The sequence below is a fragment of the Petromyzon marinus genome, unplaced genomic scaffold (genome assembly GCF_048934315.1).
Source record: "Petromyzon marinus isolate PM22_M1 ecotype Great Lakes invasive population unplaced genomic scaffold, UKy_Petmar_22M1.pri1.0 PM_G_Scaffold_24, whole genome shotgun sequence".
NCBI classification, from domain to species: Eukaryota; Metazoa; Chordata; class Hyperoartia; order Petromyzontiformes; family Petromyzontidae; genus Petromyzon; species Petromyzon marinus.
Window position 1 is genome coordinate 1,843,031 of NW_027422806.1, and position 72,089 is coordinate 1,915,119.

The window sequence follows — 72,089 nt, forward strand, 5'->3', positions numbered from 1 at the left end:
GTCATCGATTAGCCTCCCATTATATCTGTACCATATGGAGATTCCCCCGGTACAGCTATTGAAGGCTTCGCAAACTACGTGGTCAAAATAGATGTTAAATAATGTGGGAGCCAGAGGACATCCCTGTCGCACCCCAAGGTGTACAGGGAATGGCTCTGACTCCCGGCCATGTAGTTTTACCCGGGCCCGCTCACCATCATGAAGGTCCTTAATGATCGCGAGCAGAGGGTCAGGTACTCCAAAAGCACGAAGAACGACCCAGAGCCCAGGCCTACTGATGGTATCATAGGCCTTGACCAGGTCAATAAAGCAGAGATGTAGGTCTTGTTGGAATTCCCTACACCTCTGCTGTAGCAGACGGACAGAAAATATGGCATCTGTGCAGGACCGCCCTTTCCTGAAACCGCATTGGGGCTCCGAAAGCCTCTCCTCAGCGTGCCTGGCAAGGCGATGCTGAATAATCCTTGCCAGGACCTTTCCCGGCACACTGAGGAGTGAGATGCCCCTGTAGTTGTTACAGTCTATGCGGTCCCCCTTCTTAAAGAGGGGGACCACCAGGGCATCCTTCCAATCCTGCGGAACCCGTCCAGCGGCCCAGACCGTTGTTATGATGTCATATAGGGCAGTCTGTGCACAAACGCCACCCTCCCTCAGCATTTCGCTTGGGAGATCATCTCTGCCCGCTGCCTTTCCTGGTCTCAGACTCCGGATCGCCTTCAGCACTTCCTCAACAGATGGCACATCAGCCAGCCACTCACAGGGGGTGACTTCTTCCAATATTTGAGGCACCACAGCCTCAGCAGGGTCATCCTCACTTTGTGCCACGATCTTTTCCTGGCTGAGGGATTTTCCCTCCCCCATGACCTCACAGAAATGCTCAGCAAATCTGCAAACCTGTTCCTGGGGGTCGGAGATTGGATCACCGTTTTTTCCCCTAATGATGGTAATAGGTGTGGCGCTGCAGGTTACTTTTTTGATGGAGTTAAATAGAGATTTGTGATCGCAGGCCACTGAGGCAGACTCCATCTCCGCAGCAACCCGCGACCACCACCCATCCTTGCAGCGCCTCACGGCTCTCCGAACCTCCGAGCGAAGGCTGCGGTAAGCCTCCTCATTCTCTGACGTGGGATTCTGTAGCCGATGACAGTGGGCCTGTCGCTTTTTCTCAACCATCCTGAACACCTCCTCTGTCAGCCAGGGTCTCTGGGGAGGTCTGGACCGTGTACCCAAAGCAGCCATTGCAGCTGCATGAGTCACAGTCCTAAACCTCGCCCATTTACCCTCGACATCAGGAGGAGTCGGGGACGATGCCAATCCCAGCCGCAAGCGATGATGAAATTCTCGCTTGCAACTTTCATCAGATAACTGAGACCAGGCCACTTTAGGTTGGAATGGGGTCCTGGGTGTACACCCACCACCGGAGTGGAAGAATGGCAGGCGCATCTTACAGATGACTAGTCGATGGTCAGAGGGCAGATCAGCTCCACGGTAGGTCCTGGTGTCAAGGACATGGGCTCGCATCCGCTGGTCCGTCACTATGTAGTCCAGCAGATGTTCTTGCTTGGACCCGGCATGCATCCATGATGTTGTGTGGATGCGCCGATGCCGGAACAGCGTGTTGGTAATTACAAGCCCATGGGCTGCACACAAATCTAGCAGCCTCCTACCGTTGTTATTGAGCTGATCTGGCCCATGCCCTCCAATCACTCCAGACCAGGTGCCAGTATCATGACCAACTCGGGCATTAAAGCCACCCAACATGATGACTCTATCCGGAGGGGCCACTTTAGCCAGCACCTGTGACAGGAGGTCATAGAAGCCATCTGACTCATCGGCTTTGCCTGCATCCCTCCACGGATGTTCATCTTCGGTGGGGGCATAAGTAACCACGACCACCATTCCTCGCCTCCGGTTGATGGGAAGGCGAGCCCAAAGTAGCCTGGGGCTTACAGTTTCCCACACCTCACCGCCACGCTCCCACGCCCCCTTCATTCTTTTGTTCAAAAGAAGAGCCACACCGTGTTGTTTGGCAGTCTGCTGCCCCGAGTAGAGGACTGTCCACCCCTCATGGTGGCAGGAGCCAGAGCCGGTCCACCGGACCTCCTGAATGCCGCATAGATCCAGGCGGTACCGGTCCAGCTCCCGACAGAGGAGTGGCAGCCTCTCCTCCGCAGTGAGCGTTCGAACATTCCACGTGGCCACCCGTAGTGGCTTTTCGTTGTTTCTGGAGGAGCCCCGAGGGTGGATATTCAATCTCCTGGCTCCGCCAATTGGGGTTTGGCCAGGAGACGTCATAGACGCCTGGCCCCCGGGGGCCTCCGGCACAAGCTTATTAGTTACATATTTCAGTTTACCTCGTGGTTTCGTGGTAATTAATTGAAGGTGGAGGGGTTACCAGCCCCTCGCACCCGTCCAGAGCCCCGGTTTAGCCCCTGTGGTGGACACATATGCCATGAGGGGAGGAGCCAATCAAAATTGGATCTCCCCCCACAGCACTGTCCACGACAGAGTTGCTCGTCCGGCACCGCGAGGAGGTAGGGGGTTGTTTTGCCGGACACATACACACACACATACACATACCAACATACACACACATACACACACATACATACACACATACACACACACATACACACACATACACACATATACACACACATACACACATACACATACACACACATACACACACACAGACACACACACACATACAACAACCACACCCGCCTTTCGCCACTAAGTGGCGGTGACGTCACCACGACGCTTGTGCCAGGCTATGTGCACCCTGAGGCCACGTGAAGTGTCGAACGCCCGCTGGCAGGAGGTCACGGGGCAGACCCAGGTGCCACGGGTCGACTGACTGAGATGGCTGGCTGATGAGCGTGAAGTCGCGATTGAGTAATGGGGGCTAACGAATGAGTAATTAGTAATACACGTTGCTTTAAGAGATGGTTGAAGTTACAATGTTCTAATACGTGTTTAATGTAAATTACTTTTTGAATGTCATTAATTTTGTTGTATTATTTAATGACTAATTAAAATAGCTCAGAGGCTACTTCATTTCCACTCGTCCTATCAATTCACCCAGACCCACTGCCCTTCTAAGGGCGGGACCGAGCGGGCTAGTGGTGAGACCCTGGGAGCCCCCGGGTCCCGACGTCCTTGTAAGGGCCGGGACCGAGCGAGACAGTGGTCGAGACCCGTACCTTGGCTGGGTCGGGTTAGTGTAGCCTCCCCTAGGTCACGGTTAGCCGGAGGCGAGAGAGCCCGTGGTCCCAGTGATAGGCCACGCTTGTCCGGGGGCCGTACCACCCCCAGGTAGCGGGTTAAGGGGCCGTTACCCCTTTGTGTTAGGGACCGCTACTATTGCTGTTACCGTTGTCGTTAAATCAACGTGTTGCCTCTACACGCCGTCTCCAATCTCCCTGCACCCACTACACGCGCAGCGTTTGTTTCACGTCTCGTGCGGTTACTGTGGTAAGAAACTTGCTTGGCTTTGATTCCCAGACAATTCGTAATGGTAAAGAAATTTAATAATAATAGAATACGACGTTTCGATTGCAACACAAGCGACCATCATCAGGTACAAATGAATGAGAACAAACATAGTAAACTTGGAAATATAATGCAATATAACACAGAGTCGGCCAACAAAACAATCAACGCCCCACCTGGTTGATTACGTTCTTCCAACGATTGATAAATTTGAGAGAGACAAAACATAGACACGGGGACACACAAGCAGAGAGAGAGAGACAACACAGAAACACACAGAGAGAGACACACAACATAGACACACAGACAGACACACAAGCAGAGAGAGACAACACAGAAATACACAGAGACACACAACATAGACACACAGACAGACACACAAGCAGAGAGAGAGACTCACACAGAGACAAACAGAGAGAGACACGCAGCAAAGACACACAGACACACAAGCATAGAGAGACTCACACAGAGACAAACAGAGAGAGACACACAACATAGACACACAGACAGACACACAGAGAGAGACAACACAGAGACACACAGAGTAACACACAGCATAGACACACAGACACACAAGCATAGAGACTCACAGAGACAAACAGAGAGAGACACACACAACATAGACACACAGACAGACACACAAGCAGAGAGAGACTCACAAAGAGACACACAGGGAGTGACACAACATAGACAGACAGACACACAGAGAGAGACTCACACAGAGACAAACAGGGAGAGACACACAACATAGACACAGAGACAGACACACAAGCAGAGAGAGACTCACACAGAGACACACAACATAGACACACAGACAGACACACAGGCAGAGAGAGACAACACAGAGACAAACAGAGAGAGACACACAGAGACACACAGAGCGACACACACAACATAGACACACAGACAGACACACAAGCAGAGAGAGACTCACACAGAGACACAGAGAGTGACACACAACATAGACACAGAGACAGACACACAAGCAGAGAGAGAGACTCACACAGAGACAAACAGAGAGTGACACACAACATAGACAGACAGACACACACAGAGAGAGACTCACACAGAGACAGAGAGAGACAATTTAATAGCTCTTAAAACCCCTCCCACCGCTCCTGCAGTCTAAACACAACAAGACTCCCAAGTCCTCTGGTGACATCAAAAATGATTTAATAACGAGACGATCAAACGAGCCACAGAGCGAAGCCTCGGCCCTACGCGTTGGGCCTTGCGTGGCCCATTAATGGGCACTCGACTCGAATGTGCGGACGTTTCATTGACTGAACGCAACATTGAAAGCAGCCTTGAGAATCTTCACTTGAAGCTTTCGTGGCAACTGCAGGGATCCACGCTCTCAAAGTCATCACGTGGTAGGTGTATAAAATACATCACCACGTTTCCATCGCGACACAAGCGACCGTCATCAGGCGGAACAGGTACAGTTCAACTGATGGGGGGGTCGCTTGTGTTGCGACAGAAACGTCGTGATTTATTTTATTTTGTCCCTACGTCACTTGACCGAAAGAACCTTGAAGAATGTTCTTGGTTCTTTCGGTAAAGTCACCACGTAGAAGGGAAACAATAAAATAATATAAATATAAAACAATAAAAATTCTCACGACGTTTCGACTGCAACACGAGCAATAATCATCGGGTGTGAAAACCACAGCAAGAAAATTTGAAAAAGGGGCGTTTTTTTTAACGTTAGCACCACGGAAAGATTACAGAACAGTCTTAAAACTTCACTTCCTTCACTTTCCAAGTCTGACATCATACGCCTTCAAACCACCACACTGATAATTATTAACGAACCCTTTCACATTCCGGAAACCCCCCCCAAAAAAGGCTGCTCTATGGGTGGAGGGCGGTGACCAAGTGAAATTGCCCTCCCCGTGCCTCCCTGCGCGAAAAAACGAACGCCGTACGCTCGCCAGCGACCTCGGCACGGGAGAGGGGACGGGTCAATCAACGAACTCGCCCCGACTTGTCGAAGCCACGGGCGGTCGGGATCCCCGGCGGTCGTTTCTCTCTCCTCCTCCTTCGCCCGGCCGTCCGCCTAAACCACGAAGGCCCGGAGCGACGTCTTCACGGCGACGCGGCACACGGGACACCGGCTCAGGGAGAGGGCGCAGTGGCCGCACGTGGCCACGTGTCCGCACGGCACGAACATCGTGGACACCTCGCGCTCCATGCACACCTTGCAGCACAGCCGCTCTTCCAGCTTGTCCAGAAGCTCCTCAGTCGATGGCACTGCTGTGGACAAAAGCGCGCGCAGACGCACGCGGAGACGCACGCGGAGACACACGCGGAGACACACAGAGACACACAGACACACGTGCAGACACACAGAGACACACGGAGACACACAGAGACACACAGAGACGCACGGAGACACACGCGCGCACGCACAGACGCAAGCGCACACACACACAGACGCACACACACGGGCACACCCCCACACACTTTCAGCGGTTTCAAAGAGTGATGGTCGATCATCACCAGACTGCTTACATATGGGGCGCAAAGTTGGCGAGATGTTGACCACCTCGTCTAATATACATGAGGTCGTGACTCTCACCTGTATCAGACTCTCACTTGTATCAGTCTCTCACCTGTATCAGACCCTCACCTGTATCAGACTCTCACCTGTATCAGACCCTCACCTGTATCAGACCCTCACCTGTATCAGACCCTCACCTGTATCAGACCCTCACCTGTATCAGACTCTCACCTGTATCAGACCCTCACCTGTATCAGACTCTCACCTGTATCAGTCTCTCACCTGTATCAGTCTCTCACCTGTATCAGTCCCTCACCTGTATCAGACCCTCACCTGTATCAGACCCTCACCTGTATCAGACCTTCACCTGTATCAGGTGAGGGTCTGATACAGTGCGCAGGGATCCGCCGTCTTACCGTGCTCAATCTCCGCGGTTGTACTCTGCGGCGTCTGTCCCGGTAGCGGAGCCTTTAAACCGACAAATAAAGATGAACATCGTCGCGTGCAAGAATCATCGCCGGTGTCACGCAAAAGAACCGACAAAAATGGATAAGTTACGCAAGCGACGACCGCTCGCGTTAAAAACGATCGCGACTTTTTGCACCGTTACTCTGCGCTCGATTTGCAATCGGCGTGTCGGCAAACCAAACGGAACGACAAGAGCCGGCTCTCGATTGTCGCCGCTAACGACGGGGGGCAGGGCAGCTGCAGATGGCTCAAAATCGCGCAGCATCCAAAAAGATAAAATTAAAAATTTTTCTGTGGATCTCTACGCCAAAAACACCGATTATCCCCATAGTTATATATAGTTATAGAGTACATTTAATCTGGCCGTCGCCTGATGAAGCTGGTTGTTGTAATTACTGGTGAAACGTCGTACTCAGATTCTAAATGTTGTGGCTTGGCACTCCAACACACCGGTGTGAGCTGTACTAGTATTATACACTACTACACTATTATACACTATATACTACTACACTACTATACACATTTACACTACTATACACTATTATACACTACTATACTATTATACACTATACACTACTACACTACTATACACTACTACACTATACACTACTATACACTATACACTACTAGACTATACCTATACACTACTATACTATACACTACACTATATACTACTACACTATACACTACTACACTATACACTACTAGACTATACCTATACACTACTGTACTATACACTATATACTACACTACTATACACTACACTATACACTACATTATACACTACACTATACACTACACCACTATATACTACACTACACGACTACACACTACACCGAGAACTCTTTAGAATTGCCACTTGTTGTTGTTGTCGTCTTTCAGCACGGTTGGGCAACGTGCGGTGGTGGTGTGACAGAAAGAGTTCAACGTACACACACACACATACACACATATACACACATACACACATATACACACATACACACATATACACACATACACACACATACACACAACAACAACGGCCATTCGCCACTAAGTGGCGGTGACGTCACCACGACGCTTGTGCCAGGCTATGTGCACCCTGAGGCCACGTGAAGTGTCGAACGCCCGCTGGCAGGAGGTCACGGGGCAGACCCAGGTGCCACGGGTCGACTGACTGAGATGACTGGCTGATGCACCACCTGTGCCCCCTTCTGTGCCAACCTGCTGTGCTTTAGCCACCCGACGCTCCGTTGTTGTTGGAGGGCGACTACCTCCAACTGCCCAGTAGCATCCTTCACAAGCCGCCTCCACAGAGGCCAATCTTGACACCGCTGGTACCAGTCATCGGCAAGTCCACTCAGCTCCACGTCCTCCTGTACCACATCACTCCATCTCTTCTCTAGCCCGTGCAGCGCCCGTTTAGCCCCCTCGATCCAGCCAAACAAAAGCTGTTTCGGCATGCGGTGGCTGGGCACACACAGGTACACACACAGATACACACACAGATACACACACACACAGGTACACACACAAATACACACACAGATACACACACAGATACACACACAGGTATACACACTGAGGAGATGGAGTCTGCCTTAATGGCCCGCAATCAAAAATCGCTCTTAAATTCCATAAAAAAAAGTAACCTGCAGCACGACATCTATTACCATCACTTGGGAAAAGAACGGTGATCCAATCTCCAACCCCCAGGAACAGGTTCGCAGATTTGCTGAGCATTTCTGAGGTCCTGGAGGAGGGGAATCTCTCAGCCTGGAAAACAACGTGGCACAAAGTGGGGATGACCCTGCCGAGGCTGCGGTGCCTCAAATATTGGAATAAGAAGTCACCCCCTGTCAGTGGCTGGCTGAGATGTCATCTGTTGAGAAAGTACTGAAGGCAATCTGGAGTCTGAGACCAGGAAAGGCACCGGGCAATGATGATCTCCCAAGCGAAATGCTGAGGGAGGGTGGCGTTTTTGCACAGACTACCCTATATGACATCATAACAACAGTCTGGACCACTGGACGGGTTCCGCAGGATTGGAAGGATGCTCTGGTGGTCCCCCTCTTTAAGAAGGGACCGCACAGACTGTAACAACTACAGGGGCATCTCACTCCTCAGTATGCCGGGAAAGGTCCTGGCAAGGATTATCCAACATCGCCTTGCTAGGCACGCTAAGGAGTGGCTTGCGGAGCCAAAATGCGGTTTCAGGAAAGGGCGGCCCTGCACAGATGCCATATTTTCTGTCCGTTTGCTACAGCAGAGATGTAGGGAATTCCAACAAGACCTACATCTCTGGTGTATTGACCTGGGGAGGGTGGGGTGGGGCTGGGTGGTGGGTGAGAGGGGTGGGGCTGGGTGGGGAGGGGCTGGTCACCCTGTGGTGCCCTTATAAAACTCAACGTTTCACCTACTCACGTCGGCTTGGGCCCGCCCTCACAGTCGGGAATATTTGCTGAATACACCACGTGGTGCCGCTGTTGACCCTGGCCATTGACCGAGCAACCCAACACGTTCCAACCAGCTCCCTCTGCAGGAATGTGTTTGAGCCTCGTCTCAAACGGTGTTAGACCAGAGGATGCCAAAAGGCGAACACAAACTTCAGTTTTCTTAAAGTCGACAGCTGTGGTTGCATGGGAAAATATGCCCAATACATTTTTTTCCAGCAAACTATAACGTTCAAAAGCTAAGTAATAATGTGTCCAGCAATCGCCTTACTTTAGGGGAGTCCATAAATGACGTCACGCGATTTTGGACGATTTTTGACCCCCCCCCCTCGTCACACGGCGTCACAAAAAGTCAGACCCCTCCCTCAAATATGACGTCACAAAGCTCTGCCCCCCCCCCCCCAAAATAAAACATGCTTCAAATCGCTTTCAACTATTGCCATTGTAGTGCGTATTTAATGTGGCGCTACACTCTGATGTTGTGGGAGAAAACATTTATTAAAAGTCTATTTAATTAAGTGGAACGTGTTGTCTATATTTATTTAAAGGTGCGCATTTTGATGTGACGTCACATTTCTCACCCACCCCCCCCCCCTCGTCACACATCGTCACAAATGTCTGACCCCTCCCCCTCCAGGTGCGTGACGTAATTTATGGACGGCCCCTTATTTCAAATCTCACAATTTTATTCCAACGTAACACACCTTAACTTGACTTGAGCAGCGTTCAGAAACCCGGCCTTCCACAGCCAGCGCTCCCGATGAGTTTCTGATGCTCCACAGCGGGGACTTCCAAGCAGCCGGTGTAAGAACTCGCAACCTGAAATGTGCACAGCAGAAGGGCGCCGACAGCGTCGAAGCCTTCAAACGCGACGCTTCTCGGCCACGTGATTCGGCCGTGAAGAGCTCTCCCATGTTCTCTTTGGTAAAGCCACGTAGATAGGTTGAAGAAACTACGACGTTTTGATCGCGACGCCCGATGACGATCGCTTGCGTTGCGATCGAAACGTCATCGTTTTTTGTCTACTTTTTCGACCCATCGACGTCACTTTTACCGAAAGAACCCAAAGAAGACGAATTCCTGCAGTCACGAAAGCTTCAAGTCGAGTTGTCTCCCATCCCAATTCGCTGCCTCCGCCGTTCCCTTTCAATGGCTGCCTGGTTCTGGACAAGCAAGCCACGTGCACGCCAGGGAACGGAAGAGACACCCCCCCCCCCGCTCTCCCCCCCAGAGAGCCGTCTGCCAAGGTCGATGGCGTGCCGAGTCAACCGCGCAGCCATTGCCGTGATCTCTCTTCCTTAGCTGCGATTCTCTTAGCCTCGTCAGTAAGGAGACGCCTTTATATGTGTCGAGGAGTAGTCGGGGACACTCCCGTCACACTTACCTCCCGGTTGTGATGACGTCACGGGATGTGACGTCACGGGAGCCTTCCGGTGCGATGACGTCACATGATGTCACAGGATGTGATGTCATGGGATGTGACGTCAAGGGATGTGCGCATTTTCAGGTACGGTAATATCATGTCTCGTGTCGGGGATTTAAGGGGGAGCCCGGGATGGAGACAGGGTCGTTGTGGAAGCCGGGAACAAGATGGCTGGGAGTTGGGAGCCGGGGTAGGGATCAGGCTGGAGAGGCTGCTTCACCCAGCCAGCCGAGTTGGCTGATCCCTCGGTCGGTGCAGTGGGAAGAACTGAGCAGTCAGACGAATTCCTGGGGGGACAGTTATGTCAGCTAATGTACGGCGTAAAGCCCCTGAATAAACTGACGGAAGCCCTTACCATATTTGTCTCCGAGTCGTCAAGAGCTTCTCTACGTATGCGCCGTTTAATCATTATCCTAATCGACCAGGTTACACTCAAACGAAATATCTTTTAGCTCTGGGGCCTGATGATATCGTAAGGACAGCCATGCAGGTGAACCAGCGTGATCATTAGAGTTGTGTGTTCATTGGTTTGTGATTTGGCGGATTAGAATCATGTAAGATTAATATGTTTAGTGGTTGGTGAAAATAGACCTTCCTTAATTATATTCAGGTGTATTGTGTTCTTTAAAGCTGGGGGTTTGATGGAATTATTATGAGCGTGAAGTCGCGATTGACTAATGGGGGCTAACGAATGAGTAATTAGTAATACACGTTGCTTGAAGAGATTGTTGAAGTTACAATGTTCTAATACGTGTTTAATCTAAATTACTTTTTGAATGTCATTAATTTTGTTGTATTATTTAATAAGACTAATCAAAATAGCTCAGAGGTTACTTGATTTCCACTCGTCCTATCAATTCCCCCAGACCCGCTGCCCTTCTAAGGGCCGGGACCGAGCGGGCCAGTGGTGAGACCCTGGGAGCCCCCGGGTCCCGACGTCCTTGTAATGGCCGGGACCGAGCGGGACAGTGGTCGAGACCCGTACCTTGGCTGGGTCGGGTCAGGGTAGCCTCCCCTAGGTCACCGTTAGCCGGAGGCGAGAGAGCCCGTGGTCCCAGTGATAGGCCACGCTTGTCCGGGGGCCGTACCACCCCCAGGTAGCGGGTTAAGGGCCGTTACCCCTTTGTGTTAGGGACCGTTACTATTGCTGTTAACGTTGTCGTTAAATCAACGTGTTGCCTCTACACGCCGTCTCCAATCTCCATGCACCCACTACACGCGCAGCGTTTGTTTCACGTCTCGTGCGGTTACTGTGGTAAGAAACTTGCTTGGCTTTGATTCCCAGACAATTTGTAATGGTGAAGAAAATGAATAATAGAATACGACGTTTCGATTGCAACACAAGCGACCATCATCAGGTACAAATGAATGAGAACAAACATAGTAAACTTGGAAATATAATGCAATATAACACAGAGTCGGCAAACAAAACAATCAATGCCCCACCTGGTTGATTACGTTCTTCCAAAGATTGATAAATATGAGAGAGACAAAACATAGACACGGGGACACACAAGCAGAGAGAGAGAGACAACACAGAAACACACAGAGAGACACACAACATAGACACACAGAGAGAGACAACACAGAAACACACAGAGAGAGACACACAACATAGACACACGGACAGGCACACAAGCAGAGAGACAACACAGAGACACACAGATAGACACACAACATAGACACACAGAGAGAGACAATACAGAGACACACAGAGAGACACACAACATAGACACACGGACAGGCACACAAGCAGAGAGACTCACACAGAGACACACAGAGAGAGACACACAACATAGACACACAAGCAGAGAGAGAGAGAGACTTACACAGAGACACACAGAGAGAGACACACACAACATAGACACACAGACAGACACACAAGCAGAGAGAGACAACACAGAGACACGCAGAGAGAGACACACAACATAGACACACAGAGAGAGACAACACAGAGACACACAGAGAGAGACACACAACATAGACACACACACAGACACACAAGCAGAGAGAGACAACACAGACACACAAGCAGAGAGAGAGAGACTCACACAGAGACAAACAGAGAGACACACAACATAGACACACAGACATACACACAAGCAGAGAGAGACAACACAGAGACACACACAGAGTGACACACAACACAGACAGACACACAGAGAGAGACTCACACAGAGACAGAGAGAGACAACCAAGAGCTTTAATAGCTCTTAAAACCCCTCCCACCGCTCCCGCAGTCTAAACACAACAAGACTCCCAAGTCCTCTGGTGACATCAAAAAATATTTAATAACGAGACGATCAAACGAGCCACAGAGCGAAGCCTCGGCCCTACGCGTTGGGCCTTGCGTGGCCCATTAATGGGCACTCGACTCGAATGTGCGGACGTTTCACTGACTGAACGCAACATTGAAAGCAGCCTTGAGAATCTTCACTTGAAGCTTTCGTGAAAACTGCAGGGATCTACGCTCTCAAAGTCATCACGTGGTAGGTGTATAAAATACATCACCACGTTTCCATCGCGACACAAGCGCCCGTCATCAGGCGGAACAGGTACAGTTCAACTGATGGGGGGGTCGCTTGTGTTGCGACAGAAACGTCGTGATTTATTTTATTTTGTCCCCACGTCGCTCGACCGAAAGAACCTTGAAGAATGTTCTTGGTTCTTTCGGTAAAGTCACTACGTAGAAGGGAAACAATAAAATAATAAAAATATAAAACAATAAAAATTCTCACGACGTTTCGACTACGACACAAGAAGCAATCATCATCAGGTGTGAAAACCACAGCAAGAAAATTTTTAAAAAGTGGAGTTTTTTTTAACGTTAGCACCACGGAGAGCGATTTGGCAGTTGTTCAAATGGACGAGTCCATCTATGTTCGGAAAAGAGGAGGGGGGAGAGGAAGAGAATGGAATGCGGTCTGAACAACTGCCAAATCGCTCTCCGTGGTGCTATGTGGTTTTCACACCTGATGATGATTGCTCGTGTTGCAGTCGAAACGTTGTGAGAATTTTATTTTTTATATTTTATTTATTTTATTGTTTCCCTTCTACGTGGTGGTGACTTTACCGAAAGAACCAAGAATATGAATCCCTGCAGTCACGAAAGCTTTAAATCAAAACCTTGAAGGATGTTTTACAACGTCCGTGTTTTAAACGCGCAAAATAATCACGTTTCCCCAACTTAACACATTCTCAGGAAGCTGTGTGTATATATATTTAGTTTACACTACGCGCGACGATGTTCAACGCAGCAGCCGCTTAAAAACTCTGGGTTAAGAGCGGCAACGCCGGAAACTCGGTGCAGGCGGACGCTGCTGCTGGAGCTGAATGAACGAGCGAGCGTCGCAGCCGAGGACGGATTCGACCTTTTCAACATTTCCGAGCAGCGATTCTAAATTTGCCCGCGACCAATCTCCCGCGGGGGGAACTGCTCCGGCGTTCTCTTCGCCAAGTGCCGAGTCCAACACAAACCCCCGCGGGACGAGGCGCGCCGAGGGGCCCTAATCCAGCAGCGGGTTAACGAGTCCCCGAAAATTATCTCTCACGCGACCGATGGAAAAATAACCTGGCACTTCTTAGAAACAAAAGCGGCGAGGAACACACAAAGCCGTCCACACACAGCCCCAAAGATCCCCCAGCCACCGCCGTGTAGCCTTAACAGACTGTTGGGGCAAGTGCTGTTAGCGAGTAGCAGCAGCTATGATGATCCCCCCCGTGTAGCCTTAACAGACTGTTGGGGCAAGTGCTGTTAGCAATTAGCAGCAGCTATGAAGATCCCTCCCCGTGTAGCCTTAACAGACTGTTGGGGCAAGTGCTGTTAGCGATTAGCAGCAGCTATGAAGGCTACCGGCACTGTGGCACACGAGGGTGGGGGGGGGGGGTGGGGTGGTCAACACCACGCACAGCCGCCTTTGTCTCCCCAGTGGCGATGTCTTTACATATCGCAGCGGGCACTCATTCGAGGCCAAGTCGACCTAGGGGAGGCCCAGGACCGGTTGTTCAGATGATCGCAATCACTGTGGCGTTGGCCGTGAGCGGGAATGGAACTCGGCTGATTACCGGCGTTGGTAGCGCTGACCGCTCCACCAACCCCCCACCGCTCCCCACCACCGACAAAGAGCGGCCACCGTGGAACGCGACAATTAAATTTTTGATGACATCACCATTGCAATAAGTGCTCCATGGGGCTATTATTGCACACGCTGTGTATGAACTCACTCTGTCTGTTGTTGTTGTAGTATCATCAAATATAGTAACTCAATCTTAACCCACTTACCAATGTGGTATACTTATGTCATAATGATGACAACACTGTATTCTAGCGTAAAAAATATATTTTCCAACAATCTTTTTTTAACACGTTATGTTTCGTCTTGGGTGTAATTGTCCACGCTCAACTGACGTCGTTGGCTGTAAATCTCCACGTTCCCCTTACGTCGTGGCCAAGCCTCGGGGCCACTTCCTGGAGTCGTGGAGTTATTCCGTTACCAGTAGGGTACATTTCATTAAAGAGTGTTTTAAAAAAAAAAGTATTTTAAAATATTACTTATTAATGTAATAACTCACAAACGTAAAAATGTTTACGCACGTGAACTCTGCGTAACATTCCAGTTCCAGTAAAGATTTACAGAACGTAACTTCTTCACTTCAAGTCTAGCACCAAACGCCTTACAATCACCGCAACTCTTTAACCCTTCCGCCCATTGCAATAAGCGATCCACAGAGTTACACGTGTAACAGCTTTACATGTGTAACAGCTTACACATATACACGTGTAAGCTGTTACACGTGTAACAGCTTACACGTGTATATGTGCATGTACATTCACTTCGTCACTTCCCAAGTCTGACATTGAACACGTTAAAATCAACGCACTCTTATTAACGCTTTCCCATGCCACCCATTGCATTGTCCCACAGAGTTATAAATGTAATAACTCACACATGTAAGTACGCCTTAAAATCACCGCAATCTTTGACCCTTCCACCCGTTGCAATAAGCGCTCCACAGAGTTCTAAATGTAATAGCTCCCAAATGTAGAAACTGTTAACGTGTGTAACCTATGCGTACCATCCGGTTAAAGTAAAGATTACAGAACAGTCTTAAAACTTTACTTCCTTCACTTTCCAAGTCTGACATCGTACGCCTTCAAAACCACCACACTGATAATTATCAATGAACCCTTTTACATTCCGGAAACCCCCCCAAAAAAAGGCTGCTCTATGGGTGGAGGCCGGTGGCCAAGTGAAATTGCCCTCCTCGTGCCTCCCTGTGCGGAAAAAACGAACGCCGAACGCTCGCCAGCGACCGGCTTATGCCTCGGTACGGGAGAGGGGATGGGTGAATCAACGAACTCGCCCCAATGGTCGAAGCCACGGGCGGTCGGGATCCCCGGCGGTCGTTTCTCTCTCCTCCTCCTTCGCCCGGCCGTCTGCCTAAACCATGAAGGCCCGGAGCGACGTCTGCACGGCGACGCGGCACACGGGACACCGGCTCAGGGAGAGGGCGCAGTGGCCGCACGTGGCCACGTGTCCGCACGGCACGAACATCGTGGACACCTCGCGCTCCATGCACACCTTGCAGGACAGCCGCTCTTCCAGCTTGTCCAGAAGCTCCTCAGTCGATGGCGCTGCTGTGGACGAAGCGCGCGCAGACGCACGCGGAGACACACGCGGAGACACACATAGACACACAGACACACAGAGACACACAGAGACACACAGAGACGCACAGAGACACACAGAGACACACAGAGACGCACAGAGACACACAGAGACGCACAGAGACACACAGAGACACACGCGCGCACGCACAGACGCAAGCGCACACACACACAGACGCACACACAGAGACACACCCGCACACACTTTCAGCGGTTTCAAAAAGTGATGGTCGATCATCACCAGACTGCTTACATATGGGGCGCAAAGTTGGCGAGATGTTGACCACCTCGTCTGGTATACATGAGGTCGTGACTCTCACCTGTATCAGACTCTCACCTGGCTCAGACTTTCACCTGTATCAGACTCTCACCTGTATCAGACTCTCACCTGTATCAGACTCTCACCTGTATCAGACCCTCACCTGTATCAGACCCTCACCTGTATCAGACCCTCACCTGTATCAGACTCTCACCTGTATCAGTCTCTCACCTGTATCAGACCCTCACCTGTATCAGACCCTCACCTGTATCAGACTCTCACCTGTATCAGACCCTCACCTGTATCAGACCCTCACCTGTATCAGGTGAGGGTCTGATACAGTGCGCAGGGATCCGCCGTCTTACCGTGCTCAATCTCCGCGGTTGTACTCTGCGGCGTCTGTCCCGGTAGCGGAGCCTTTAAACCGACAAATAAAGATGAACATCGTCGCGTGTAAGAATCATCGCCGGTGTCACGCAGAAGAACCGACAAAAATGGATAAGTTACGCAAGCGACGACCGCTCGCGTTAAAAACGATCGCGACTTTTTGCACCGTTACTCTGCGCTCGATTTGCAATCGGCGTGTCGGCAAACCAAACGGAACGACAAGAGCCGGCTCTCGATTGTCGCCGCTAACGACGGGGGGCAGGGCAGCTGCAGACGGCTCAAAATCGCGCAGCATCCAAAAAGATAAAATAAAAAAAATTCCGTGGATCTCTATGCCAAAAACACCGATTATCCCCATAGTTATATATAGTTATAGAGTACATTTAATCTGGCCGTCGCCTGATGAAGCTCGTTGTTGTTGTAATTACTGGTGAAACGTCATACTCAGATTCTAAATGTTGTGGCTTGGCTCTCCAACACACCGGTGTGAGCTGTACTAGTATTATACACTATACACTACTATACACTATTATACACTATACACTACTATACACTACTACACTACTATACACTATTATACACTACTATACACTATTATACACTACTATACACTACTACACTATACACTACTATACACTACTATACACTATTATACACTACTATACACTACTATACTATACACTACTATACACTACTACACTATACACTACTATACAATACTATACTATACACTACTATACTATACACTACACTACTATACACTACTACACTACTATACACTACTATACATACACTACTATACACTACACTACTATACACTACACTATACACTACTATACTATACACTACTACACTATACACTACACTACTATACACTACACTATACACTACTATATTATACACTATACTATACACTACTATACTATACTACTATACTATACACTACACTACTATACTATACACTACACTACTATACACTACTACACTATACACTACTACACTATACACTACTATACTATACACTACTATACTATACACTACTATACACTACACTACTATACACTACTACACTATACATTACTATACTATACACTACACTACTATACACTACACTATACACTACTATACACTACACTATACACTACACTATACACTACACTACTATACACTACACTACTATACACTACACTATACACTACACTATACACTACACTACTATACACTACACTATACACTACACTACACTATACACTACTATACTATACACACTACTATATTTACAATGAGCATATTGGTAATGAAACCACATTATTTTTGTATTTTTACCCCTGAATGATGAACAACATTTCAAGCTGCCTGCGAAGTTTAAGTTTGAGTCTATTTGTGTTCAAGACCCCTGATAAACTCCATCAAGAGACGAGGATAGTCTCGTCTGTTCAACGACCGGAGTTGACCAAGGTCAACGTTAAAAAACGAAACAAAAAATCGTACGTGCGGCGTGTTCGCACGCCGGCGTTAAACTCGATTTTCCTGCGAAACCAAAAGTTGGCGAGAAAATGTTTTGTTACCGGCGGCTGCATCGACCCGCGGACGAAAGCTTCCCCCTTCTGTCGTCCAACAAACGCGCAGCTGTTCAGCAAACGACGCGGGAAGAGGGGGGGGGTCATTACGTTATGCCGGCTGGGTATAATGTGATGGATGTATTGGGGAGCACATCACCATCATTATTATTATTTATATTATGATCTTATAGTGAGATGGTTGTATTGGGGAACACATTATATTTATTATTTTATCGCGTTTATTATGATTTTGTTATTATCTTATAATGCGTTGGATGTATCGGGGAACACATCATTATTATATAATGCGATGGATGTGTTGGGGAACACATAATTAGTGAATATTTACAGTGAGGGAAAAAAGTATTTGATCCCCTGCTGATTTTGTACGTTTGCCCACTGACAAAGAAATGATCAGTCTATAATTTTAATGGTAGGTTTATTTGAACAGTGAGAGACAGAATAACAACAAAAAATCCAGAAAAACGTATGTCAAAAATGTTATAAATTGATTTGCATTTTAATGAGGGAAATAAGTATTTGACCCCTCTGCAAAACATGACTTAGTACTTGGTGGCAAAAACCCTTGTTGGCAATCACAGAGGTCAGACGTTTCTTGTAGTTGGCCACCAGGTTTGCACACATCTCAGGAGGGATTTTGTCCCACTCCTCTTTGCAGATCTTCTCCAAGTCATTAAGGTTTCGAGGCTGACGTTTGGCAACTCGAACCTTCAGCTCCCTCCACAGATTTTCTATGGGATTAAGGTCTGGAGACTGGCTAGGCCACTCCAGGTCCTTAATGTGCTTCTTCTTGAGCCACTCCTTTGTTGCCTTGGCCGTGTGTTTTGGGTCATTGTCATGCTGGAATACCCATCCACAACCCATTTTCAATGCCCTGGCTGAGGGAAGGAGGTTCTCACCCAAGATTTGATGGTACATGGCCCCGTCCATCGTCCCTTTGATGCGGTGAAGTTGTCCTGTCCCCTTAGCAGAAAAACACCCCCAAAGCATAATGTTTCCACCTCCATGTTTAACGGTGGGGATGGTGTTCTTGGGGTCATAGGCAGCATTCCTCCTCCTCCAAACATGGCATGTTGAGTTGATGCCAAAGAGCTCCATTTTGGTCTCATCTGACCACAACACTTTCACCCAGTTGTCCTCTGAATCATTCAGATGTTCATTGGCAAACTTCAGACGGGCATGTATATGTGCTTTCTTGAGCAGGGGGACCTTGCGGGCACTGCAGGATTTCAGTCCTTCACGAGGTAGTGTGTTACCAATTGTTTTCTTGGTGACTATGGTCCCTCTGCCTTGAGATCATTGACAAGATCCTCCCGTGTAGTTCTGGGCTGATTCCTCACCGTTCTCATGATCATTGCAACTCCACGAGGTGAGATCTTGCATGGAGCCCCATGCCGAGGGAGATTGACAGTTCTTTTGTGTTTTTTCCATTTGCGAATAATCGCACAAACTGTTGTCACCTTCTGACCAAGCTGCTTGGCAATGGTCTTGTAGCCCATTCCAGCCTTGTGTAGGTCTACAATCTTGTCCCTGACATCCTTGGAGAGCTCTTTGGTCTTGGCCATGGTGGAGAGTTTGGAATTTGATTGATTGATTGCTTCTGTGGACAGGTGTCTTTTATACAGGTAACGAGCTGAGATTAGGAGCACACTCTTAAAGAGTGTACTCCTAATCTCAGCTCCTAATCTCAGCTTGTTACCTGCATAAAAGAAACCTGGGAGCCAGAAATCTTTCTGATTGAGAGGGGGTCAAATACTTTTTTCCCTCATTAAAATGCAAATCAATTTATAACATTTTTGACATGCGTTTTTCTGGATTTTGTTGTTGTTATTCTGTCTCTCACTTTTCAAATAAACCTACCATTAAAATTATAGACTGATCATTTCTTTGTCAGTGGGCAAACGTACAAAATCAGCAGGGGATCAAATACTTTTTTCCCTCACTGTATATATATACATTTCACGGGAGCAGCAGGTGCCAAACGCCTCACCTGGGAAACCACTTTGCGTGCTCATGCCAAGCGCTGTCTCCCAGCGCCCACTCTTGTAGATGACCGTCGCAGCTGAAGCACCTCACAAGATCTCCGTGACCTACTCAAAATAGAAAACACGTTACAGGGACCTCTCCCCTACATATCGACACTGTCAACTTTTCAGAGATAAACAAACCCATCCAGTTGCCCGTTCGGACCGAGAGTCGTAAGTTCAACCGCCTCACAATAGATGGAGGTGGTGGCATCAACATCTGCAGAACGTGAAGAACCAGTGGCATTTACATCTACAGAACGTGAAGAACCAGTGGCATTTACATCTACAGAATGTGAAGAACCAGTGGCATCAACATCTGCAGAACGTGAAGAACCAGTGGCATTTACAGCTACAGAACGTGAAGAACCAGTGGCATTTACAGCTACAGAACATGAAGAACCAGTGGCATCAACATCTGCAGAACATGAAGAACCAGCGTCATCTACATCTACAGAACGTGAAGAACCAGCGTCATCTACATCTACAGAACGTGAAGAACCAGTTGCATCTACATCTACAGAATACGAAAATCCAGTGGCATCTACATCTACAGAACGTGAATAACCAGCGTCATCTACAGAACGTGAAGAACCAGTGGCATCTATATCTACAGAACGTGAAGAACCAGCGGCATCTACAGCTACAGAACGTGAAGAACCAGCGGCATCTACATCTACAGAACGTGAAGAACCAGTTGCATCTACATCTACAGAATACGAAAAACCAGTGGCATCTACATCTACAGAACGTGAAGAACCAGCGTCATCTACATCTACAGAACGTGAAGAACCAGTGGCATCTACATCTACAGAACGTGAAAAACCAGCGTCATCTACATCTACAGAACGTGAAGAACCAGTGGCATCTACATCTACAGAACGTGAAGAACCAGCGGCATCTACAGCTACAGAACGTGAAGAACCAACGGCATCTACATCTACAGAACGTGAAGAACCAGCGGCATCTACATCTACAGAACGTGAAGAACCAGTGGCATCTACATCTACAGAACGTGAAGAACCAGCGTCATCTACATCTACAGAACGTGAAGAACCAGCGGCATCTACATCTACATCTACAGAACGTGAAGAACCAGTGGCATCTACATCTACAGAACGTGACGAACCAGTGGCATCTACATCTACAGAACGTGAAGAACCAGCGGCATCTACATCTACAGAACGTGAAGAACCAGTGTCATCTACATCTACAGAACGTGAAGAACCAGCGTCATCTACATCTGCATGAGATTATACAACTTGTAAAGGCCTTCCCCGTGTTTCGTGTACGCACTCTACAACACGCTTGGAACCGACAGGACTTCGCACTCCTATCGTGTTTTTGTAAACTGTTCGTTGCCGTGACGTTCTTACCCCCCATGCCCCGACTGGACATCATGCGAAAAAGAGCTTCACAGCTCAATGGATTCCTCCAGTATAGATAAATATTCTGATTCTGACCTCCCTCAGGTGTTTGACCAAAACTATTAACCAACATTGAAACTATTTTATGATACTAGGTGTTAGGACCATTGAGTTGCTATTCAGCTCTTTTTCAGAGGCGACCACCTGGCTATCACAAACGATAGCTCAACGAAGTGGCTTATCGCATGATAATTTAAACGCAGCCAAATTCTCTAAACGCGTGTTTCTAAATGTGCGAGGAAAAAAACCGGAGGACCGGCAGAAAAAATCCACGCGACCACGGGGAGGCACGAAAATTCCAAATACGCATCAGGCGTCAGGATGGAACCCACCACCTCCTGCCTTCCAGGCGAGGTAGTCAACATCTCCGAGCCACCGTGGCGCTTGCCCCCCAAAGAGCCGCCCCTCCCCCCACAAAACGGGGACGACTACAGCACCGGGGAAGGCCTCCACCCACTTCTACGTAGCAGCAGCAGCAGCAGCGGCAGCAGCAGCACAAACCGTACCGGAATAGTAGAAGCCTGCGTAGGCCAGCTCATGCGGGGACACATTGGCGGTGTACGGCCAGCTCGCGAAAGATCTGATTCGCGCCCCGAACGAACGCATCTCTGGACACAGTGCGGAGTCGGGGCCATCCTGAGTGGCCTGCGGCAACAGGGCCTGCGGGGAAAAGGCACCACCCAGAAACAAACGCAACAACGACAATGGTGACGACGATGACGACTGTGACGACAGCGTCAATGGCGACGACGGTGATGCAGTGAGCTCATCGAATTGTCCCCGCCCTTTGGAACGGCTCCCCAGGAAGCAGTGAGGGCATTGGAATCGTTTTTTTTTAAACGACATCTTCGAAACAAAACCTTTTTAGACTGACCTAAAAAGGTTAAGTCATTTACATGACTTAATACGATTACATCTCCATAACTAGCATAACCTATGCGCATAATTACATCAATTAACATTATTTCGGATAATTACGCATTTTTCCAAATTTTATTTCATTTTTATCATTTTTATTAAAATTTTCAAGACCCGGCATATACAACAGGTGGGGGAATTTATAGAGAAGATAACATTACAGTAGAATCTTGATTTGAATTACAGTAGACTCTGGATGATCCGTGCGCGGTTTATTCGATTTGCAGATGAACCGCACACCTGCGATTTTGACAGAGATTAAGAACTCGTGGATATTCCCCTGAAGTCCAAATAATCTAAAAACAGTTTATACAACATTGGTTAATTCTTGGACGTTTTTATTACAAGTCACGCGGCGCTTAAACCGAACAAATACGTTGCCTCGGTTAATCCGAAATCCACGTGACCGCCTCTACGGCACGGCAGCTGCAACGTCTTTACAACGGTGGGCAGAGTTTAATTGATTTTGTTGCCGTGGCTCTGCTGTCAAATGAGCGAGCTGACTCTTCAGCGCGGGGAGCGGGAAAGTCTCATCACTGAACATGGTTACAGGCACAAAGCATTGAAGAACTGAGACTCATCTACAAGGGTGCAGCGGTAGCCAGGAGATGTCAACGACCTCGCCTGGTATGCAGGAGGTCATGGGCTCGAAACCCGACCCTGACACCTGCTTCTGCCTATTTGGAGTTTCCGTGTCTCTCTCTCTCTCTCTGTTCCCCCCGTGGTCACGTGGATTTTTACCCGGGACCTCTGGTTTTTCCCCTCCGCATTTAGAATACAGGCCACGTGCGAGGGTATTCGGCAAATATAAATGTCCACGCGACGATGCTGAGCCCGCTTCGCTGAGCAACGTCGCTGCTTTGCGTGACGGAGAGGGTCGGCATCTGAAACCAAATAGCTACGTCATCGCAGCGCTGAGTAGGGCCCTCGCCAGGTCAAGAATAACTGTGTTAGCACAGGGTGCTTACAAAGAAATGTTCACACTTATTTTTGGACTATCGTTTTTTAATATAACACGAATCTGACCGCGAATGCGCGTCAATGGATTCAACGAGCCAAAGGGTCTCCGCTCGTTCGCCATCGTCGTCTAAACACGCCTAGAATCATCTCCAATCGGTACCCAGAGCCCCGAGGCACATCTCTTCGTGCCAATCGTTGCAAATTCTCAGCGGCACCCCGCACTAGTTTTAGGAAAGACCCGGCCTCGCCCCCCCAAAACAAGCGTCAGGACGTCACCGGCGCCGTCGCTGGCGTCACCCACCGCGCGAGCGCAGGCGGGGAAGTGCCTGGCGTGCTCCCGAGCGGGGTCGTCCCCCTCCTCCCAGTGATGCATCGTCCCGCCGCAGCGGAAGCAGGCCACCAGGTCGCTGAAGCCCATGCGGTAGAGTCCGGCCCGCGCCAAGTCCGCGGGCCGCACGGGGGACGACCGGGGCCACCCCTTGGAGAACGACAGCAGCCTGGCCGATTCGCTCTGCATCTTCGAGGCCGACGGTCGCGGGATCCGGTCGAAGCGGGGCGTCGGGGGAGCGGAGCGTCTCGCCGCCGCCGCCCTGCGGGAGGCCCGAACGTCTACGACGTTCGGCATCGACCCGGCGGAAAAATACGGGGCGATTTGGGGTGAAAAGAATGCTTTTGCGAGGGACGAGTCCGCCCGGGGGTCTCTTGTTAAAGATCGCTCGAGAAACGTCGAGGCCTTCTCCTCCTTTCAAGGCGTCGAAGAGATCCCGGGGCTCGTAGCTCGACGGGTAGTTTAAAAACCGGCGATGGGAAATGGCACGACCCCTGTTGTCACCCTCGATGGCTCCTGAATGCGGGAACAAAAATGTTGGGGCGGCAAGCGTCATTAAAAACGGACATCTTTTAGTGATATTCTTAGCTCTTTCGGTAAAATCACGTTGAAGGCAAACAATAAAATAATAAAATACATATAAAACAATAAAAATTCTCACGACGTTTCGACCATAACACAAACGGTCGTTATGTTATGGTCGAAACGTCGTGAGAATTTTATTGTTTTGTATATATATTTTATTATTTTATTGTTTCCCTTCAACGTGACTTTGCTGAAAGAGCTAAGAATATGAATTACTGCAGTCACGAAAGCTTTAAATCAAAATAAAATATTTAAGTGACTTGAAATGTTTGGTTTAAACAATTCATCCATACACAAAGGCTTTTTGTGGGTTAGATCACTTAAATATATTAATGTTAAACCCGCCACCACCCGACACGGCCAACTGGTAAGGGTTGTCACGTAAACAGAACAACCTCTATTATGGATATTGGTCGCCAAAGCCTACGTGTTAAAAATTAAACAGTTCAGTCTGTCACTTCTGACAAACTCATGCACAGCAATAAAAGGGGGCACACAGTCTGGATGGTCCTGTACCAAACGGAGTTTCGAGGGTTATCTGGTGTGAGAAAAACCAACACTACCCATAGACTCAGCACTGCACCATAGACTCAGCACTACCCATAGACTCAACACTACCCATAGACTCAACACTGCACCATAGACTCTACACTGCACCATAGACTCTACACTGCACCATAGACTCTACACTGCACCATAGACTCAACACTGCACCATAGACTCAACACTGCACCATAGACTCAACACTACACCATAGACTCAACACTACACCATAGACTCAACACTGCACCATAGACTCAACACTGCACCATAGACTCTACACTGCACCATAGACTCTACACTGCACCATAGACTCTACACTGCACCATAGACTCAACACTGCCCATAGACTCAACACTGCACCATAGACTCAACACTGCACCATAGACTCAACACTGCACCATAGACTCAACACTACACCATAGACTTAACACTACACCATAGACTCAACACTGCACCATAGATTCTACACTGCACCATAGACTCAACACTACACCATAGACTCAACACTGCACCATAGACTCAACACTGCCCATAGACTCAACACTGCACCATAGACTCAACACTGCACAATAGACTCAACACTGCACCATAGACTCAACACTGCACCATAGACTCAACACTACCCATAGACTCAACACTGCACCATAGACTCAACACTGCACCATAGACTCAACACTGCACCATAGACTCAACACTGCACCATAGACTCAACACTGCACCATAGACTCAACACTACACCATAGACTCAACACTACACGATAGATTTCGATTTAAAGCTGTCGTGACTGCAGGGATTAATCTTCTTGGTTATTTCGGTAAAGTCATGTCGGTTCTTAACTAATTGTATTTTTACGGTGACCTCAGACCGCAGCTCTTTCGCTGGCACTGCCTCTTAACACCTCTCACAGCACGGTTAACGTTGTGGTTTGTAACGTGGAGTATAACAGCGCCTCGTGGCTGTTTCTCTCCCCCACTCCTCCGTCCCGAGGAGCGTGGATGGACTCGTCCCTGTGAATGGGGCCCGTCGCTGTCCGTGGTGCTGGAGGTGAGGGGAAGGATCCCACAAACTCTGTGGTTCTATTCGGTAAAGTCACCACGTAGGTTAATTAAAATATAAAATAACAAAAAATCACGACGTTTAGGCCACAGCACAGGCGGCCTTCATCAGGTGAAGGGACCGTGCCGTCATGATGAAGGCCGCTTGCGTTGTGGCCAAAACGTCGTGATTTTTGTTATTTTATTTTTGTTACCTACGTGACTTTACCGAATAGAACCAAAGAGTATGGATCCTTGCAGTCAGGAATAGAAGAATCCATCCATTGTTTTGCCATATGGCATTGTGATATATACCGACTTATTGTTGGTGGGTCAGCTGGTTGGAGAGTTTATTGATAACATTGAGGTATAGTAATAGATTTTACCCTTTTAACTGGCACAAAAACTGACACCTTTATTCAAGGCATCATGTTTGCAATAACCACAACACATGATGACTTGAATAAAGGTGTCAGTTTTTGTGCCAGTTAAAAGAGTAAAACCTATTACTATATCTTGTTACTGGCAAAGGAGGTGTCATAAAACACTGAGGTAGTTTATATTTTAGTTTTTTATTGGTTTACTATATGGCATTCATTATATAGCGTAGTGTATACCCAGTTGCTCTGTGTTAATAGCTCAGCTTATTGAAGAATATACTGAGTACATTAATTATATTGATGTAATTTATACTTTGTGTTTTTTTCACATCGATTTACTGCACGATAGTTGGGTTAGTTGCAGCCCCTTTTAGCGTCCACAAACTCAACACTGCTGCATCTGCAAATCGTCTGCAAATCACGGAGTGGACGGTAGAGGGCATTCTTTACCTCACGCTTTCTCTCAAAAGTGGTGACCTCACGCTCCTAGCGGGTCGTCCTCCTCCTCGTCCTCGTCGTTAATTGAGCAACAAAAATAAATTTTCCGGCGTCTGCACCCCCCTCACGGATTAAAAAAAATGGCGGTGGGTGAGGGGGAGGAGCCAAAACAAATTGGCGGGAAAACAAAAAAAACTTCGCGTCACGTGGGAAGGGAGACGCCAAATCCGATTGGCTCCGAGGCGGGAGCGACTTTGAGGAAAACTTTTTTTACAGTACGAAATTACAAAACTCAACATCGACAATAAAACTCGCGTTGGCATTCGCGCGGTGTAAATAAATGTAAAAAAAAAAAGTTGTATTGTTGACGTACCATATTTAAATCAAATGTTTTTACTCGAACGCGATTCCGTTGTTTCGATTCCTTCTCGTCCGGAATCGTGTCGAGCTATGATTACGATACGCGAATCGTGGTCCGAGTGGCTGAGCCAATGGGAGCGCAACGCTGCTGACGGCAGCGTCCAATAGGAGAAGGCGATGGTGGGAGGTGGCCGGGTGCCGCTTGGACCAATCAGTGAGCAGGGTGTTCAATGTTTCCCGCTCTTTCGGGGTTTTTTTTAAATCACAAAACAATATTTAAACCCCGGGGTAAAAGTTATGGAGAGCATTGTTTCGATAAGTGTGTAGTCGGAAAAGTTTGCACATAAATTATATTTAAACAGAGGAGCAGTAACAATAATATAACTCCACCAATATTATCCCAATGGTAATCGATTCCATCAGCTATAATCACTACCACCATCTCGATTCCCGCTTTATCCCCCCCATTGAAAATCGATTCCACGAGCTCCATTCACCAACAATCGATTCCCATGTTATCAACAAAGGGAATCGACTCCATCTAAAACGTCGGAAGCCGCAACGGGAATCGACTCCATCTGAACGTCGGAAGCCGCAACGGGAATCGACTCCATCTGAACGTCGGAAGCCGCAACGGGAATCGACTCCATGTTATTTTTTTACAATAATGTCTAAGAGTTTCGATTTAAAGCTTTCGTGACTGCAATGATTCATCTTCTTTGGTTCTTTCGGTAAAGTCACGTAGAATGAGAATAAAATAATAAATTGATAAAATAAAATAACACAATAATATTCTCACGACGTTTCGGCCACAACACAAGCGGCCTTCATCAGGTGAAGGGACGAGACTGTCTGGTAGGACAGCCGCTTGTGTTGTGGCCAAAACGTCGTGAGAATATTATTGTTATTTTATCAATTTATTATTTTATTCTCATTCTACGTGACTTTACCGAAAGAACCAAAGAAAATGTCTAAGAGTGTTATTCTATTACAACGTTGCTGTTTTTTCTTCATAACCACAATCATAAAAACAGAAATCTATGCATTGTTACATGAAGACAAGTCCACATATTGTGGCCAAGGTTGAGAAAATTGTTATTTTTATTTACATAGCATAGCAATTATTATTTTTGTTTAAATATTTTGAATAGCAATATATGGGGGGGGGCATTTTGAGCAATATTTTTTTGGGGGAAATCTTTTTTTATTCTTCTACAACATGTACACTTAGCCAGCTCTTACAATGAACAATACTTCAATGGTACGCGTTGAAACTTAAGCCTAAGGTGTTTCTCCCCTCTGAGAAACACTTTCAAGGTCCCTCTTGTCATTTCAATATATCGTTGATACAGAATAAACTCCGCCCATCTCATTCCACCAATGGATGAAGGCTTCCCCAACTCCATGGCAGTAATGGGGAGGAGGTTGTTTGACCATACTTCACCACTGCGGGTCATGTACAAAGCTTCATTTCAGCCAGATCTGTCCCCAAGTCGGCTGGGCACGCTGCATCCGCCACGCTTGTCACCCACAGCTGTGACCACGAGCCACGAGCCTACTCCAGTCCACCAGAGACACGGAGAATATTCTTCAGCGTGATACTCTTTGGTCCTTTCAGGTTAAAGTCACCACGTGGTAGGTACAAAATAAAATAAATCACGTTTTGGGCGCAACACAAGCTAAATTTTGATTTAAAGCTTTCGTGACTGCAGTAATTTATATTCAATATATATAAAAAAAATATAAAACGTGAGAATTTTTATTGTTTTATATATTTATTATTTTATTGTTTCCCTTCAACGTGACTTTACCGAAAGAGCTAAGAATATAAGGGACAAGTCCTTAGTAACAACTCCTTACGAACTCCCAACTTACTAACAACTCCCTACTAACAACTCCTTACGTACTAACAACTCCTTACTTACTAACTCATCATTTTTCATTGCTGAAGGGGTTGCCCCTCCTACCTGAAAATCCTGGCTCCACCTCTGAGTGTGTGACAGGGTCAAGTTTGTATTTGCAGTAAAGTCTAACTCTATTGAGCACGGAGGTTATATAAAAACAGTAGTTTATTTTTGTTTTCCTATGCTACTCTTTCTAAGAATGTAGTCGGGAAGTTATCACAGCACACGTGCAGCTGGTCGGAACTGTTCATCCCAGCATTCAAGGACATCTATGCCTGGCTTCACACCTCTAAGTTGCGATTGAACATTAATTTATGCATTTCTGCATAACACAAATAGTATTATTTTCAACACCCTTTGCTAGGTCACCTGAATTTAGCTTTCATAAATATTCATTTTGAAGCCAGACAGCCGAAATTGTGTGCTCGGAGTTTTGGGTTAACATTCATTTTGAAGATACGAGCGCTTCCAGGCACGTTTATGACATTTGCCCTCATTGCGTGCCATAACAGCTCGTGTGATGAATTTGGGACACTTTTTCACTATAACATGAATATATGAATAAGTATAGACGTGTTAGTCACGTGTGACTGTATATATGCATTCCTCTGTGCATCGATACTGACGTGTAGATGGTGTGGATATTATTTTTTTCTCTCTGCAGCTGTCGCTTCCTCTGCAGAATTTTACTGATGGAGCAAAGGCACTCAGTGCAGCTCGGTGCAAAAAGGCATCAATGCGACCGGTGTCCATACAGCACGGATCGTACTGAACATTTGACATTGCACCAGAGAACTCACACAGGGGAGAAACCCTTCAAGTGCAGTGTGTGTGGGAAGGCGTTTTCACGTTCATCTACTCTTGTAACACACCAGAGAACACACACGGGAGAGAAAACCTTCAAGTGCAGTGTGTGTGGGATGCGTTTTCAGTCACCAAATCTTCAAAGACACCAGAGAAGACACACGGGAGAGAAACCCTTCAAGTGCGGGGTGTGTGGGAAGGCGTTTGCACAGTCACCACATCTTCATGTACACCAGAGAACTCACACAGGAGATAAACCCTTCAAGTGCAGTGTGTGTGGGAAGGCGTTTTCAGTTTCATCTGCTCTTGTAACACACCAGAGAACACACACGGGAGAGAAACCCTTCAAGTGCAGTGTATGTGGGAAGGCGTTTGCACATTCATCTACTCTTGTAAAACACCAGAGAACACACACGGGAGAGAAAACCTTCAAGTGCAGTGCGTGTGGGAAGGCGTTTTCAGTTTCATCTGCTCTTGTAACACACCAGAGAACACACACGGGAGAGAAACCCTTCAAGTGCAGTGTATGTGGGAAGGCGTTTGCACATTCATCTACTCTTGTAAAACACCAGAGAACACACACGGGAGAGAAAACCTTCAAGTGCAGTGCGTGTGGGAAGGCGTTTTCACAGTCACCAAATCTTCAAAGACACCAGAGAACACACACGGGAGAAAAACCCTTCAAGTGCGGGGTGTGTGGGAAGGCATTTGCACAGTCACCACATCTTCATGTACACCGGAGAACTCATACAGGAGATAAACCCTTCAAGTGCAGTGTGTGTGGGAAGGCGTTTTCAGTTTCATCTGCTCTTGTAACACACCAGAGAACACACACGGGAGAGAAACCCTTCAAGTGCAGTGTGTGTGGGAAGGTGTTTGCACATTCATCTTCTCTTGTAACACCCCAGAGAACACACACAGGAGAGAAACCCTTCAAGTGCAGTGTGTGTGGGAAGGCGTTTTCACAGTTATCAACTCTTCATGGACACCAGACAACACACAAGCATCAGAAGATCAACAAGGAGTGGAGTCTGAAATCAGCTTGTGAAAGTCAAAGTGCCGCAATGAGCCCATCCCTCATGAAACAAGAACCGGAAGAAAATCCCAGCTTGGACACTTTTAAAGATATCGAGGTGAAATATGAAGAGGTGAAGGTGAAATGTGAAGAAGTGATGGTGAAGAGTGAAGAAGTGATGGTGAAGAGCGAAGAAGTGAAGGTGAAATGTGAAGATGAAGATTCAACTCCACAATGGGACCTTCATATCGATGGAGGCTCATACCCGAACCGCTCCTGGGCCTCCCTTTCGCCAACCCGCGTGCTCAAACATGCGCCCCCCCGTCTCGAGAGAAGGGGCTGGCAATTTCAAATTAACATCGTCCAGACAAATCGCAGCGGCGTACGCAGCCGCTGCAAGAAAACCTGACAGTTTTTTCAGCTCTCCTTTAACGAACACGTGGAAGTTATCGAACAGTGACATTTTATCTTTCCAAACATCGCCAGGCCCCTCGGTGGACATCGACGGTGAATCGCCCCGCCGGCCGTCCCGAGTTCTCGCCGCCGTCCGTCGTCGACCTCGGCCTGGCGGAGAATCTCGGCGCTGCGGGCGCCCTCCTCGACTCCGGCTCTCCCTGCCGCGGCGCCGAGTCGCCCTCTGGCCTCCGCTCGAGCCGGCGCCCCGAGCGCGAGCCGGGGCCGCCCCTCCCAGCCGGCGCTCGCATCGGACGGCGGCGCTCGCACGCGCGAGAGACGAGAGATGCCCCGTTTACCGTGCGAGCGGTGAACGGGGCGCACCTAGCCTGGTGCGAGCGCCGGAGGCCACTGCGCTAGTAGTCCGGCTTCGGCCGTGCCCTCCTCGCGGTCGAGCACGCGGCCCGAGGTCCGGCCGCCGGCCTCGCGTTTCTGTTTGTCGTCGTTCAATTTCCGCCCGGCAGGTGCGCCGGTCCGGTTCCCGTTCGCGTGCGCGTGGGGTGCAGCGAGCGAGTGAACGCCGCACGGCGGAGGCGTCAGGGAACGGGGGTCGTCGTTTATTGTGAAACCGTTGGGCGGTGGATCGCGTAAGTGTACACACGTGGGCACACCCACGCACACCTTTACATAAAAGCCGCTTCTTATCGCCCTCCATCACGCGGTCGGGGGTTGGGGGGGCGGGGGGAGCGGCCGCACTTAAAGAACACAGGAGGGGAATTACAAGAAGACTACGACGCTCAAAATACTTTCATAATCGTCACAAAAAAAATCATCAATAAAATCAGACTGCTGTGAGCTACTGCACGCACCTAGCTGCCAGGCAAATGTTGGATTTGGTTGCCAGGAAACTGTAATTGTTGCCAGGGCAACCGTGTGAAAAGTTTTTTTTGGTTTGGCCATGTTTTTTCTGTTGTAGTACGGAGTTAGAATGATGGCTTTAAGTTGTCTTGTTGTTGTTGTTTGACTTGCATCCCGCTGGGATTTTTGCACAGAGCGTGGGAGTACGGTGCTTTTCGTGGAAGATTTTTGCTGGTTTTTTTTCCCGGATTTTTCTGTTTGCGCATAGTCACTTTAAGATGTTTTCATGTTCACGTTTTATGTTTGTTGCGGTTGCACCCGATCAAAAAAATGAAAAAAAAATCAATCGTGCGCCGCGCATGGCGCTGGTTAGAGCCCTGCGAGTCTCGATATGAGGGGGTGGTGGTGGTGGTGGTGGTGGCGGTGGTGGTTCTGTAACCGCGAGCGTGGTTCGCTCACCGAGCGTGGTTCCATTACGACGCGAGGGCCTCTAGCACCACGGTCCAATCGGTGTCGGCGAGCGGCTCACGTCGACGTGGTGACGTCGCCACGCGCAGCTCCATCGCCGTGGTTTAACGTTGCCGCTGGTTACGTCGCACCGCCGTGGCGGCTACGTCACGGCGAGCTGTTCCGCCTGGCTCTGTGACGGCGAGTGGTTCCGCCTGGCTCTGATGGCAAGCAGCTCCGCCAGGCTCTGTGACGGCAAGCGGCTCCGTCTCCGCGGGGCGCGGTTGCTGCCACGGCCGGCTCACCGCCCCCCCCCCCCCCCGCCATGCCCCCTGGCACGGCAGCTCTGCTGAGCCGGCGCCCAGTGCTGAACCCAAATAGGCACTTAAATAAATGTTGTACTCCGCACGTTAACAGCCACAGAGGCCGAGCTCAAATCAACATGGTTATTATTTTTTTAATATATAAATCTTATATTTCCACAGCGCTGAAAACGGGGCAGGAGGCCTCATTGCTTGCTGCCCCAACTCCACCGCCTAAAAGTGATTAGTCGTGATTAGTCGTGATTAGTGATTAGTCGTGATTAGTGATTAGTCGTGATTAGTCGTGATTAGTGATTAGTCGTGATTAGTCGTGATTAGTGATTAGTCGTGATTAGTCGTGATTAGTCGTGATTAGTGATTAGTCGTGATTAGTCGTGATTAGTGATTAGTCGTGACTAGTCGTGATTAGTCATTAGTCGTGATTAGTCGTGATTAGTGATTAGTCGTGATTAGTGATTAGTCGTGATTAGTCATGATTGAGTCGTGATTAGTGATTAGTCGTGATTAGTCGTGACAAGTCGTGATTAGTTGAACCATTCAAAACGCAGGCGGTGGCATACCACAAGTTGGCACATCACCGCCTGCTGGCAACCACGTCTGTCGGTAGAGCCCCGACACTCCCTCCCCCCTCCCACCCCCCGGCTGACGTGATTGGTTGGTACAGTCCCATAAACTCATTATCCATGCGACTATACTGGCAGGGGCGGGGGTGGGGTAAGAGGAGAGACGTCATTGTCTCGGCCAACGATGGTTCATGAGGCTGGAGTTGTGGAGTACGTGGGGGAGGAGGGGGCACCTGGGAACCCACGGGCAGCAGCGTCACTTGGGGGAGTCGCTCCGACGTACCGACTGGAGCGTTAGCGACGGCGCTCGCTTAAAATCGCTCGCCCGCCCCTCCCCGCTCACTCACCCCGCCCACTCGCCCCTTTTTAACCGGCGGCCGTGGTTTTTTGCGGTTCAGCTCGCGGGCGGGCGGGCGGGCCGGCCGGTTTCGTCTCAAACCAACGTTCAGCGTCGCCAATTCGTCGACGAGGAACCTCCCCTCGTCCAAGGTCGCGACGCGGATTTGAGAAAAAGCCGTCCATGAATTTCTAAACGCATCGTAAACCCGACGCGGGATCGGCTTCGTCCGTACCCGGAGATCTGGAACCGCGTCGCCGCAAGCACGCCCACTTCCTCCCGTTCCTGACATCGTGAACCAACGCAGATTTCCCCTCGCCGGGGGGGGGGGGGGAGGGACCACAGCGGCGTCGCCCTGGTACCACGAAGTCGTTACACGTACCGTCGCCTCGTCCTCCAGTCGGGTTATACCTCCTCTCCCCCAACCCCCCCAAAAGAAGCAAAAAAGGAGTAGCCTCCAAACTCAAAATTGCTGCTAGCGGGCAGGCGGACAGGCAGGCGGACAGGCGGTCAGGCGGGCAGGCGGACAGGCAGGCGGACTGGCTGGTGGATCGGCAGTCCAGCCGGTGCTATGCGGTGGGCGGCCGGTCACGGGGGTGTTCTGGTGGGTGGGTGCTGGGGGGGGTGAGTGGAGGTGCACGGGGGGGGGGGGAGGGGGAAATGACGACGAGGAGAGAGTGGGGTTGAGAGTAGTAGGTGGTGGTGGTGGGGGGCAGGGTGGTGGTGGTGGGGGGCAGGGTGGTGGTGGGGGGTCTCAGTCGTCACAGCCGCCGCCGTACATGTCGGCGAGCTTACGGAAGCGCGGCCCCCACGAGTTGAGATGCTCGTAGTAGTCGTAGTCGTCGTGGTGGTCGTCGTCGTCGCCGCCCCCCCCCGCGCTCGAAGAGCCGAGCGAGCTGAGCGAGCTGAGCGAGCCGGCCAGGGAGCCGTCCCCCTCGTGGTGGAACACGTGCAGCGAGTCGTAGGGCGGTGTTGTCGTGTCGTCGTCGGCCGTGCGCAGGCCCTGGAAGCCAGAACACCACCACCACCGCCGCCGCGGGAGACAGACGGTGACGTTAACGACGATGACGTCATCGACGTCGACAGCCAATGATGACGACGACGATGACGTTTGTGACGGCATCAGCAACGATACAAACGTCGGCACCGATGATGACGTCATCGACATCGACAGCCGACGACGATGACCTAACGACAAAATTTTGCCATGGCATCAACAACATCGGCGATTACGTCGCCAGCAACGACGTCGTCCACCATTAAGACGACATCGTCATCATCTGCACGCTGTGCACTGTGTGGTGGAGCGGTGGTGTAGTGGTCAGCGCCCCGCACTACGTACGTGTCTACGTAGAATTTCCACTGCGCCGTACGTAGCCAACTGCGCTAATTGGGGGCGTTACGAATCCCGGCGGCCCGAATTGGATCCCCGTTCACGAGCAAACAATGCGGTGACGATTATCTGACCCGGTCCTGGGCCTCCCCCCTAGCTCGACTCCGCCTCAATCGAGTCCCCGGGTGCCGCGTGTCAACATCGCCACTGGGGGGGGAGACAAAGACGGCCAGCGGGCATGGTGCCGGCCACCCACCCTCCTCCGTGTGCCGCTCCTCGCCAACGGGACCTTTGTCTCGTGCCGCGTGCATCGTTTGACGGGGCGGTGGCGGCGGTGGTTCACGTGCGCGGCGCTGGGTTTGGTCGTGCGCGGTTCCATCCCCTACGTGCGTGCGGCGTTTGCCACCTCTCCCACCCACCCACCCACCCCCCCCTACCACCCACCTCGCTGATGAAGTCGCCGATGTCGCTGGGGTGCGGGTAGCGCGGCTCGGCCAGCGACGGCCGCTCGTCCAGGTGGCGCACGCCGGGGCCCTCGCGGCGCGGCGCTTCCGGCGGCGGCAGCTCGCTCGGGAGCCGCAGCAGCAGTAGCAGCGCCTGGTCGTAGTCCTGCGGCGGCAGACCGCGCCGTCATCTCGCCGGCGCGTGGGCACGCAGGGCGCTGCCGCCACCGCGAGAGGGTCTCTCGCTGGACAGTCAAACCGCAACCACCGCCACACTGCCGTCTCTCCGCACCACCGCACCACCGCACCACCGCTTAAACGCACCGCGCAGATGTGCGAGCACGCCTCTCACCCGGTCCTCCTCTCCCCCGCCCTCGTCGTCGTCGTACGTGAAGACGTCGCCGCCCTCCTCCTCGTCCTCGGGGTCGCAGAGCGGTTTCTCGTCGCGGCGCCTCTTGCGAGCGACGAAGAGCGGCGCCAGGACTGCACGTGGGGGGGGGGGGGCGACCCGCCCCGGTCAAACCGCGGAAATCCTCCGCGAACGAACGGAGATCTCGCCGCACGAATCCCCGCGCCGCCGGGGGGGGGCCCCGCGTCCGCAGCACCGGGTCCCCCCGAACGATACCGACGGCTATTATATTATTAGCTCTTTCGGTAAAGTGACGTTGAAGGAAAACAATAAAATATATATAAAATACAAATTCTCACGACGTTTCGACCATAACACAAACGGTCGTCATCAGGTGTGTCCGTTTGTGTTATGGTCGAAACGTCGTGAAAATTTTTATTGTTTTATATATATTTTATTATTTTATTGTTTCCCTTCAACATGGTGACTTTACCGAAAGAGCTAAGAATATGAATCGCTGCAGTCACGAAAGCTTTAAATCAAAAAGATGCCGACGACGACGACGTCAAACTCACCGAGAAGCAGCAGCAGCAGCAGCAGGCAGAGGAGGGCGGCCTCGGCGCCGGCGGCGTTGAGGCCGCCGGCGGCGTCGCGGCCGACGCAGTCGCCACGCCGGTCGCAGGCGCACACCTTCACCTGGAGCTCCGACACGGCGCTCATCGCGGGGTTGCCCGAGTCCGTGACGAGCAGCGGCACCAAGTAGAGGCCCTCGGGCAGCGCCGTCTTCATGCGCAGCTGCGAGCCGCCGCCTGCGGGGCAGGAGGGGAGGGGAGCGGCGAGCGGAGAGATGTCGCGCGGTGCGCCGAGGGCGGGGTGGCGGGCACATCGTGACGCGGGGAGTCGCGCCGGCGACGAGAGTCGACGACGCGGCTCTCGGCCGCGTCCCGGGCCGCCCGCTCGTTCGGAAAGCGCCGGCGAATCCGGAGGGGGTCGGGGGCGGCGACGTTTTCCCGGCTCTCGTCCGACGGGTCGCGAGGTGCGGGTCGACGACAATGGACTGGCGCGTTCGGTTGTTTTGGAGCGGTGGCCTGGGGCGAGGACGAGATTTTGCGCGTTGCGATGCCGCACCCCGCCTCCGCCGTGTTTTATCCATCAACGTGGCGGGATTTGGTGACTCTGCCTTACGGCTCAAGCTGGGGCGGGGAGGGGGAGAGGGGGAATGGGGATCCGTCCGGATCGGAAAAACCCGGAAAATATTTTCGTACCCGGCACACCGCGTCCAGTATACCACTGGCTCCTGCTCAGTTGCGTGCCACCCCCACGCTCAGTGGGTTCACGAGAAACAACGAGATACTGGGCGAGATAATTACGAAGTAATCCCTGAGTAGGGCGCTGGGTTTTGCTGCTACGCTGCCCTCTGCTGACAACACAGGCCAAGAGCAAGGTGGGGGCAGAGCGGGACAGGGTAGGGGGCAGTGCAAGCGTAGGAGTCATGGCGAGCGAGTGGGAGCAGAGTGATTGCTGAGTGATGGCAAGCGATTGAGTGATGGTGAGCGAGTGATTGCTGAGTGATTGTGAGCGAGTGATTGCTGAGTGATTGCTGAGTGATTGCTGAGTGATTGTGAGCGAGTGATTGCTGAGTGATTGTGAGCAAGCGAGTGATTGCTGAGTGATTGTGAGCGAGTGATTGCTGCGTGATTGTGAGCGAGCGAGTGAGTGCGGTTTGCTGTCCGCACAGCCGGACGTGGCAGTGTGGGTGGCGCAGTGCAAGGGCAGCGTGGGGGGGGGGGGGGGTGGTGGAGGGGCCCCCCACGCACCGTCCACCCGGTGGACGGTCCAGTTGTCGGCGGCGGCGGGGTTCCCGGGCGCCAGCCGGAAGCCGAAGGGAGTGCCGTTGAAGTCCTCGTCGGCGTCCCTGGCGGTGACGTCGACGGCGCCGCCCGGCGCGCCGCACGCCGCAGCCTCGTCGGGCCGGGCGACGGGGGCGTTGTCATTGACGTCCGACAGCAGCAGTGCCAGCGTCCCCGTGCCGCTCGCCACGGGGTCGCCTGCTCCCACCGGCACGCCGAGACACGAAGAGCGAGATTCCCGCACGCCCCCACCGCTCGCCGGCCTTCTACAAACCTGGGAAGGTTCGGCACGGCAGCCTTTGTCTCCCCAGTGAGGATGTTTACACACACACACACACACCTCTGTCTCCCCAGTGAGGATGCTTACACACACACACACGACACCTCTGTCTCACCAGTGAGGATGTTTACACACACACACACGGCACCTCTGTCTCCCCAGTGAGGATGTTTACACACACACACGGCACCGGGTACTCTTGTTTGAGGCCGAGTCAACCAAGGGGAGACCGATTCGGATAATCGTCATCGATGTTGGGCGTGAGCGGCAATCGAACTCGGCGTGCCGGGTTTGTGATGCAGCGCGCCGACCCTTCCACCACCGCTCCAGACGTGGACCGGTTACACAAGCATACCACACCAGGGACGCATTGTAAGGCTGAGTCTACCTACAGACGCACCACACTCACTCATTTTGTGAATTGCACCTTTAAGGAGAAGCCACACACGCCAATCGAAGGTGCGGGAAATGGCGAACGAGCGCGGCGCGACGGTGAGTGATGGCGAGTGATGGTGAGTGATGGTGAGTGAGTGATGGTGAGTGAGTAAGTCAGTGATGGTGAGTGTGTGATGGTGAGTAAGTCAGTGATGGTGAGTGAGTGATGGTGAGTAAGTCAGTGATGGTGAGTGATGGTGAGTAAGTCAGTGATGGTGAGTGAATGATGGTGAGTGAGTAAGTCAGTGATGGTGAGTAAGTCAGTGATGGTGAGTGAGTAAGCCAGTGATAGTGAGTGAGTGATGGTGAGTAAGTCAGTGATGGTGAGTGAGTGATGGTGAGTGAGTAAGCCAGTGATGGTGAGTGAGTGATGGTGAGTAAGTCAGTGATGGTGAGTAAGTCAGTGATGGTGAGTGAGCGAGTGACAGTGAGTGAGTGAGTGGTGAGTAAGCCAGTGATGGTGAGTGAGCGAGTGATAGTGATTGAGTAAGCCAGTGATGGTGAGTGAGTAAGCCAGTGATGGTGAGTGAACGAGTGGTAGTGAGTGGTAAGCCAGTAATGGTGAGTGAGTAAGCCAGTGATGGTGAGTGAGTGATGGTGAGTGAGTAAGCCAGTGATGGTGAGTGAGTGATGGTGAGTAAGTCAGTGATGGTGAGTGATGGTGAGTGAGTGATGGTGAGTGAGTAAGTCAGTGATGGTGAGTGATGGTGAGTGAGTGAGTAAGCCAGTGATGGTGAGTGAGTGATGGTGAGTGAGTAAGTCAGTGATGGTGAGTGATGGTGAGTGAGTGATGGTGAGTAAGTCAGTGATGGTGAGTGATGGTGAGTGAGTAAGTCAGTGATGGTGAGTGAGTGATGGCGAGTGAGTAACTCAGTGATGGTGAGTGAGTGATGGTGAGTGAGTAAGTCAGTGATGGTGAGTGAGTGATGGCGAGTGAGTAAGCCAGTGATGGTGAGTGAGTGATGGTGAGTGAGTAAGTCAGTGATGGTGAGTGATGGTGAGTGAGTAAGTCAGTGATGGTGAGTGATGGCGAGTGAGTCAGTGATGGTGAGTGAGTGATGGTGAGTGAGTAAGCCAGTGATGGTGAGTGAGTGATGGTGAGTGAGTAAGTCAGTGATGGTGAGTGAGTAAGCCAGTGATAGTGAGTGAGTGATGGCGAGTAAGTCAGTGATGGTGAGTGATGGTGAGTAAGTCAGTGATGGTGAGTGAGTGATGGCGAGTGAGTAAGCCAGTGATGGCGAGTGAGTGATGGTGAGTAAGTCAGTCATGGTGAGTGTGCGAGTGATAGTGAGTGAGTGATAGTGAGTGAGTGGTGAGTAAGCCAGTGATGGTAAGTCAGTGATGGTGAGTGAGTGATGATGAGTGAGCGAGTGACAGTGAGTGAGTGATAGTGAGTGAGTGGTGAGTAAGCCAGTGATGGTGAGTGAGTGAGTAAGCCAGTGATGGTGAGTGAGTGATAGTGAGTGGTGAGTAAGTCAGTGATGGTGAGTGAGTAAGCCAATGATGGTGAGTGAGCGAGTGATAGTGAGTGATAGTGAGTGAGTGATGGTGAGTGAGTGATGGTGAGTGAGTAAGCCAGTGATGGTGAGTAAGCCAGTGATGGTGAGTGAGTGATGGTGAGTGAGTGGTGAGTAAGCGTGGTGTGATGACGAATGAATAAGCGAGCCAATGTGGTGTGGCTGGGGCGTGTCTGTAAACAGGGGGGGGGGGGGGTGGTGCAGTGTGGGGGAGGGGCAGCCCTCACCGTCATCCGTGGCCAGGAAGGTGGCCGTGTAGGTGTTGGCCTGCACCAGGGCCGCCTCGCGGTCCAGCACCACGGCCGTGGTCACCTTGCCGCTCACGGGGTCGATGTGCAGCCAGTCGCCCGGCACCCAAAGCTTCTTGTAGCTGCGCGCGGCCCCATCACACACACACAGGTGAGTCACACACACAGGTGAGTCACACACAGGTGAGTCTCACACACAGGTGAGTCTCACACAGGTGAGTCACACACAGGTGAGTCTCACACACAGGTGAGTCACACACACACAGGTGAGTCACACACAGGTGAGTCTCACACACAGGTGAGTCACACACACACAGGTGAGTCACACACACAGGTGAGTCAAACACACACAGGTGAGTCACACACAGGTGAGTCTCACACAGAGGTGAGTCACACACACAGGTGAGTCACACACACAGGTGACTTTCACACACAGGTGAGTCACACACACACAGGTGAGTCTCACACACAGGTGAGACTCACACACAGGTGAGTCACACACACAGGTGAGTCTCACACAGGTCAGTCTCACACACAGGTGAGTCACACACACAGGTGAGTCTCACACACAGGTGAGTCTCACACACAGGTGATTCACACACACAGGTGAGTCACACACACAGGTGAGTCTCACACACAGGTGAGTCACACACACAGGTGAGTCTCACACACAGGTGAGTCTCACACACAGGTGAGTCTCACACAGAGGTGAGTCACACACACAGGTAAGCCTCACACACAGGTGAGTCACACACACAGGTGAGTCACACACACAGGTGAGTCTCACACAGAGGTGAGTCTCACACAGAGGTGAGCCTCACACAGATGAACAGAGGTGAGTCTCACACAGAGGTGAGTCACACACAGAGGTGAGTCTCACACAGGTGAAAAGAGGTGAGTCACACACAGAGATGAGTCAGACACACAGATGCACAGGGTTCACACAGGCGATTCACACAGCTTAGTGTCATGCAGCCGAACAGAGTGAGTCACACACAGGTGAGGCGCACACACACACACACAGGTGAGGCGCACACACACACACACAGGTGAGGCGCGCACACACACACACACAGAAGGGTCGGCTGCCGGCTGTCCGGGCGGCGACGGGAGCGGCCGGGGGGAGTGTGGCTGGGGAAGGCCTCACCGCACGGCCTGCCCCTGCGCGGTGTCGGGGTCACGGGCCACCACGGTGGTCACGTGGTGGCTCATGGGGAGGCCCTCGGGGAGCTTCACCTCCCGCCGCAGCGGCTCGAACGTCGGCCCCTCGTTCTCGTCTTCCACCATCACCTACCGGGCCGGCGGGGGGGTGGGGGGGAGGCTGTTAGCGAGCACCTGTAGAGGTGGTGGGGGGGGCTGTTAGCGAGCACCTGTAGAGTTGGGGGGGGGGCTGTTAGCGAGCACCTGTAGAGGTGGTGGGGGGGGGCACGGTGTGGGCGGTCGTGCGGGAGGCGGTGCGGCCGTCACCAGCGCTGTGCTTCACAGCGCTGGTGACGGCACAGATGTCCAGGAGACACCTGTGAAAAAAAAGGTCTACTGGACTTGAAATAAGTAAACATCGGGGTGCTTAAGTCATTCGCTCTCATCGGCCGAGAAAAATTGTCGATAACAAACGGGCGCGACTGAAGTTTCGCCGTCTGAGGCGGTATCAGATCTGCCCCCGCGAGCGGCGCAGGAAGCTGTGGGGGGGCGAAACTTGTGGGGGGCCGCGGGGGGCAGCGGGGGGCCGCGGGGGGCACTCACGGTGACGGTCGCGGTGCTCGCCGGTCCGAACTCGGCGCTCTTGAGCGACGCCTCGTTCTCCACGGCGACGACGAGGTTGTACTTGGACGAGCTCTCAAAGTCCAAGGGCTGCAGCGTACACACACACCACACACACACACCACACACACCAACCACGCACCACACACACACACCACACACACACCACACACACACACACCACACACACACACCAACCACGCACCACACACCAACCACGCACACACACCACACACCACACACTCCACACACACTTACCACGCACCACACACCAACCACGCACACACACCACACACACACACCACACAACAACAACAACAACCGCTATTCGCCACTAAGTGGCGGTGACGTCACCACGACGCTTGTGCCAGGCTATGTGCACCCTGAGGCCACGTGAAGTGTCGAACGCCCGCTGGCAGGAGGTCACGGGGCAGACCCAGGTGCCACGGGTCGACTGACTGAGATGACTGGCTGATGCACCACCTGTGCCCCCTACTGTGCCAACCTGCTGTGCTTTAGCCACCCGGCGCTCCGCTCGCTGTTGTGAGCGTCGCTCCTCCGCCCTCCGTTGTTGTTGGAGGGCGACTGCCTCCAACTGCCCAGTAGCATCCTTCACGAGCCTCCTCCACAGAGGCCGATCTTGACACCGCTGGTACCAGTCATCGGCAAGTCCACTCAGCTCCACGTCCTCCTGTACCACATCACTCCATCTCTTCTCTAGCCCGTGCCGCGCCCGCTTAGCCCCCTCAATCCGGCCAAACAAAAACTGTTTCGGCATGCGGTGGCTGGGCATGCGGGCTACATGACCCAGCCATCGCAGCCTTGCCTGCCGGAGGAGCTCACCGATGGGACCCTGCCCAGATCTTTCAAGGATTTGTGAGCTCTTCACACAATCCAGTCTGGTTAAACCCAGGATGGATCGTAGGCAGGCCAGCCTAAATGTTTCTAACCGGCGAAGATGTTCCATTAGGGGGGTCCACGTTTCGCAAGCGTAGAGAAGGGAGGGAATGACCGTGGCCGAGAAGACCTGAAGCTTAGTGCGGAGCGACAGACCAGGTAGCTTCCACACAGCGTTACGCAACCGATGAAAAGATATTGCCGCTCGACTGATTCGGAGTGAACTTTAATCGATTAAACTTTAATCGCTCTGACAGCTACCGGCTTAGTGCGGCCTGGAAGCGTATTATTAAATAATACACATTACATTTAAAGAATTACTAATCTACAACTCATTACTAATCATAACCAATGACTGATTACTAATCGATTATATAATTACAATACCCCCCCCCCTCCGCCTCTAATCACTGCACCTGATATGAGTTAAGTGATGACGTCACCGTGCTGCTCTATATAAAAACCGGGAGCAAGCGAGGGCTTTACCATTCTGGCGAATTGCCCGATGATGCTGGATGTATTTACCAGCAAAACGTCGTACTCAAACTGTAAATGTGGATTAACTCTTCAACACACCGGTGGGCTGAAGTAGTGAATTATTTGTCTTTTGTCAACGTGACACTTTTTTTGCTGATTGGCCGTGTCGGGTGGTGGAGGGTTACGACACATTTATAAATAAACGCGATCTAACTCAAAAACCTTTATTATGAATCCATTACCACCACCACCACTACCCCATCACCATCACCGTCTCCTACGTTACACCATCACCACGACCATCAGCATCACCATCATCACCACCACTATCACTACCCAACCGCGGCAGCGCGTGGCAGACCCCCCCCCCCCACCGCCCTCCCCCCACCACCGTGCCCCCCCCCACCGCCCCCCCCCCCACCGCCCTCCCCCCACCACCGTGCCCCCCCCCACCGCCCCCCCCCCCCCACCACCGTGCCCCCCCCCCCACCTTGACGACGTAGAGCCTGCCGTCGTTGGTGCGGGGGTCGGTCTCCACGGCGAAGTTCTTGCCGGGGTCCCCGCCGCGGACGACGTAGCGAGTGCGCCACGCCGGCGTGCCGGGCTCGTCCACGTCCGTCGCCGTCAGCGTCGTCACCGTCACGTTCACCGCGTTCTCGCGCGCCGTACCGCTGAACTGCGGCGGAGACGGTGGTGGGGGGGGGACGTCGTCAGATTCATTGTTCCGCCAGTCTCAAAAATAAAAATATTTTACCAGGTGAGGCCCCACAGCATGGAGCTATGCAGCTCTGTTTTTAGAAGCAACCTAGCCATCAAATGGTAGCTCAGCGAAGTGGCTCATCATCACGTGGAAATGTACACAACAGCTTTGAACGCAAGACCACCACGGGGAGAACATTCAAATTACAAATATACACGCGTCAGGGTCAGGATCAAACCCACGACCTTCCGCATACCGCACAAGGAAGTGAACATCTTGCCAACCGGGAAATGTTAGTCGATGGCGAATGTTAATTTAGAGGCAATGTAAGTCTACGGGCCATTTTCGTCTAAGTGCAATGTAAATCTACATGCAATGTTAATCTACGGGCCATGTAAAGTCTAGGCGGGTGATCTGGTGGCGCGGCGTGGTTGTGTGCGGCGGCGGCGGTGCGTACGGTTATGCCCGTAAACTCGGGGGCATTGTCGTTTTTGTCGGTGATGGCGACGATGGCGGTGGCCGTGTTTGCGAGGCCGATGTCCGGGTCGCCCTCCATGTCCAAGGCCTGCACCACCAGCACGTACTGCGGCGTCCTCTACACAGACGGGGCACGCAGACGCACGACTCTTACAGATGAACAACAAAACGACGAGGACAAGCATTCCTCGTGCAGCCTCGACAGACCTTTGTGCTGGGTGGCCAGCATCACGCCCGGCCGCCTTTGTCTCCCTAGTGGGGATGTTTTCACACTGCAGCAGGCTACTCATTTGAGGCCCGAGTCGACCGTCACCGGTGTTGGACCGGTCTCAGGTCCCCGGGTTCGTAGCGCGGCGCGCTAGCAGCGTCACCGTCGCTTCCGAGACACAGGGCACCACACAATACGAGGTACATGGTCAGTAGAAATACATATATTTCATTCTATCTATGCTGGTATGTGCAATCCAAAGGTTGAACACGAAATTTAACGCTCTTCTGAAATTCGTGGTCCGCCAGGAAGTGTCTAACTGTGTTGTTGGCCTGACTGGATGTGCTTCACATGTTTTTTCAGGTTTGTTGAATTCTCATCTCTCATCTCTTTGCTGTATTTACCTCCGCGATTTGTTCTTGACACCTGATGAAGATCGCTTGCATTGTGATCGAAACGTCGCGATTGTTTTTTTGTTCTAATATAATTTTATTGTATTTCTACGTATGTGACTTTACCGAAAAAACCAATGAGTAATTTTATGCAGCCACGAAAGCTTTAATACTTTATTAGGGCACCACACAATATCAAGAAGCCACTGTAGCTGTGCACTTTTAAATCCAGACTGAAAACTCGTTTCTTTAGAGCTGCTTTTCGTGTCGAGCCTTTCGCCCTTCCCTCGCACCTCCGATCAGCGCGGTCGCCTGCGTACGGCGCGCGACTTGACGTTCAACGCAACGTGCATACACGACTGAAAACACGCGAACGTAACACCGTACACACAACCCCGGAGGTTAGCCACCATCCCCCGGTCCGACGTCAGCCAATCGGCGGCGGTTGCCGCGGGACGACGCACCTCGCGGTCCAGCCCGGCGGCGATGGTGCTGATGACGCCCGTGGCGTTGTCGATGGTGAACGTGCGCTCCAAGGGCACCTTGGGGGCCTGCGACATGATCTTGTAGCGGATCATGCCGTTGGCCGTTAAGGCGTCGTCCTTGTCGCTCGCCTCGACCCTCATCACCGCCGTGCCTGCCGGGGGTGGGAGGGAGGGCAGGGCAGGGCAGGGGAGGGCAAAGGGGAAAAGCAGGGAGGGAGGCGTGGACGTCGTTACTATCAAAAAACAAAACATTATATTCGTTCGCATCACAACCACCACCATTCTTGTCATTCTCAACATCATCGTCGTTATCAAGAACATCCACGTCCATGTCCACGATCCAACATCCACGATCAAAGATATTATAAATAATGTCATCACAATCATAATGATTTAAACCAGCTTCACCTGTTAATCATAAACATCATTGCCATTGTTACCGTCACCACCATGCCTATTGCCACCTCTACCTCATTCACCACCAATATCCCCACTGCCACTACCACCACCATCACAACAACAACAACCGCCATTCGCCACTAAGTGGCGGTGACATCACCACGACGCTTGTGCCAGGCTATGTACACCTTGAGGCCACGTGAAGTGTCGAACGCCCGCTGGGAGGCGGTCACAGGGCAAACCCAGGTGCCACGGGTCGACTGAGACGACTGGCTGATGCACCACCTGTGCCCCCTACTGTGCCAACTTGCTGTGTTTTAGCCACCCGGCACTCCGCTTATTGTGAGTGTCGCTCCTCCGCCCTCCGTTGTTGTTGGAGGGCGGCTGCCTCCAACTGCCCAGTAGCGTCCTTCACGAGCCTCCTCCACAGAGGCCGATCTTGACACTGGCAAGTCCGCTTAGCTCCACATCCTCCTGTACCACATCACTCCATCTCTTCTCTAGCCCGTGACGCGCCTGTTTTATCTCCCTCGATCCGGCCGAACAAAAGCAGTTTCGGCATGCGGTGGCTGGGCATGCGGGCTCCATGACACAGCTATATGCCGGAGGAGCTCACCGATGGGACTTTGTCCAGATCTTTCGAGGATACGTGAACTCCTCACACAATCCAGGCTGCCTGGTTAAACCCAGGATGAATCGTAGGCAGGCCAGCCTAAATGTTTTAAACCGGCGAAGATGTTCCATTCGGGGGGTCTACATTTCGCAAGCGGAGAGAAGGGAGCGAATGACCGTGGCCGAGAAGACCTGAAGCTTCGTGCAGAGCAACAGACCAGGTAGCTTCCACACGGCGTTGCGCAACCGATGAAAAGACATTGCCGCTCGACTGATTCAGAGTGAGACCTCTGCTGTCAAACCGGAGCTGGTCATGAGCACACTGCCCCGGTATGGGTAAACTCTCCACTCTCTCCACAACTGCCCCATCACCAATTGAGAGTTGCGGGGGTTGAGTGTCCGATGGTACAAAATACCCAGGCGGGCGCTATCACTATCACACCCCCGTCACCACCGCGCCCGTCTGTGCCCGTCCGCACGCCGCACCTGGTGGGGATCCCTCAGCCACGGAGCCCTGGAAAACGGGCGTGGCGAACTCGGGCCGGTTGTCGTTCATGTCGATGACGTTGATGACGAGCTTCACGGGGTTCTCCACCGGATGCCCCTTCATGTCCACCGCGTGGGCCTTGAGCTGCAGCGGGCACGCCACGCACACGCCACGCACACGCAACGCACACGCAACGCACACGCGCGTTACACGCAACGCACACACGCGTTACACGCAACGCACACGCGCGTTACACGCAACGCACGCAACGTGCGGCACACGCAAGAAAGCGCGCGGGGACTGGTCGTTGTTCTGCGCCCTGGTTCTCATCGCCATTGGAGCTGCCCTGAGCTGCCCCTGGGTCCCAGTCATTGGTGCCGCCCCCGATTGCCCGGCCGTGTAAACGTCGCCACTCTGGAGACAAAAGCGTGGGTGGGGTTGCTGGCCACCCACCCCGTCGTGCACAAATGTTGGCCTTTATGCGGTGCTCGCTAACAGCACTTGCCTCAACCGTCTACGACGCGCTATACAAGGGATCCTTTGTCCCTGCGTCTCGTTGTTGTTGCGGTGGTGGTGGTGTGGTTGTAGTCGCCGACGTTTGGATGTTTAGAGTTGGCCAAACATCCCTCTAGAGCGGCGGTTCTCTAAGGGTAGTACCTGGACCACCGACGGTCTGGGACGGTACTCCTGGAGGTCCGCTGGGTTGCGATGCTGATTGCAGGTTGATCCGCAAATGTTTACGCCTTTTGTTTCGGACATTAATAGTTTACTCGTGATATTTAAAATTGAAAAATTAAATTAAGTAAACCACCTCGATTAAAACTACCCGAACCCTGAGATCTCAACCGTTAAAGCTGCGTTAACGTTCTTTTAATGTTCCGGTAATATGAATATAACTTAGTAATATTGGTATTTAGAGAAGTGAATGGTTTGTGTCACCAGGGGCAGGAGGGGGTTGCACCACGTAAATGTTTACACTGACCGAGTGGTCCGGGGACCAGGAAATTTGAGAAAACTCCGCAATAGAGGCCTGGACCTTACTACGCGAACACAAACACACACGTGGATGTGCTCACACACACACACGTGGGTGTGCTCGCTAACACACACACGTGGGTGTGCTCGCTAACACACACGTGGGTGTGCTCACTAACACACACGTGGGTGTGCTCGCTAACACACACATACACACGTGGGTGTGCTCGCTAACACACACACACACGTGGGTGTGCTCGCTAACACACACACACACACGTGGGTGTGCTCGCTAACACACACACACACGTGGGTGTGCTCGCTAACACACACACACGTGGGTGTGCTTGCGTGGGCGCCTCACCAGGTACTCTCACGGTCCAGGGTCTTGGTGACCGAGAGGCGTCCGGTCACGGAGTTTACGACGAACACCCCCGTGGGGTTCTGGTCGGCGCCGGGCCCCACGATGCTGTAGCGGATTTTCCCGCGCGTGTTCGATTTGATCTGCGGGGGCGCACGCACACGGGGTAGGGGAGGCGGCAGTTGGCGGCGTTACGCTCTGCGCGATAGCCACGCTCGTACATCGCGTGAAAACGCGTACGCAAAGATATCCCGGATGGCCTTCAGCAGGCTGCCGGGGCAAGCGCGGTTGGCGAGCGGCAGCAAACGTGAAGGCTGGCGTGGCACACGAGGGGGTGCGATATGCGGTTACCAACACACCCGGCCGCCTTTATCTCCCCAGTGTGGAGACGGTTATACACCGCACCGTGTACTTAGTTGAGACCAAGTTCAGATAACTGTCACTGGGTGTTAGCCGTAAGTGGAAATCAAACTCACGTCTCCAGGTTCAGAGCGCAGTGTGTGCTAACCAATTGACCACCGCTCCCCCAACATATATACATGTACACATACACACAAAAATCACATGCTGATACATGGCATGCTAAATACACCACGAACCCCAAAGACACATACACCACATGCCACACACACACATTCACCCTCACACTCACCAACGCGTGACATTCACACACTGCTCAACAGGGGGTTGAACGTAGGCAGCAGGGCACCCGAGTTGGGAATCGAACCCAGGCCCCCCTTTCTTGCTGGTGGGGGAGGGGTGCCGGGGTAGAGGGGGCAAGGGGGGGGGGAAGAGTGCAGGGGGACCTTCACCTGCACCAGCCCCTTGGGGAAGGGCCCGCGGTCGTTCTCGGGGACGTTGATCGCCGGGATGAGCCAGCCGCGCTTCTGCCGGCGCCGCCTGCCGCTCCGCAGCCGGCGGAACGCGAGCACGCCGCCCTCTTCCGCCCCCGCGGCGCCGACGCCCGCCTCCTCCTCCTCCTGGCGCTCCTCCTCCTCCTGGCGCTCCGTCTCCCGCTTGGACGTCCCCCCGTGCCTTCCCTGCGAGGCCAAGCGGCGGAGGGGCGGCGGCGGCGACTCCGTTGGGACGACGCTAACGGTGCCGCGCGCGGCCCCCCCCCCCCCCCCTCTCTCACGCGCTCCTCGCCGCTCGAAATCCAGCCAGGCCGCCCCCCCCGTCCCCCATTTCGTCACGTGGGGGGGGTGGGGGGGGTAGCACGGTCAACGTCACGAAGTTCACAAGCGACGTTGGTCGCGTTGGGCCACGCGTCGACGACACCAGCCGACCGTTCCCATTTGCCTCGGCCCTTGAACCTGAAGATTGCCGCGCGTGCCAAGTCGCTTACTTCACGTTTCTCCAACGGTGGCGAGATGTTAACTATACTCTTTGGTTCTATTCGGTAAAGTCACGTAGGTAAAAAATAAAATAACAAAAAATCACGTTTCGGCCAGGTCGCGTCCTTTAAGCTGTGGGCTTGCTGTCTTCACTCCAACGCTCTCCTCTGGACAGTCCAGTCCCTTCACCTGATGAAGGCCACTTGTGCTGTGGCCGAAACGTCGTGATTTTTTGTTATTTTATTTTTTACCTACGTGACTTTACCGAATAGAACCAAAGAGTATGGATCCTTGCAGTCACGAAAGCTTCAAATCTAGAGATGTTAACTACCTCGCCTGGTATGCCGGAGGTCGTGGGTTCGATCCCGACGCTGAAGGTGCCTGTGTATTTGGAGTTTGCGTGTTCTCCCCGTGGCCGTGTGGATTTTTCTCCGGTTCTTACAGGTTTTCCCTGCATATTTATAATCAACGTGCGCTTTGGGAGTTGTTTGTGACGCTATAAATACCCATGTGAATAACCGCCTCATCGGGCTATCGTTTATGGCCAGGGCGCTTCTGAAAGCGAGCTATATAACCCAGTGGGGCTTTATCTGGTGAAATAAAAAAAAGTTTGAAATGGTTTGATTGTACTCCGACCTCTAATCCGCAATTTCGAGGCGAAATTAATAACGGGCATACCGTTAAGACGCTCATTTCACCCACGGCGATTCAATTTGCTTGGGGGTCCGATGGTGGGGGGTGTTCTTAACGACATAAATTTGGCCGAATCATTGCGTGGCCTAAACCCGGAAAATAAACTCCGAATAGTAACGCCGGCTGCGAATAAAAACGTACACTTTTTCTTTGGTTGGTGAGGTAGGAGGTTGGTGGGGTGGGAGGTTGGCGAGGTGGGGGGGTGGGAGGTTGGTGAGGTGGGGGGGTGGTGAGGTGGGGGGTGGTGAGGTTGGTGAGGTGGGAGGTTGGTGGTGAGGTTGGTGGGGTGGGGGGAAGCAGTGTAAGTGGTAGAGGGATGCGAGGGGGGGTCTGACGAACGAGCTTGAAAAGGGGATGAAGGGGATGAGGACGCGTTTGGGGGTGTGAGGCCCCGTTACCTGAGACTCGCGGCTTTGTTCCTCCGCTCTCACCGCGCCCAGCAGCAGCAGCAGCAGGGGTAGCAGCAGCAGCACCCTGGGGTACAGCCCCCTCATTTCGGGGGTTCCGTCTTCGCGGGCGGGGGGGGGGGTCCCTGAATCCCCTCAAGTTCGCCTCAGAGAAGGGAGCTCTCTCCAGTCTCAGCAAGGGGGTAGAGAGGGTGACTGCTGCTGCCGTTTGCGAGGTCCCCGATTCGTGCTGTGGGCGGTGTTGGCGAGGGGGTTGTTCCCTGATCTCGGGAAGGGATCCCCGTGGCTCCGGGGGTCTGGCTGCTGTCGGGGTCCCGGGCTCGCTGGGGGCCTCTCGGCGACTACGCCCGCGGGAAAATGGCGCTGAGCGCTGGCGCGTGGGTGACGAAGAGGTGGGTGGGGCAGCAACTGGCGTGACGTCACTTCCGGTGTGACGAATGGCACCGCCCATTGCCTAAGGGGGAGGGGGGGATAAAGGGCGGTGGTGGGGGTGGGGCCGCAGCTGGCGTGACGTCACTTCCCATGTGCCGAACGGCACCGCCCATTGCCTAAGGGGGAGGGGGGGATAAAGGGAGGTGGTGGGGGTGGGGCAGCAACTGGCGTGACGTCACTTCCCTTGTGAGGAACGGCACCGCCCATTACCTGCGGGGGAGGGGGGATGAAGGGCGGTGGTGGGGGTGGGGCAGCAGCTGGCGTGACGTCACTTCCCGTGTACCGAACGGCACCGCCCATTACCTGGCGGGGGAGGGGGGATAAATGGCGGTGGTGGGGGTGGGGCAGCACCTGGCGTGACGTCACTTCCCATGTGACGAACGGCACCGCCCATTGCCTAAGGGGGAGGGGAGGATAAAGGGCGGTGGTGGGGGTGGGGCAGCAACTGGCGTGACGTCACTTCCCGTGTGAGGAACGGCACCGCCCATTGCCTAAGGGGGAGGGGGGGATAAAGGGCGGTGGTGGGGGTGGGGCAGCAACTGGCGTGACGTCACTTCCCGTGTGAGGAACGGCACCGCCCATTACCTGCGGGGGAGGGGGGATGAAGGGCGGTGGTGGGGGTGGGGCAGCAGCTGGCGTGACGTCACTTCCCATGTAACGAACGGCACCGCCCATTACCTGGCGGGGGAGGGGGGATAAAGGGCGGTGGTGGGGCAGCACCTGGCGTGACGTCACTTCCCATGTGACGAATGGCACCGCCCATTACCTGCGTGGGAGGGGGGATAAAGGGCGGTGGTGGGGGTGGGGCAGCACCTGGCGTGACGTCACTTCCCATGTGACGAACGGCACCTCCCATTACCTGCGGGGGAGGGGGGATAAAGGGCGGTGGTGGGGGTGGGGCAGCGCCTGGCGTGACGTCACTTCCCATGTGCCGAACGGCACCGCCCATTACCTGCGGGGGAGGGGGGATAAAGGGCGGTGGTGGGGGTGGGGCAGCGCCTGGTGTGACGTCACTTCCCATGTGCCGAATGGCACCGCCCATTACCTGCGTGGGAGGGGGGATAAAGGGCGGTGGTGGGGGTGGGGCAGCGCCTGGCGTGACGTCACTTCCTATGTAACGAATGGCACCGCCCATTACCTGCGGTGGGTGGGGGTGTTCTGGAAGAGTGGAAGTGGCGATAATGAACGGCTGGGACAGGATGTGGGTTATGGCAAGCGGCTTCTCAAGTACAAGTTGCAAGCCGACTGCATCCTTGTACTGGCAATTGGGTTTTACCGCTTACGCCAATGCAAGATTGGATTTTAAAGGCAGTGGTGGGGCAGCAGCTAGCACGTTGAACTCTGAACTGGGCGGCTGAGTTTGACTCCTGGCTATAGCTAACAAGAGGTGCCTCTACAAACCTGCACTAACCGGCATGGTGAAGTAAGGTCAAATTTCCCCCCCCCAAAAACTGCCACAGCATGGGGATTCATTATTAGTATTGTAACATCGCATGCATAAGAACGGAAAAGTTGTATGTATGTTGAACTTATTTCGCATCGTATGTAACCAACCGTGCTAAATCGGGAGTTTCGGTCATTGTATATGAATACTGAATATATGCAATTCCAGATTTGGAATTCATTGACAAAAAAAACTCAATCTTGATTTGAAGCTTTCGTGACCGCAGGAATCCACCACAGTCTTTGGTTCTATGGGTGAAGTCATCACATGGTAGGTAAAGAAAATAAAATAAATCGCGACGTTTCGGGCGCAACACCACGAGCGTCCGCCACCAGGTGGGGCAAGACGCTCGTTGGTCGCAGAGGTCTGCAACCAAACTAACAAGAACAATCTTTTTTAAATTCGGTAAAAAAAAACCCTCAATATTTCCAGCAGTGCGTCAGTGAAAAGGAGACGGTGGTCCTTAAACAAAGTGACAACGAAAAATTCCCTGAGAGCCACCGGATGTGGCTGTCCCTAGAGAGACACCGGATGTGGCAGTCCCTAGAGAGCCACCGGATGTGGCTGTCCCTAGAGAGACACCGGGTGTGGCAGTCCCTAGAGAGACACCGGATGTGGCAGTCCCTAGAGAGACACCGGATGTGGCAGTGAAGCAGCGACGCGTGGCCAACCCCCCCCCCCCCCCCACTGGCTCCACCAGCGCCGTGAGGGAGCGTCACGTGGCCCCCGCTGAGGTGCGGCAGCTCCACCACCTCCACCACCATCACCTGCACCATCACCACCATCACCATCACCACCACCACCATCATCTCCACCACCACCATCACCACCACCTCCACGACCACCTCCACCACCATCACCACCACCATCACCACCATCACGTCCACCATCACCACCACCTCCACCACCATCACTTGCACCATCACCTCCACCATCAACTCCACCACCACCACCACCACCTCCACCACCATCACCATCACCTCCACCACCATCACCACCACCACCATCACCTCCACCACCATCACCACCACCATCACCACCATCACCTCCACCATCACCACCATCACCTCCACCACCATCACCATCACCACCACCATCACCTCCACCACCATCACCTCCACCACCACCATCACCACCACCTCCACCACCATCACCTCCACCATCACCACCATCACCTCCACCACCATCACCACCACCACCATCACCTCCACCACCATCACCACCACCATCACCTCTACCACCATCACCTCCACCACCACCATCACCACCACCATCACCACCACCACCATCATCACCACCACCATCACCACCACCACGCTGCTGCTGCTGCCGCTCGGACCCCTCTGGAGCCGTGGCCGCGGGCAGGGTGAGCTCACCACGCGGACGGGCGGCGAGCGGAGGGGGAGAATCTCGCTGGGCTACGTGGGGTGCCGCAAGAGGAACAGTGAGCGCGTGTGGGCGTGCGTGCGTGAGTGAGCGTGAGCATGTGCGTGCATGTGTGCGCGTGTGTGTGCGTGAGTGAGCGTGAGCACGTGTGTGTGCGTGCGTGCGTGTGTGCGTCTGTGTGTGCGTGAGTGAGCGTGTGTGTGCGTGTGTGTGCGTGCGTGTGTGTGTGTGCGTGAGTGAGCGTCAGCGCGTGCGTGGGTGAGTGGGCGAGTGGGTGGGTGGGTGAGTGAGTGGGTGAGTGAGTGAGTGAATGAGTGGGTGAGTGGGTGAGTGGGCAAGTGAGTGAGTGAGTGCGTGAGTGAGTGGGTGGGTGAGTGGGTGATTGAGTGGGTACGTGAGCGAGTGAGTGGGTGAGTGAGTGGGTGGGATGGGTGGGTGAGTGAGTGACAGAGTGGGTGAGTGAGTGGGTTGGTGAGTGCGTGGGTGGGTGAGTGGATGAGTGGGTAAGTGAGTGGGTGGGTGGCTGGGTGAGTGAATGGGTGAGTGAGTGAGTGGGTGAGTGAGTGGGTGAGTGGGGGGACTCAACACTGCCCATAGACTCAGCACTGCCCATAGACTCAACACTGCCCATAGACACAACACTGCCCAATTACTCAACACTGCCCATTGCTCTCTCTCGATGTCTCTCTCTCCCCGTGTCCCTCTCTCCCCGCGTCTCTATCTCCCCGTGTCTCTCTCTCCCCGTGTCTCTCTCTCCCCGTGTCTCTCTCTACCCCATGTCTCTCTCTACCCGTGTCTCTCTCTACCCCGTGTTTCTCTCTCCCCGTGTCCCTCTCCCCCCGTGTCCCTCTCTCCCCGTGTCCCTCTCTCCCCGTGTCTCTCTCTACCCGTGTCTCTCTCTACCCGTGTCTCTCTCTACCCGTGTCTCTCTCTCCCCGTGTCTCTCTCTCCCCGTGTCTCTCTCTACCCCGTGTCCCTCTCTCCCCGTCTCTCCTCCAGCTCGTGCCGCTGTCTCTCCACCCCCTGCTCTCTCCCTGTCCGACCGCGCCGATGTCTGCTGGGCGCTGTCCGCCCAGGGCTGTCCGCTCTTGGCCATGCTGTCTCCGTGTGCCTGATAAGCGATGATCGTGTCGGCAGGCAAGCCCAGCCTGCGCTTGTACACACGCCTAGATAGACAGAGACACAAAGTGAGTGAGACACAGACAGTGAGAGACAGAGACAGACAGACTCGCAGAGAGAGATAGACAGATATAAAGGCAGAGAGAGACGCAGACAGACAGACACCGTCAGAAAGACACGGGCATAGAGACACGGCCAGAGAGATGAGACAAAGACACAGCCAGCTTCGTCATTAGCATGGGTGGGTGAGTGAGTGGGTGAGTAGGTCGATGAGTGCCTGAGTGAGTGAGTGGCTGAGTGAGTGGGTGAGTGAGTGGGTGAGTGGCTGAATGAGTCGCTGGGTGAGTGAGTAGCTGTTGGGTGAGTTGCTGTGTGAGTAGGTGAGTGAGTAGGTGAGTGAGTGGCTGAGTGGGTGGCTGAGTAGGTGATTGAGTGGCTGAGTAAGTGAGTAGGAGACTGAGTGGGAGAGTGAATGTGAGAGAGTAGATGAATGAGTGGCTGAGTGAGTGGCTGGGTGAGTGGGTGACTGAGCGAGTGGGTGAGCGAGCGAGCGAGTGGGTGAGTGAATGACTGAGTGGCTGAGTGAGCGATTGGGTGAGCGAGTGGGTGAGCGAGTGGGTGAGTGAATGAGTGGCTGAGTTGGTAAATGAGTAGGTGAGTGGGTGGGTGAGTATATGGGTTAGTTGGTGAGTGAGTAGGTGATTGAGTGGGTGAGTAGATGAGTGGGTGTAGGTGAGTGAGTAGGTGGCTGAGTAGGTGGGTGAGTAGGTGGGTGATAAGGTGACTAGGTGGGTGAGTAGGTGAGTAGGTAAGATGGTGAGTATGTGAGTTGGTGAGTATGTGAGTTGGATGTGTTAGTAGGTGAGCGTCTCGCTCACCCGATGGTAATGACGGCCTCGCTGCTGTCAGCATTGGAGATCCACAGGGTGATGCGGTCTCCCTTGTGTTCTCTGGTGTGTTACACAATTATGACTCTGAAAAGGCCTTCCTGCACAGAGTGCACTTTAAGGGTTTCTCTCCTGCGTTCTCTGGTGTTTTTGAAGATGTGGTGACTGTGCAAACTCTGTGTGTGTACACTGTGTGTCCCCTCTGTGTGTGTACACTGTGTATACACTGTTTGTGTATACTGTGTGTGTGTCCACTGTGTCCACTCTGTGTGTGTATACTGTGTGTGTACACTGTTTGTATATACTGTGTGTGTGTACACTGTGTGTCCACTCTGTGTGTGTACACTGTGTATACACTGTGTGTGTGTACACTGTGTGTGTACACTGTTTGTGTATACTGTGTGTGTACACAATGTGTGTGTGTGTGTACACTGTGTGTAGTAGGGGGCACAGGTGGTGCATTGGCCAGTCATCTCAGTCAGTCGACCCATGGCATATTTTCATAAATTTATTTTCAATGTATTTTTGTTATTTGTATTATTAAATTGTTAATTTATTATTTTTTATCTTTTATTTTTCTATCTACGTGACTTTACCGAAAGAACCAGGAATATGGTAGCACATTATTTATTGCCGAGGTTCAAGGTTCAAATCCGACAGGCATATCTGGCTACCCCAGTAACATTCTCCACAACATGCGCAGTCTGCTTAACAGCGGATGTCAAACAAACCACTGTCACTCACCACGCACATTGCATGTTGGTGTCACGGTCAAAATTGTGGCAATTCCAGTAACACTATCCAGAGACTCCACAAGGGAGATGACGCGTCAATGATCACCCCCTACCGACAGACTTATGTCCACGTGCAGGCCGGTGCAGGGCAACCTTGTGCCACACAGGGGCAGCTGCCACTAGGAGGCGCCCTTCGATTGTTTGAGATGAGATTCGATACGAAACACCGAGTTGCCGAGGCAATTAGGCAAGCGACTTATGAGTGCAAATGTTGTTTATAACGTAGTGAATGCTTGGGATCTTGTCTCTCGCTCCTGCTCACAGATTTACCCAGCCCACAGCTCCACAGATACCAGCCGCTCCTCCTGGGCAGGTTCGGTTACGTACGGTGCGAAATAAGTTCCAGATGCACACACAGAGACTCACACAGATACACACACAGATACACACACAGATACACACACAGATACACACACAGAGACTCACACAGATAGACACACAGATACACACACAGAGACTCACACAGACAACAACAACCGCCATTCGCCACTAAGTGGCGGTGACGTCACCACGACGCTTGTGCCAGGCTATGTGCACCCTGAGGCCACGTGAAGTGTCGAACGCCCGCTGGCAGGAGGTCACGGGGCAGACCCAGGTGCCACGGGTCGACTGACTGAGATGACTGGCTGATGCACCACCTGTGCCCCCTACTGTGCCAACCTGCTGTGCTTTAGCCACCCGGCGCTCCGCTCGCTGTTGTGAGCGTCGCTCCTCCGCCCTCCGTTGTTGTTGGAGGGCGACTGCCTCCAACTGCCCAGTAGCATCCTTCACGAGCCTCCTCCACAGAGGCCGATCTTGACACCGCTGGTACCAGTCATCGGCAAGTCCACTCAGCTCCACGTCCTCCTGTACCACATCACTCCATCTCTTCTCTAGCCCGTGCCGCGCCCGCTTAGCCCCCTCAATCCGGCCAAACAAAAGCTGTTTCGGCATGCGGTGGCTGGGCATGCGGGCTACATTACCCAGCCATCGCAGCCTTGCCTGCCGGAGGAGCTCACCGATGGGACCCTGCCCAGATCTTTCAAGGATTTGTGAGCTCCTCACACAATCCAGTCTGGTTAAACCCAGGATGGATCGTAGGCAGGTCAGCCTAAATGTTTCTAACCGGCGAAGATGTTCCATTAGGGGGGTCCACGTTTCGCAAGCGTAGAGAAGGAAGGAATGACCGTGGCCGAGAAGACCTGAAGCTTAGTGCGGAGCGACAGACCAGGTAGCTTCCACACAGCGTTACGCAACCGATGAAAAGATATTGCCGCTCGACTGATTCGGAGTGAGACCTCTGCTGTTAAACTGGAGCCAGTCATAAGCACACTGCCCAGGTATGGGAAACTCTCCACTCTCTCCACAACTGCCCCATCACCGATTGGGAGTTGTGGGGGTGGAGTGTCCGATGGTACAAAATACCCAGGCAGGTGCTTAGTTTTGGTGGGGCTGATGGTAAGGCCCCACCTCTTAGTGGCACGCTCCAGTCTCAGCAGCAGCATCTCCAACTCCTCCTCTGACTGAGCAGCTATTACCAAGTCATCAGCATACATAACGTGGTTATGTATGCTGACACACACACAGAGACTCACACAGAGACTCACACAGAGCCCCATAGATTATCACGGTTGGCTATGTACGGTGCGAAATAAATTACAGATAAACACTCCTTTGAGCAAGTTTGAGTCGCGGGCCGTGGAAGTTGACCGGGCGCGTGTTGCTACTGACAGTCGTTGAATACGGTTGGATAGACGCTGATAGACACACACACAGACAAGACAGGCGGACAGACACAGACAAGAGGAACACAGAGACGACAGAGAGACACAGGCAGAGAGAAACACAGAGGCAAACAGATGACAGAGAGATGTTGAATCGAACACACTGAACTCGCTCCATTGAAAGAGATTCCTCGATCTTCACAATGCCCGGAAGTCGTTCTTATTCTTATTGATTTAATTGCGTGTGGTGTGTACGTGCAAGCAATGTGGGATATCGATGTACACAGATATGAACAAGATCAGCAGACAAGACATCTTTAATTTAATCGGTCTCTCCACGAAACAAAGGAATGTTGAACACGAAATATAAATCGCACGGCCTTCGTGCGAATCCATAATTACTGCAGCATTGCTTCAGTGCAAGCCAACTGTGGACCGGTTTTGGTGGACAATGTCTCAACAGCAATGGGGCTTGCTTCAAGCCATGGTTGTGAACATCCAGACGTTAATCAGCAAGGAGCATTTCTAGTCCAAGTTCGACAAAATCCAAGTCAACACGTAAGACAGAATTATAATTCGTGTTGCAGAGAATGTATCTCCTCTACGTGTAACTTTAAGGTGGTATGTCTTGTAACTGATGAATGATCCGAGTGTGCTTCCTATGTCAAAGACAATGAGTTGCTTCAGATGCTTCCCGAAACACAAAAATACCCTTTGACCTGTATCACAAGAACAACGGGTCTCACCTGAGTTATTTGTACAGGTTATTTCCAAAACACACACACTTTGTCCTAACATCACTTATTCAATGTTTGACCCTTATAAATGAAGTGATGCATGTACACACAAAATCAGACAAGTGTTCATTCTGAATTATTGACAGGCATTTTAACATTTAATTACTGCAGTGAAATATACTGCATCAGATAACATCTGATTAAGCTATTTAAAAAAAATGCGCCGTCTGCTTAACAGTGGATGTAACACATACTATTGTCATTCAAAACGAGTAGGCCATTGCATGCTGGCGTCTGAGTGAAAATGTAGCAAATTCTAAACATTACCTACAAACTACACAACTGAGATGACACATCAATCATCGCCCCGTAAGGACAGGCTCTTGTCCACATGCAGGCCGGTGCAGGGCTACCAGCTTGTGCCACACAGGGGCAGCTGCTACTTGGGGATGCTCTTCGAGTGTTTCAGACGAGGTACGACAAAAAACTCCGAGTTGCTGAGGCGATTAAGCAAGCACCATGTAAAAGCAATTATTATGATAACATATTGAATGCTTGGGAGCTTATTGGCTCTTGCTCCTGGTTAGTGATCCACCCAACCCATAGGTCCACAAAGACTGGCCGCTCGCTCTTACTCTGCAGGTTGAACCTAGGAATTGAGTGTTCAACTTCGCATTCTAGTCATTAAAGGCCTGTGACAAAGGTGCATCTATTGGAGCGACATCGTCTCTGGCTTACACATCTACCGGGTCTCCACTTGACTTTGTATTGTCTCGGAGGAAGTCCACCCACACCTCCACTTCCACAAACTGCTGGGAGTTGCCTCGCTCTGCCTCAGTCAGGATTCTCCTCCTGCTTCACGTTGCCTTCATCAATGTAAAGGTCCCATTCTGGAGATGAATCTTCATCTTCACATTTCACCTTCACTTCTTCACATTTCACCTTCACCTCTTCATATTTCACCTCGATACCTTTAAAAGTGTCCAAGCTGGGATTTTCTTCCGGTTCGTGTTGCATGAGGGATGGGCTCATTGCGGCACTTTGACTTTCACAAGCTGATTTCAGACTCCACTCCTTGTGGATCTTCTGATGCTTCTGTGTTCTCTGGTGTACGTGAAGATTTGATGAATTTGCAAACATCTGCCTGCACAGAGTGCACTTGAAGGGTTTCTCTCCTGTGTGAGTTCTCTGGTGTGTTACAAGAGCAGATGACTGCGCAAATGCCTTCCCACACACACTGCACTTGAAGGGTTTCTCTCCCGTGTGAGTTCTCTGGTGTGTTACAAGAGCAGATGACTGCGCAAATGCCTTCCCACACACACTGCACTTGAAGGGTTTTTCTCCCGTGTGTGTTCTCTGGTGTTCTACAAGAGCAGATGACCCTGCAAATGCCTTCCCACACACACTGCACTTGAAGGGTTTCTCTCCCGTGTGAGTTCTCTGGTGTATTTTAAGAGCAGATGGCCGTGCAAATGCCTTGTTACACACACTGCACTTGAAGTGTTTCTCTCCCGTGCGAGTTCTCTGGTACTGTGTCAAATTTCCAGTCCGATCCGTGCTGTATGCACGCTGGTCGCAATGTTGACTTGTCGTACAGAGCTGCTGTGCTGAGGGCCTTTGCTCCATCATACCAGCCTCAGCTGCAGACAGAAAATAAGAATATCCACAACATCTACACGTCAGTATCGAGCCATGAAGGAATTAATATATACAGTCACACGTGACTTACGTGTCTATATTCATTCATGTATTCATGACTAGCTGTACTACCCGGCTTCGCCCGGGACTTGGATCCACCACGTCGGGCCGCCTTTGTCTCCCCAGTGGCGATGTTCACACCACAACAGTTAATCGTTTGAGGCTGAGTCGACCTAGGGGAGGCCCATAAGCGGTTCAAATAATTGTCACCGGTGGTGGCCGTGAGCGGGAATCGAACTCGGGTCGCCGGGTTCGTAGCGTAGCGCTAACCGCTACACTACAATGCGTTACTCTTCCACACACACACAGACATACACACAGATACACACACACAGACACACACACAGATACACACACAGACACACACACACAGATACACACACACAGACACACACAGATACACTCGCACAGACACACACACACAGACACAAACACGCAGACACACACACAGACACAGACAGCGCTAACCACTACACTACAATGCGTGACGCTTCCACATGCGAGGGTCACGTGACAAATTTGACGTCACAGCTCACTTGCCGTGCAAAAAATCTATACATTATTTAGCTCCCCTCCCCACCCCTAAAAAAACTAAAGCGTATTTGTATAATGTTTGCACAGTGTACAGTCTGGAAAGTACCCACATGGCAAATTTCCAGTTTGTTGCATGTCGGGAAGTACGCTAAACATTTTGAACAGACAACACACACAATCACAACTTTGCCTTTTTTATATATATTTGGAGATGCAGTGAAAAACTTTACCAAATTCATCACGCGGTTTCAGTTTTTTGATTTTCAGTTTGATTTATTTTGGTTATAGTCCCGTGAGCCATTCGGCTCTTGAATCGGGTGCAACCACAACAAGCAAAAATACAAAAACACGACCAAGAAAATCATCTTACAGTGACTATGTGTGACTGTGCAAACAGCACTGTCATGGCACGCAATGAGAGGGCAAATGTCATAAATATTCCTGTAAGCCCTCGCATCTTCAACATTAATGTTGCCATAGAAACGTTGTGGGGTTTTTTGCTTCAATGTAAAAAAGAAAAATTATTGTTATTTTTATTGTTATTTTCTATCTACGTGGCTTTACCGAAAGAACCAAGAATATTAATTCCTACAGTCACCAAAGTTTTAAGTCAAAACATTCACACACGTTGACAAAGCCTCACCTTGTGTTGTTGTGGGCAGGTCGCTTCTGATAACAAGAGCGGTATAGCAGCTCAAGCGGGCTTGGCCTGCTAACAAAAGAAAATAAAAACTGCGTGAATATTGACAATAAAACAAAGTTACAAAGTGGCGAGCCGGGTGAAGACAAATTAAACTTAAGCGAGATAATTAAAGTGAATGCAATCAGGCGAGGGCAGGAGGCAAGGCCCCGCGTGGCTAGGCCCCGCGTTGTAAAGTTCCAACCTGGACATCGATTCCCATGCTCGCTGCTACTCAACTGACATCCCTACGAGAGAGAGCGAGGCTCTACCTTGGTAAACAACAACAACAACAACCACCACAACCACCACTACAACAACCACCACCACCATGAGAATTTCTCACCTCGGATTTCAGTGCAAGCGCAGATCGGCAGCCTCCTGTTACCTCGCGACGTTACGCGGGTAAGCAGGTAACATGACGTCACTTCCGGGGTAAGAGACACGCCCCTCCCACAAAGAGCGGCTCTGTAACTGAATAAATTATATTTCGATTTAAAGCTTTCGTGACTGCAATGATTCATCTTCTTTGGTTCTTTCGGTAAAGTCACGTAGAATGAGAATAAAATAATAAATTGATAAAATAAAATAACACAATAATATTCTCACGACGTTTTGGCCACAACACAAGCGGCCTTCATCAGGTGAAGGGGGCGAGACTGTCTGGTAGGACAGCGCTGGAGCGCTGATGAAGGCCGCTTGTGAATAAATTATGTTAATGAGCCCGGGCCATGCGTCGAGGGATGGGGCGTGGCTGCTGAACCCGTCGCAATAAACTCTCGACGGCTTCAACGGATACATTATGTTAATGAACCGCCAGTCACTGGGCGTAGCTTTGCCCAAATAAGGATTGCCACTGGATTGATATCGGCAGTGACCCAAGCGGAGGTGACGTCACGCTCAAGAGCGCCGTGGACGGAGTTGGGGGAGTGTGAATACCTTGGTGAAATGACGTCACTAGCGAGGTACACCTCCCGCTGGCACTTCATGCCGATGAGGTCATGGGGATGGAGTTTAAGTTGATTTAGATTCATTTTCCATTGCCCCCTCCCTTGAGTGCGTGAACTCAGCAACAACAACGTGGACATTATTGTGTATACGTACACACTGTGTACACTTTGAGGCCACGTGAAGTGTCAAAGGCTCGCTGGAAGGAGGAAGTCGCGTGACAGACTCAGCAGTTGCGATGGGTTAACAGATGGATGGCCATCGATTAGAAATCACATATCCCCGAGTCTCACCTGTGAGTGGCACCGCCTCACGCTGTGTGGCCACGTGGCTCGGAGCCTCAAAAGCTCCGTGACTCATGGGTGGTGATACAAAGATCCCCCGTGTAGCCTTAACAGACTGTTGGGGCAAGTGCTGTTAGCAAGTAGCAGCACCACCTATGAAGGCCGGCGCGGCACGCGAAGGGAGTGGGTGGCCAGCACCGCGCCCGACCGCCTTTGTCTCCCCAGTAATGATGTTTGCACACCACACCAGGTACTCACTTGAGGCTGAGTGGACCTAGGGGAGGCCCAGAACCGGTTCAAATAATCGTCACTGGGTGTTGGCTGTGAGCGGGAATCAAACTCGGGTCGTTACATTCGTAGAGCAACGTACTAACCGCTGGACTACCGCCGAACACGTTACACACACACACGTTACACACACACACACAGTACACACACACACGTTACACACACACGCACAATACTCACACACACAGTACACACACACACAGTACACACACACACAGCACACACACACATAGTACACACACAGTACACACACACGGTGCACACGCACAGTACACACACAGTACACACACACACACAGCACAAACACACAGCACACACACACACAGTACACACACACGGTGCACACACACGCACGACACACACGCACAGTACACACACACACGCACAGTACACACGCACAGTACGCACACACACACGCACAGTACACACACACGCACAGTACACACACAAACGCACAGTACACATACACACGCACACACACGCACGGTACACACACACACGCACGGTACACACACACGCACGGTACACACACGCACAGTACACACGTACGCACGGTACACACACACGTACACATGGTACACACACACACAGTACACACACACACGCACAGTACACACACACGGTACACACACGGTACACACACACAGTACACACACACGCACGGTACACACACACATGGTACACACACACACACGACACGCATGGTACACACACACGCAGTACACACACACAGTACACACACACGGTACACACACACACAGTACACACACCCACACGGTACACACACAAACGCAGTACACACACGCACGGCACGCCCACACTCCTTCAGTCACGTGACTAAGGTTGACGCGCCGCCCCGTCTCCCGAGGTGACCTCTTGGCTCTCTCGTCTCTCCTCGACACGTAGATTCATTTCTTACTCTTACCTAGAAACGTCATTGTCTGTCGCTGTGGACGCAACTTGCGAGGAATTGTACTCACACACTGTGGGGTGTACGTTTCAAATAAAGTGCCCAGATACCACGCAATAAGCCCCGTGGTGAGCCAGTGCTATTCCTATTTCCAATCCGTCAACTTGAAAGTAGTTAAATTAACAATTTATTACTAATCTACATATATATCAAAGGCAAAGTTGTGAATGTGTGCGTCTGTTCAAAATGTTTAGTGCACTTCCCGACACGCACCAAGCTTAAAATTTGCCATGTGGGTAATTTCCAGACTGTACACCATGCAAACATTATAAAAATACACTTTTGTATTTTTTTGGGGGGGGGGCGCGCAATAATGGTTAAGCATGAAAACACCACGATACATAGGACTTACTTTGATTAGAATATTGGAATTGATTGTGTACATGTTGCAATTGGTAAATGAGCATTTGGAGCACACTGCTGTTTTAATAAATGTTCATGATTCTGAGATTATAAGTGTAATTCTGAGCATCATAATGACCATATTGGAATTGTCATCATGAATGGGGGGTGCAATGATTTTTTATAACAATAGGAATGCGGTTTTGAGCATGACTATTGATATTTCGGACTCATTTATGACAATAGATTGATGATTTTGTTTTGCTCATCAATCAGGATACTGTTAATGATGCGCATGCCCATAAATTGTTGAAATGACTAGAAATGCAAGTTGTGTATACTCTCCAACCCCATTCCTCTACCTACCCATTCCCTTGACGGGCTCCGTGCCCACTTAAACCCATGACGGTGATGATTCCACCTCTCGCTGTAACAATCAAAGCACCTCCAACTTCTGAATGCAAAGGTGCTTGTTGGTGTAACGCCAAAACACATCGTCAACGCCGCTCCCAAGCCCGCCCTACGTTAGTTCAATCGTTAGAATCAACAAAATAAAAAGTTCCACAGAGGAAACTAAAATGACATTACGCAATCCCCAGAGTGGCACGCGGTAGGCTACACGACTCGGAGAACAGCGTCAGACTTCAAGAGTTGCATCGCCATCATCATCATTCTTCCTCTCCACAAGTCATCGCACGTCAATATTCAACAAGCTGCACACACGTGCAAGTCACCTCTCGACCCCCGCCACCTGCACAGTTAACGCGATCAGACCCGGGGGTCAAATTAAAATTGTGTCTTTGGTGACGTATTACAATCGGTGTAATTCAACTGCTGTACGTACATCAAATTATATAATTGACAACGGGGTCCGCTTTTGCGACATCTGCGTGCGGTCTTTTAATTATATAGATACGTAGTCAGTTCATTAGTATGGGGTTCCTCTATGAGGAATTGTAATTGTAAAATGTATTACTTAATAATACGATTCCAGGCCGCACTTAGCTTGTAGCAGTCAGAGCAGTTAAAATGACTGTACATGTAAAATAAATTTGATTAAAATTTTTAATTTAATTTAACGTAGGTATAAAATAAATGTAATTTAAATAAAAGAAATGTAATTTATTTTAAAAAATGTATTTAAATAAAATAATTTAACTTATGAAAAATGTAATTTAACGTAGGTATAAAATAAAATTATTTTAAATAAAATAATGAAATTTATTTTAAAAGTTAAATTAAACGTAGGTATTAAATAAAATAAATGTAATTTAAATAAAATAAATTTAATTTATTAAAAATTTAATTGAACGTAGGTATAAAATAAAATTAATTTAAATAAATGTAATTTATGAAAATATCAATTTAATTTTACGTAGATATAAAATAAAATACATTTAATTTAAATAAATGTAATTCATAAAAAAATTAAACGTAGGTATAAAATAAATTTAATTTATTAAACATTTCAATTCAATTTAACATATGTATGAAATAAAATTTATTACACATTTAAATTAAATTTAACGTAGGTATAAAATAAAATGAATTTAAATGATAAAAAATATTCATTTATAAAAAAAAAATACGTTGGTATAAAATAAGTTTAAATTAACTTAATTAACCATTTAAGTGAAATTTAACGTAGGTATAAAATTAATTTTAATTAAATTAAATAATAAATAAATTTTGCTTTCTACCTCCGTGACTTCACCGAAAGAAGCAAAGAGTGTGGACCCACGTGACATCAAGGCTGTCCTAGTCTAGGCAAGGCCTCAGGGTGTACCGGGCCTTTCACAACAACAACAGCAGCAGCAGCAGCGGTTCTCTTGAGAAAATACTTTAAAAAATAAAGTCAACGTAGCTTACCTTGACAATCGCGAACTTTAATGATTAAAATAATTAACACAAAACTAAACACTCACACGCACATGGGCGCGCGGCGTTCAGCGTGTAGGGCATTAAAAATGGTAGCGTCCTCCCGCGATCTGATTGGTCGCCGCGTGCCAAAGTGGGGAGGGGGGGAGGGCCAGCGATCCGATTGGTCGAGAGGCAAACCTGGGCGCGTCTCCGGCGATGGTGCGCAGCGATTGGTCAACGGTTGTCCTATGCTAATTTAGGTATGCTAATTAATTTGAATCTGTATGCTAATGCATTATATTTATCCATACTCATTAAGTTTAATGTTTATCCTAAATTAGTTAAAAATGTATGCTCGTTTAGTTAACATTCTATGATAGTATCGTTATCTTTTTTTATGCTATAACAGCAGTGCATACTGACTGTGGTGGTACCTGCTATGATTACAGCAGTACATACTGACTAGTGGTACCTGCTATGATTACATCAGGGCATACTCTGGTGGTACCTACTTTCACTACAGCAGTGCATACTGCTGTGGTGGTACCTGCTAAGATTACAGCAGGTATACTGACTAGTGGTACCTGCTATAATTACAGCAGTGGATACTGACTGTGGTGGTACCTGCTTTCACTACAGCAGTGCATACTGACTGTGGTGGGTACCTGCTAAGGTTACAGCAGTGCATACTGCTTATATGCTTCATCACGTGTCGTGAATGTGATCGTTTCATCCCAGAAATGGTGTCCTTGACCGGCCCAGAGCAGACATTTCACTTTGCCTTAGAACCTGAGGTGGCACAGCATTGGCAATTCCAAGTTCTTTATGTGACCAATAGCAACGAATAATGTGGCAAGCATTTGAAATGAGTGGGTTATGACGTACTGTACTTCACTCTTATCGACCATTTACATAAGTCTGTGTTACTGGCGTTGTGCTGCCTCGGCTGGTACCAACTTCTTCTTTGACCACGTGGACCACGCGGATGAATGGTCTACGCGAGTCGAGCGACCGATGGAGAAGACCTATGGGGGCACGCGACGGGAGACTCCCAGGCGAAATCGTGGAAGTCGCGTGACAGAAGCCACGCGTGGAGGATAGATGCATGCTGGCGAGACGTCTTCAGTTTAATTTAAGTTTCACGTGTCAGGTGTAGAGCCCTGTGAGCCGTGCGGCCCTTGACTCGGGTGCAACCGCAACAAAAACGTGAACATATTCATGTTGTGGGTCACTGTTGATGATGTGGGTCCCTACTGACGAGGTGAGTGTCCATATTGATGTTGTGGGTCACTGTTGACGAAGTGGGTCCCTACTGACGAGGTGAGTGTCCATATTCATGTTGTGGGTCACTGTTGACGATGTGGGTCCCGATTGAAGATATGGGTCCGGATTAAAGAGGTGAGCGTCCCTTTTGATGTGGGTCTCTATTGACAAGGCGAGCATCCCTGTTGACGATGTGGGTCCCTGTTGACGATCTGGGTCCGTGTTAACGATGTTGGCACTGAATTGGTCCTCGTCTAATAGCCTATATGTTCTACCATATGTAAACCCATACGACTATAAATGTTACAATACATAGTATGTATAAGAATTCAAATTCATGTCAACCACCACTCACCCTCCCCTCGACTCACTCCCACGCTCAGCCCTCCACTAGGGTACCCCCCCCCCCCCCCGCCCACACCGGTGGCAGAGGGCCTTGTTTGATTCAAGACAACTCTCCTTCTTTCCACAGAACTACAAGACAATCAGAGTCTAGTCGTCCTACACATCGTCAGCAAGACGGATGAGGTGAGCTACGTCTGGCTGTGTGTGGCGCCGAGCGTGAAGATTTTCTTCTCTTCTGCAGCGTGCGTCCACGTCAACTTTCACCATCAAGTGCGCCCAGACTCCTCCACGGCTCCGCTGCCTCTCCTGCCCTCGTCCTCCTGCTTCCGCTCCGTCCGATCGCCCCCCTCTCCTCCCGCCCCTTGCCGTCTCTCTTCACACGCGCGCTCCGACCTCCCTCGCCTTCCACGTCAGGAGGTACGCCCGAGATCACTCGTCCTGCCCGCAGCAACGGCTCACCCATTGTCTGACCGCGTCTCCGTTCATGCAGGTAAGGGGCACCATCACGGCGTAGCGGTTAGCGGCGCTGCGCTATTCTCGCTCACGGCCAATGAGAGCGACAATTAGGGGCCGTCCGTGAATGACGTCACGCACCTAGAGGGAGGGGCTGGGTCAGACGTTTGTGACGATGTGTGACAAGGGGGGGGGGGGGGGGTTTGAGAAAAGTGACGTCACATCAAATTGCGCAACTTTAAATAAATATAAACACGTTCTACTTAATTAGACTTTGTAATAAATGTTTTCTACCTACAACATCAGTATGCAGCGCCACATTAACTACGCACTACAATGACAACAATAGTTTAAAGCGATTTGAAGCATGTTTTTTTGGGGGGGGGGGGCGGAGGGGGGCAGAGCTTTGTGACGTCATATTTGAGGGGGAGGGGTCTGACTTTGTGACGTCGTGTGACGATGGGGGCGGGGGGGGTCAAAAATCCTCTAAAATTACGTGACGTCATTTAAGGTCGGCCCCTGACCTGAAGCAGTCCTGAGCGTCACTTAGGTGGACTCAGCCATAATGAAGGAGGTGGTGAGATGGGTGGGGGTGCTAACATCAGAATTTGAGAGACGAGCGGCCAGCCGTGGTTCTGTCCACACCAGCCCCTGGTGTTGTTCCATCGCGACCCTCACCGGTGCTCGCTAACAGCGCATGCCCAGTGGGAGTCGATGAGTCCGTGGGTTTCTGTGCGAGTCCGTGGGTCCACGTGTGGGTCTGTGGATGTCAGTCTACATTGGGGAGCCTTTGTCTTTGCAGTTTGGGGACTAGTGCAGCACTAGTGTGTAGTAGTGTATAGTGTAGTGTATAGTATAATAGTGTTTAGTGTAGTGTATAGACGTGCATATTGTAGTGTATAGTAGTGTATAGTCGTGCATATTGTAGTGTATATTGTAGTGTATAAGTGTAGAGTGTAGTGTATAGAAGTGTATTGTATAGTAGTGTATATTATAGTGTAAAAGTATATAGTGTAGTGTATAGTAGTGTAGTGTATAGTAGTGTATAGTGTAGTGTATAATAGTGTTTAGTGTATAATAGTGTTGTGTATAGTGTAGTGTATAGTAGTGTGTATAGTAGTGTATAGTGTAGTGTATAGTGTATAATAGTGTTTAGTGTATATAGTGTAGTGTATAGTGTAGTGTATAGTAGCATAGTGTATAGTGAAGTGTATAGTGTAGTGTATAGTTTAATATACTAGTTATCACGTGACTAGTGTAGTTAGCCAGGTGCTGACCAGCAGGCTAGCTATACTAGTTATCACGTGACTAGTGTAGCTAGCCAGGTGGTGACCACACTCGTGCGTGCATCTCCACTCGTCCGTGTCTGCAAGTAAGCGCTCGTGTGTGTATGTGCACCCGCGTGTTTGTTCGTGTCTGTATGTACGCACACTGTTGCACATGGTTCGCTCGTGTGGGTGCGTAGTGGAACGCACTGCTCATGAAAACATTGCCTCGTTACGCGGTAAATGATGCGGCACAACAGGAGGGCACGGCAGGGATGAGGCTCTCCGCTCTTGGTGCTGTGAATTAAAACAGCGCCAGGGCAGAGAGTCCTGATTCCTACAGCTCGTAGCTGTGACGGAGTGAGAGTGATCAGTGGACAGCCACCATGGTTGCCAGGTAAGGAGAGACTTCACCTGGAACTCGACCTCCACACGTGTTCCCCTTGAACATTGTCGCAATAAACGTACAATCAGGAATCTTTAAAATATCAGATCTTTGTTGTTCCGCAAGAATGTTAACGCTCAAACTCGTATCGAACTCTTCATGAATTCACTTGGTCAAACAGTTCAGGTACTCGGCAAAGCATTTCACCACCCGGTATGCAACAGTTAAACAATCTACTCCAAATCAACACCAAAATGTCAAATTATCATCCACCATTGACTTCCACATCGATGGAAGCCATTTGCCATGACGTCCAAGCTATTAAACACCAGAACAACGAACGTGGCATTCAAGCACATCTTGAAACCCATTATCTGAAGTAGTTTGTATTAAACAATAACTAAACAGAAACACGTTTACAATATTGAGCGAAGTTATAGTCACAGACTTTTTCCAACTTCAGCGCAACAGGACCACAAAAGCTCGGATATGTGGTGCATAATAAATGAATCAATCTGATTGAAATCATCAACTGGCTAAACACTTTTCGATTTCAACATCACCTTATAAAAGAATAACATTTTAAAAATAAGCGCACAACTTTATCTATCTGTGATGAGCGCTGCACTTTCCGTTGTTTTCATGCAGGGGGCGCTGCAAACCTACGCACCCCCTGCATGGACGACGGAGGCGCAGGGACAGACGCTCGATTACGTTGGAATCGATCTGCAGACGGCGGTCTTCTCGCACGGCCAGCAGCTCCGTGTCGCCTTATCTCGATCCCGCAAACCCAAACAGGTGAAAGTCCGCATCGAACCGAACCCCCGGCAAGGCCATCTACTTAACGTTGAGAGAAAATTCACACGAAATGTCCTTTTCAATGAAGTCTTCCAGATGTAAATTGATACGAGCTTTTAATGAAGAAATACAAATTATCTAATTCAAAACAACACAATTCAAATATTTCATTTTAAAACTTCAAACCGGAGTATGGGGTACTTGCGTGAATGCGTCCTTCGTGTACAAATGTTGTGACTTTCCTGGCCTGAAGGCCGTCAATGTGTTGGACCCTTATTGGTGCACAGCGTCTCAACAACAGCAGTGGGGTTTGCTTCAACCGATAGGTAACGAACATCCAGACGTGAATCAGCAAGGAGCATTTCTAGTCCTAGTTAGACAAAATCTACGTCAACACGTAAGACAAAACTACAATTCGTGTTGTAGAGAATGTATCTCCTCCTATACGTGTAACTTTTAAGTGGTATGCCTTGTAACTGATGAATGATCCGA

General features: G+C 51.0%; 2 protein-coding genes across 2 annotated transcripts; both read right to left on the reverse strand.

Moving 5' to 3' along the window:
* Positions 1–12,596: 12,596 nt before the first annotated feature.
* Positions 12,597–27,174, reverse strand: LOC116937379 (baculoviral IAP repeat-containing protein 7-B-like). Its single transcript, XM_032944454.2, has 7 exons — positions 26,872–27,174; positions 23,852–24,394; positions 22,179–22,332; positions 20,212–20,311; positions 18,207–18,267; positions 16,617–16,668; positions 12,597–15,962 (listed from the first exon to the last, which is right to left on the reverse strand). Exons 2-7 carry the CDS (start codon positions 24,173–24,175, stop codon positions 15,766–15,768), a joined length of 888 nt encoding a protein of 295 aa, XP_032800345.2. The 5' UTR covers positions 24,176–24,394; positions 26,872–27,174; the 3' UTR covers positions 12,597–15,765.
* Positions 27,175–34,617: 7,443 nt separating this feature from the next.
* On the reverse strand, positions 34,618–51,358 carry LOC142913315 (cadherin-2-like). The gene is made up of 16 exons (XM_076060848.1): positions 50,975–51,358; positions 49,362–49,589; positions 48,553–48,692; positions 48,196–48,253; positions 47,213–47,357; positions 45,695–45,867; positions 44,611–44,748; positions 43,944–44,129; positions 42,062–42,169; positions 41,466–41,608; positions 40,298–40,440; positions 37,806–38,036; positions 36,564–37,133; positions 35,992–36,122; positions 35,641–35,805; positions 34,618–34,866 (listed from the first exon to the last, which is right to left on the reverse strand). The coding sequence occupies exons 1-16, from the start codon at positions 51,068–51,070 to the stop codon at positions 34,618–34,620; spliced, it is 2,904 nt and encodes a 967-aa protein (XP_075916963.1). The 5' UTR covers positions 51,071–51,358.
* Positions 51,359–72,089: the final 20,731 nt, after the last annotated feature.

What these genes read in the sequence shown, in the direction of transcription:
- LOC116937379 (XM_032944454.2), bottom strand. Translation starts at nt 24,175, where the DNA reads ATGCCGAACGTCGTAGACGTTCGGGCCTCCCGCAGGGCGGCGGCGGCG. An exon ending in TCCCCGCCTGCGCTCGCGCG is followed by an intron (nt 22,333 to 23,851) that starts GTGGGTGACGCC and finishes TTTTCCCCGCAG; the next exon opens with GCCCTGTTGCCGCAGGCCAC. An exon ending in CGCAGGCTTCTACTATTCCG is followed by an intron (nt 20,312 to 22,178) that starts GTACGGTTTGTG and finishes TATTTTGAGTAG; the next exon opens with GTCACGGAGATCTTGTGAGG.
- LOC142913315 (XM_076060848.1), bottom strand. Translation starts at nt 51,070, where the DNA reads ATGAGGGGGCTGTACCCCAGGGTGCTGCTGCTGCTACCCCTGCTGCTG. An exon ending in CTGGACCGTGAGAGTACCTG is followed by an intron (nt 48,254 to 48,552) that starts GTGAGGCGCCCA and finishes GTGTTCGCGTAG; the next exon opens with TAAGGTCCAGGCCTCTATTG. An exon ending in CCTGGTCCCCGGACCACTCG is followed by an intron (nt 47,358 to 48,195) that starts GTCAGTGTAAAC and finishes TGCCCGCTGCAG; the next exon opens with CTCAAGGCCCACGCGGTGGA.